The 72,089-nt window shown below is 36.2% G+C and overlaps 1 protein-coding gene across 1 annotated transcript; it reads right to left on the minus strand.

The window, feature by feature from the left end:
- Nucleotides 1-23,841: 23,841 nt before the first annotated feature.
- On the minus strand, nt 23,842-30,805 carry LOC134799241 (dynein regulatory complex protein 11). Its single transcript, XM_063771621.1, has 11 exons — nt 30,472-30,805; nt 29,913-30,136; nt 29,411-29,624; nt 28,988-29,213; nt 26,685-26,877; nt 26,389-26,602; nt 25,876-26,179; nt 25,460-25,735; nt 24,954-25,178; nt 24,617-24,744; nt 23,842-23,958 (listed from the first exon to the last, which is right to left on the minus strand). Exons 1-11 carry the CDS (start codon nt 30,781-30,783, stop codon nt 23,842-23,844), a joined length of 2,433 nt encoding a protein of 810 aa, XP_063627691.1. The 5' UTR covers nt 30,784-30,805.
- Nucleotides 30,806-72,089: the final 41,284 nt, after the last annotated feature.

Below are 72,089 nucleotides of genomic sequence, written 5' to 3' on the forward strand. Positions count from 1 at the left end.
GCCTTAATATGGATAGAAAACAAATCCCTAATAATATATTCTGACAGCTACAATTACAATAACTTGATAAAAATTGTAATAACTTAATATTACCAACATTAAACCGGCATTAAGATTATGTTTAAAATTTAAACTACAATAAAATAAACAAAACTTACTTCATTTATAAAAAGCTAAAAAAAATTGCAATAAAACATAAGTTTGCTCCGCTAATTATTAATTCTTCTACGTGATCAATTCGCATACTCGTATAACGTTATCCCGGTAATTGACGCGGACTGAAGACGTCACTTGCCATTCATTGCTCAGAAACAGATCCGTACAAAGGCCCAAATTTGAGCCCTCACAAAGGCTTCCAGGACATTGAGCATTGAGCACTGAACTCGTACAAATTAGCCCAGTGTGATCGACAGTAGAGTATTTATACCGTGAAATAAACGATAAAGTCTACTCAATTATCTGTATATTTCAAAGATTAAAATATTTGTTTCTTTATTTTGCAAAGAAGGATAGATATTTTTTAAAGACTGATTTTACTTTTCTTTGCCTTATTTTTTTAAGGTTTTACCAAGTACTAGCTTCTAATAGTGCGACATATTATGTAGGCTTAGCATAGTAATAATTTGCTTAGTTTGTGAACAAGAACGATTCTATGTTTCAGAATAATATTTTTTAATATTGAAACCAAAGTCTGTTAGGTATACAATTTAAAACTATCCTGGTCACGGCACCAAAATCAAAATAACATTAGTTCTTTAATGTATTTTAACCTCAACGCTTATTTTCTTCACATATTTTATTTTTACTACTTTTGAGAAATATCTTATTAAGTAAATGAAAATAATTAAGCTTTTATGAACAGGAACTTCAGTTTGAAATATTTTTTTCTTGTTTTTTCAAGTAACAATACTAACGATATGTGCATATTATACCGCCTTCATAAAACCCCTAGACTTCTCTTAAAGCTATTGGATCGGTCCAAACAAAATCTCGATCACATTAACAGATTACGGGACCGAGCCCAACCGAGCATTCCCATACCGAATCAGTTTATAGCAACCCCTGCTAACACGGACTGTTATTCGAGAGCGTAATTCTAAACAAAGAACCTATTCCGATAAATGGAATTCTAGTATATGATACCGGTTAGCTGTTTTGCAAAACTAAAAATTTTTGCTTGCTTGGTAGCTAGCTCTAGACCAGCGCCAGCGGTCGGTGAATTTCATAGCAATCTTTCAACTACCTAACCTACTCGTACTAATCACTTAACTACTAATCTTTTGCAATCAACTAAACAGTAAACAATTTTCGTTTCATAATGAAAAATGCAAATAAATATGTATAGTATTTATTTTGTGTGATTCATATTGTAGACATATTACCGGCATGGAATCCATTTTGCTAAAGTCAGAATCAGAAGATGGATGCTGCTCCAAAAATTAAGAGACTCTTGACAGTTTTGTTGCTAAAAAGGCAATCATAAAATATTGCTGGCCGCTAAATGTGTACACTGTGCATGAGGAATTTTTATTAAAACAAGTCTAAATTTTCCGGTCGTTTTCCAAAAGTTTCTATCCAATCTCCAGAATATGGCGTGCGCCTTTGTCCAGCTAATTGGGCGGGTCTGATTGCACTGATGCACCAGGATTCCCGCATTTGCTTCATAAACGTTCCTGTTCGTTCACTCATTAGGCCGCCAGGCTTGTTTGGCTTAGAGAGCGGATGTTGCTGTTTTCGGTGACAATTTAATTGTATTCGAAAGTTCTGTAATTAGGTACTGACGCGTAAGATTGATCATTCTGCTTTTGATGTCGCGCTAAATTTTCCTCTTATTTGGGAGATAATTAAAGAAAGCACGACTTCTTCAATTGCAGAGTTTCTTTATTTAGTTGCCAACTGGCAAAAAACGCGATTAGTTGGCACTTTATTAGCAACAACTTCTTCTTTTGACTCTGATTCCAGATAATAACCTGGATATACTAAAATAAAGTTACATTTCATGGAATTAAACAAATGGCAAACCCAAATGAAATAAATCCCCAGTTCACTATTCGGGTGGAAATCAATAAAAGATCCAAACAACCCAAAAAACAATATAAATAACCCTTTGTTACCCCAACGAATGTCCAGTCATTAACAATATGTACGTGCAAGAATTCTCATTACGGTGGCCTTTGGGGCTTGGGGGCCCGAGGGACTCGGACTTGGGGGACATTCAAAGGGTTGGGGGGTTGGCTTAAATCTAACGTTTGGTTTGACTTGATGGTTAAAAGTTGGGATTAGGATTTTGTCGTAATTTAAGTGGAGTAAATAGTTTCGAGTTTACATTGATTTTTGATGACAGTTTCGTTTTGAGATACCTATTTACCAACCAAGTGGAGTTTAATCCGTATTTGATACGGCATAATATGATGATAATCGAATTTCCTTTTTTATTAAATTTAATACCTACTACTTACGTCTATTTGGTTTGATCTGTGGTTAAACTAATCACTAAAAAGTTATATATTACCTATATAATCTTTCTTGGTAATATTTATATTATATTATATATTATAAGTTAAGTTATATTATAAAACATGTTGAAAAGTAATTATGATGTCCGTAATATGTACTTTGTGTTCAATGCAAATACTTCAATCACATCTTTTTGTACAAACTTCACAAATGGTTGCATTTTGTAACAAAACAAAAGCGTTATTTTGCCATTAACCGAATATTTGTGACACAAAGTTCCTCACACGAGTCATTGCTTTTAGCCAACTCGAGTTATAAGATCTTTTGAACGTAAATAATATGAGCATACCGTAGATGTTGTTACGAAACTTTGCTACGGCGTAGGGGCGTAGCAATTATACTGATTGGTTGTGTTTGTTTGTAGATTTAGAAATATGAGGAAAAGCTAGTGCAACAATTCATTAGATGATTAAAATTTTCGTGCTTGGAGCGTTAAAGTCGTAATAAAATTAGCAAGAAAGACAAGAACAAGTAGTTTAATTTATATATTATGAAAATAAGGAAAGAAAATGTTTACTTAAACGAGGCATTAAATATTTTTAATTGAATTTATTTAACAACAAGTCACCTCATTCAATTACGTTCTAAAACCAACGATATCTTGTTTTATACAAACCGCAGCCTGTCTAAATGGTCCGAATAGTAATTACAAAATGTCCAATAATCAATATTATTAGATATACCTATAGATGGGACTTTCTACGTAATCTATCCAATTTTGATCATCAAAGTTAGCCGAGCGTTCCATACAATAAAACAGTACCCAGATATGAAACCCGGCCTTTGAGCTCTGATCAATAGACTTATATATGAAATGTAATAGCGCCATGAAATCCTGCCTCCATAAAGGGTACCCTAGCCTACTCCATATACAATATTGAATAGGCAATAGAAGTTTGGACATAATATTGTAAACTACGAAGTAATACTGTAAACAAGATATCAAATGTAGCCTTCATAGTACAACGTTGATAAAGGCCGCCTGTCACACCGTTGATTAGTTACGTTTTTATAGTTTAATATGGTCTTTCACGGTGATAACACAATTTTATCGTCACGACAAAGCATACCTAAATGTATAAGATTGTATGGTCGGTTTTGTAAAGTAGTTGACGGTAACGGTAAATTGTGGACGATATAGTAGAAACAGAATTAATTAAAAAGAGTAGGTGTTGTTATGAAGCCTTTTTAATACACACAATTACAGTAAATAGTCATACAAATATAAAAAAGAATTATATATAAAAAAATGGAATTATATTGAAATCGTTCCAAATAAGGGGAACTGCCTGCCATATATAGCTGGCGAAAGTGCCTTGTTATTCTTTTCAATGTCAGTAATATATGACATAAGATTAAACATAGTCACGCCACTCACGCCAAACGTATCACGTATCTTTCCATTCGAGCTATAAAGATTTTTTTGAAGTGAAAACTTCTTTAGCGGCGCTGTGGTTTTTGAGGTGGGGAAAAAATGTTAAACTCGAGACAGCGTAAGGCGTAAGGCGTAACCCTCTCTTTCTACCGCGCGGCGAAAATGTATGCCCGAGCCTGCTGTTTCGTTTAGGCGGCGCAGGGCGCTTGCGTGACGTCATGTGTGACGGACAATGTATTTGTTTTTTTATTTAAATGCCATCTAGTGAGTTTCCCTCAAACTGGTATTAATATAACTGTAAGTAGTACTCACAGTGATGGGGTTTCAAGTAGATAGGACTAGATGGCGTTAACCTCAATTATACATAGTGCTGCAGACATTTTGCACTAAATGGCGCTGTTATTAATATTTTGAGTTACAATGTCGTTGAGTTTTCACTTCTGCTGGCACTCCCGAAGTACAACCCGTTGTTTTTTTTAGTGGTCTTACACGTGTTGTTTCACCATGCCGGTGTGAGAGGCATCCTATTGATGCGATCGCGTCCCTTTTCATTAGGCTAGTTCGGTTTACAGGCCGATATGAATAAAACATACAAAGGGCCAACACCAATAATTAACTACTTGTTTACCGAGGGTAGCCTCGAGATAACGATACAATGCACAAAAGGATGTATCGACAAGTCAATGAGGTTCTATTTATATTTTGTATTAACAATTCTCTGAGTTAGGTAGGTAATACTAATAGTAATAAATGTAGGTAAAGATGTAATGCTTATAGGGTATTTTCCTACTAGTCAAATCAGTTACTTTTTTAGAACTGTCAAAACGATTTGCTAATATGGAATTTATATGAAACATTACATCGTTACGTCACGGTCAACTCACCTACTTTTTAGGGTTCCGTACCCAAAGGGTAAAACGGGACCCTATTACTAAGACTTCGCTGTCCGTCCGTCCGTCCGTCCGTCCGTCCGTCTGTCACCAGGCTGTATCTCACGAACCGTGATAGTTTAGATAAATAATTTTTACAGATGATGTATTTCTGTTGCCGCTATAACAACAAATACTAAAAACAGAATAAAATAAAGATTTAAATGGGGCTCCCATACAACAAACGTGATTTTTGACCAAAGTTAAGCAACGTCGGGAGTGGTCAGTATTTGGATGGGTGACCGTTTTTTTTGCTTTTTTTTTTGTTTTTTTTTTGCATTATGGTACGGAACCCTTCGTGCGCGAGTCCGACTCGCACTTGCCCGGTTTTTTTTTTAATTTTGTATTCGATTTATTAAATATAACTTAGGTTTAAAAATAACTCCTATCTGTTTTTTTCTAATAATTATCTGGTGCTTTATTTCATGCATTGTGTAAAATAATTTCTTTTAAATACAGTATAATACCCTATCATTTTCTATCGTATTTTCACGGAAACTTACGAACATGTCTTGCTATTTCAGTCAGTCTAGGTACAAAAAGTACTGACATCACGACAAATACGAACGTTTCCGAGAAAATACGATGGAAAACAATTATGCACTACATTTGTATCGAAGTTGATATCAGACGGGGTTCACTAGAATGAATGTTAACTTGAGTGAATGTTTAATTTTTCTTTCATTCCATGTTCACATGGCTTAGCTCAAATGACACTGAATTAACTTTCATTTGTTTTCTTTCATGTGGCAGCGAACGAAGTCGTGTGTTTCGAACAGGTTAGTTATTGATGATCATAAATGATCAAAAAGTGAATAAAAAAGGAACAGTGAGAGTATCGACAGTGATGGTTGCAACCTTGTGACCATTGATTACAGATAATAATTTATTTAGAACATTTCTAAGAGAATTTGCCGACAAAGAATGTAATATTTATAAAATAAAATATTAAGAACTCTTACTAATTTTCTCTTGCAAAATAATTAGAGTTAACATTCTTGCTGTGTTCAGACTAGTATTTTTTTATTCATTTGGAGTGCAAGTGAATAAGCGTCATTAACGCATGCTTAAATAGATTTACTGTTCATATAGAACAAAGTTCACCGCTATTACGTCCAAAAGAGCATGAGTATTAAAAGGGAAATTTAAATGTCAAACTTTTGTCACCCCCGAAAGTTTCATAGACGACATACAAGCGTCGTTTGCGACCACAATGTAATCCATTAACAAGTTTCTTGTTCAGCGTCCGTACCCTAATTTACCCTTTAATTTGTTGTCATGTAACCCTAAGTACATACCACAGACTACCCCGATTCCGTAACATTTTGTTAGCAGACTGTAAAAGGCAACGGACTTCTATTTGATTATTATTTAAGCTGTGACATAAATACCGTAAGGGTTGCCAAAATATGCAGGCTCACTAATTTGTCTGACAAGTCAGAACAAGCGGCAAATTTAATTTTCTTAATCGGCTGAATTTGTTTGGGCAATTCAGGGAAGTCCGTCTCGGCGATTAAGTTCATTTGGACAGGATTATAAATTTTGTCATTTGGTAAATTGTTGTGATGGGATTAGGGTCCCGTAAATACTGAAACAAATTAAAAAAAGTAACTCAGTTTAAGCTAAATGAAGATGGTTAAAGTGGGGCACAACTAACCTGTGAAGTTCTGTAGGGTTTCAGGTATCCACGGGCGACGTTGATTGCTTATCATCAGGCGATTTGGCTGGTCGTTTGCCTCTATCCTCTCGAACAACCTTTTTACTAAGGGGTCATCCATTAATTACGTCACACGAATTTCTAGGTTTTTTGAACCACGGGACACGGGACTTCGGGACCACGCCAATGACTTTCGATCTGAATCCCTTAGTTTCCTAATGTTTTTTGTAGCTTATCATATTAACAGCAACGGCGTTAAGCAAAATAGTATCCCATATTTACTTCAAAGTTCATTGTCTTCGAGATATTTGGCAAGTTGAACAATTTTAGGCTAAAAAACAGGTTTTCTAGCCATAACTTTAGTGTTAATTAGTTTATAATTAAAACCTTAGACACGTTTTTCGAAATGTCAAAGACAAACCTGAATATGTAGATTTCGTACATGTAAGATCTTTCACAGCAAACTAGATACGAAAAAGTGTTTTTTTGACAATGTTTTAAAAATTCATACAAAAATAAGTATTCATTTCTTTCAAAATCCGGTAGACCAAAACGGAGATAAAAGATTGAAGAACCGATATTTTATAATTCTATCAGTAGTGCAGAAAAAGGAGATACGATTCAAAACTTGTCAAAAATCGATGAAAACCTCGGGTAGCCCCTTAATCAAATAAATATGTTTATTATTAGGAATGATTGACATTTTATAAATTGGATCGTATTGTTTTTATTTTTTCTTTCATATGTAGGTACTGAGGGCCTACCGCGTACCGCGTTCGACGTGCTGCCTCCCTGTCACACTTACATACGAATTTACAAGTGCGACAGAGAGGCAGCACGTCGAACGTGGTTTGGGGTAGGCGGCGCTCTGACTGTTAGTTTTAGAATTTTATCGTATTGCATATTATTATTAATTTTGTAAATGATGTAAATGATATTAAAACACAATGTTGATTGTAAATGAATCAATAAATGAATGAATACCTATCAAAAAAGATGCTTAAATGTTCATACATATTTCTATTTTAAGACATAAAAACGAACTCAATATTAGGTACGCTGCTTTCTTATCATCAGAGATCGGACAAATCATCGCAAAACCATCAAAAATCATTTATATATCAAAATAGGACAAGATTTATTAAACTCATATTATGTACACAGTATTTTTATAAAATTTCAAGATTATACTCAAAAACTGCAGTTCAGAATTGTTAAAAAAATTGTATCGTGTTCCATACCATATTTATTTTTCTGATAAATTGTCCGAACTCTGCTTATCATATTATATAAACAGTCTTCATCATATCACCAACACGCCTCGTAAAATAACTGTTACACACATCGTCAAAACCCGCACACATCATTTAATATTTACACGGCACGTAGCTAGGACGGCGAAGAAATCGTCAAAAACAGTAGAACGCGCGCGCCATCTGTGCTATGATTTATATTCAGTGTTTTGCGCGGGGCTGTAAATCATTTGCCAACTCGCAGAACGTCGTAAATAAAAGAAATCTGTCTTTATCCGTATAAACACTTGCATTTGTGATGTCGTAAGATATGTTACGTTATTTTAGTAAATTGCTTGTTGGTAGTACTTTAGTTAACTCAATCCGGGGATATGATCAAAGGCAAACAGATCGCGATATTAAATCTGTCCTTGTCAGGCTCGTAAAATCATCCAACTCGCTGGGGGTAGTTGGCATTAAAATTTATAACAGCCTGAGCCGTGAAATAAAAGAAGCGGCTTCTTATGAGCTATTTGTTAAAAAGTTGAAAGATTTTTTGATTGACCAGGCCTTTTTTCACGGTAAAAGAATTTTATTGTAAATTTAATGTAAAATGAGTCTTGTAATATTTTTTGACATTAGTATTTTTTAATTTTTAATTTTTTGTTAGTTTTATTGACATTTGTATATACCACTATTTTTGACATTGTATATATTATGTACTCTGACATTTGTATATATTCATTTTTAATTTGTGTGGATTATGTATTTTTAATTTTATTGTGTACCTATTGTATATTTTGACATGTGTTTTTTGACATTAAAGATATTGAATTGAAAAAAATAAAATATGCAAGTTACGTTTACAAGTATGTTATGTCTTCTTACCAATCTGTACGTCTACCACCAGTTTTGACATTGACAGATACGCTCGCGTCTACGTAAATTACTTTCTATACATCTCGCTTGCACTAATATGCGAGTACGAGCGAGATGCATAGAAAGTAAGTTACTTAAACGCGAGCGTATCTGTCAATGTCAAAACTGGTGGTAGTGGTTCAGGTGTATCACAGCGTAAAAACCTCGTGTCCAACATATACCTAAGTAACGAGACTCGACCTTGGGTCTCCGACCACACTAAAGGAGGCGGCAGCCTGAAACACTAGGTTTCGTGCTGGAGCTGGCCGCGTAGCCAACATGCCAATCGCTTCCGCTCCATAGCGATCGAAACGCAACTGTCACTGTCGCAGTAATATGGAAGAGTGATAGAGAGACACAAAGCGTTTCGTTGTCGTAGCGATAGCGATTGTCACCTTGGCTAGGCCGGCTGATGTGGTTAGAGTAGCGCTACCTCGTTTTTCACGCAAATTACGCACAATGATTATCGATTTGCGGAAAATGCCCAGTAATACAAACTAACTACTAACGAGACTCAAATAGATTTAAGTATTTTTTTGTTTCACTTTTCCTATATGTTACTGAAGATTATTCTAACGAACACATAAATATTGCATAAAATTAAGAGCCCATCAACGAGCACACTAGCGCCTTCTAATCCTCCTAATCTTCAGGCAGTTTAATAATCTAGAGATATATAATATTCACCTACCTCTCATTACCAAATAAAAATAGGTTTCCGTATTCAAATATGATATCACTATTACAAAACTACAAGCAATGCAAGACAATAAACAGGTGAATTTTACGATATCCCCAGCAGGTCCAACCCCTGGACTGATATTCTAAACTCTACGGCTGCATCACCTTTATATAACCGATATAATGGTCTCTAATCACCCATATTTGCTATGGATCCAGAGATCAAATTACAGTATTCAAGAGCTTTTCATCTAGTTGAAATGATTCGTGAATTAGACAGTAGGACCCTTATTACGTTGCCAGACAACGGTCGAATTGGGTCCCACACAAACTGGCAAGGTGAAAGAAATGCGAAAAGTTCTTATTACTGCTTACCTGTCGGTAGTATTTACAAGTTGAAAGTGACTAGCGCTTACCCGTCTTGATTGTCTATTGTCTTCCGCTTGGTCAACTTATTAAACTTCTTAAAGGTTAGATACAGGTAAAGCATTCCAGAGTTTAAAGCCTAGGTACAAACGTAGTATGTAGCAGAGTTGGGCAAAAATTTACTTGAATAAGAATAAGAATAAAAACAGAAAATGTTATTCTTATTCAAATCAATTTGAATTAAAATAATTCTTTCACTAGTTATTTTAGAATAAAATTAAGGTGAATAAATCATGTGACTTTTATTTTAAATGCGGAATAATAAACAGAATAATTATTCTAGAAGTGGGACCATTCTAAATAAGGTTTTATTCAATTAAAATGTTATTTAGAATTAAGTTAATTTTTGTAGTACAAATAGTACAATCGATTATATTTTGTAAGTTGATTTTCACCCTTCTATTTAAAAGTCGGATTGAATTGATATTTTTTACTTTAGTTTAGGTACAGCACACATTGAAGAGTTCCGCTATACACTATCTAGTTCTATCATCCGATCAGGGTGCTTAGCCAATATGCCAAACGTTAACGCTCCGTAGAGTTGCGTATAGTCTCTTTCTATCACTCTTACAAATTAGTGCGATAGAGAGACAGACAGCGTTTCGTTGTCGTAGCACAAACGATTGCCATGTTGGCTACGCACCCAAGGTGCCTAGCCAAGATGACAATTTTCTTTTTAATTGAATAACCAAATCTTTGGGTACAATTTAGCAGTTCTGGGGGCCTAGCCTACATGCCAATCGCTTGCGCTCCAACAACGAAGCGCTTTCTGCCTCTATCACTCTTACATATTGGTGCGATAGAGAGACAGATACCGTGTCGTTGTAGTAGCGCAAACAATTGGTATGTTGGCTACGCACCCAAGGTGCCTAGCCAAGATGACAATTTTTGTTTTTAATTTAATAACCAAATCTTTGGGTACAATTTAGCAGTTCTGGGGGCCTAGCCAACATGCCAATCGTTTGCGCTACGACAACGAAACGCTATCTCTGCCTCTTTATCGCACTAATATGTAAGAGTGATAAAGACAGAAAGTGCTTCGTTGTTGGAGCGCAAGCGATTGGCATGTTGGCTAGGCCCCCAGAACAGCTAAATTTACCTAATGATTTGGTTATTAAAATAAAAACAAAAATTGCCACCTTGGCTAGGCACCTTGGGAGCGTAGCCAACATGTCAAACGTTTGCGCTACGACAACGAAACGCTATCTCTGTCTCTCTATCGGACTAATATGTAAGAGTGATAGAGACAGAAAGTGCTTCGTTGTTGGAGCGCAAGCGATTGGCATGTTGGGTAGGCCCCCAGAACTGCTAAATTGTACCCAAAGATTTGGTTATTCAATTTAAAACAAAAATTGTCATCTTGGCTAGGCACCTTGGGTGCGTGGCCAACATGCCAATCGTTTGCGCTACGACAACGAAACGCTATCTCTGTCTCTGTATCGCACTAATATGTAAGAGTGATAGAGATAGAAAGCGCTTCGTTGTTGGAGCGCAAGCGAATGGCATGTTGGCTAGGCCCCCAGAGCAGCTAAATTTACATAATGATTTGGTAAATAAAATAAGAACAAAAATTGGCATCTTGGCTAGGCACCTTGGGAGCGTAGCCAACATGCCAAACGTTTGCGCTACGACAACGAAACGCTATCTCTGTCTCTCTATCGCACTATATGTAAGAGTGATAGAGACAGAAAGCGCTTCGTTATTGGAGCGCAAGCGATTGGCATGTTGGCTAGGCCCCCAGAACTGCTAAATTGACCTAATGATTTGGTTTTTAAATTAAGAACAAAAATTGTCATCTTGGCTAGGCATCTTGGGTTCGTAGCCAACATGCCAATCGTTTGCGCTACGACAACATAACGCTATCTCTGTCTCTCTCGCATTAATATGTAAGAGTGATAGAGACAGAAAGCGCTTCGTTGTTGGAGCGCAAGCGATTGGCATGTTGGCTAGGCCCCCAGAACAGCTAAATTTACCTAATGATTTGGTTATCAAATTAAAAACAAAAATTGGCATCTTGGGTAGGCACCGGGAGTGCGTAGCCAACATGCCAATGGTTTGCGCTACGACAACAAAACGATATCTCTGGCTCTAGAGAGCCAGAGATAGTGTTTTGTTGTCGCGATAGATCGCACTAATATGTAAGAGTGATAGAGACAGAAAGCGCTTCGTTGTCGGAGCGCAAGCGATTGGCATCTTAGCTAGGCCCCTAGACCAGCTAAATTGAACCTAATGATTTGGTTAGTAAATTAAAAATAATACGGTTACTGAAACTATGCGACAGTCAATTTGTAAGATTTTATTCCATAAAATGGGTATAAATTAGACAAGAAACTAACTACTATTACATCTACCTAACTATACGTAATTAGTACCGATACGGTACCCAGACCACATTTTTATTCGTGGAATATTATTTCGAATAAAAATCATGATTATATTTATTTGATTAAGAATATGTTATTCTCATTCAATTTTTTCTCATACGAATTATTCCCGGCCAAAATTATTTGAATATTTTTGACGGGAATAAAATCGAGATGATTTTATTCCTACAAATTCTTATTCAAATAATGATTTTATTCTTGAATGCCCAACACTGGTATGTAGTACCTAGACAAAAATAAAAATCATAAGTCAAGAATCGATGAAATTCTCAACTGCATATGGTGGGTGCACTTCGGATTATGGGTTGCCTAAGCCATAAGTTTTAAGCGTTTATTTTATAGATAAATGTTTTCGTTCGTGTATTTCCACATATGTATTACATTGGCCATTTTTTATATTCAACTAAATGTCAAGAAGCTGGACTACAGCCGATTAGTATACCTATAGTATATAGTTCTGACTTCTCATAAATTTGTATGGGGATGTAAATTTTCCTTTTAATACTGAAAGTCATTATAGTAGGGGAGCCCACGATGCTAAATTGGGATTTACTCGAGCGTCATACAGACCTATTGGAATCGAAATATTAGATGATAAGAAGAAAAAAAAGTTATTTTAATTTTTAACAAGCAGAAACGTCTGCGAATGATGCAATTATTATTGCGATGCGATGGAGTATCGATCCAGGGGTCGTGAGTTCAAGTCTCACCCAAGACAGTATTTCATTTCATTTCATTTATTCATGCTAAATAACATAAGTATACAAAATATACACGTCATATTATTTAACCCGGGTGGGGCATAGCAGAAAACATATTATCTTACTTTAAATTTATTCTAAGAAAAAAAAGTTATATACAGTTTTTTTTCCAGCGAGCCGGAAAGCGTCTACAATTTTTTTAAATTTCGGGAGGTTTGTGGAGGGTTCAAAAATCGTTAAGCAGTTTGTGGGTTTGGTCGTTTTTGTCCACGTTAATGCTATATTTTTTCTATAACTTAATATAACACTTATTTGTAGGCATTTTCTTAATCTGACGAACACAAGTTTGACGCCTAATTTTTACATTGTAAGCGTCAGATTAAGGAAACGGGTGCAAATAATTATCAGATTTAGTAATAGCACAATTATAGCGTTAATTTGGACTAATATGACCAAATCCACAATCTGCTTAACAATTTGTTGAACACCCCACCAACTCTCCACCAACCCCCCACCAACCAAGGGCTCAACATAGATGGCTAAAAGGGGTAAAGGTAGTCTACACGGGGTAGCAAGATATCATTCATATCTTAATCTGACGCGCTCGAGTAAACACAAAAATCCCCTCTTGGGCTCCCCTACCATTAATTTTCTATGAAATTTTCCTTATAGTTCCGAGACCTTTTTTTTATTATTGGAAAAAGGTAAACATTTGACCACAATCTCACCTGATGGTAAGTGTGCTTTCCAACTTTTATAAAACCTTCTGCGATTTGCACATCTATAAGTTCTGTATAAATGGCGTTTAATGATAGAAAGCTACATGCCAGTAACATTTATTTTTTTCGCTTGTACCACACACTGCCATACGTAAGATGCTCGCTTCCGCACTAATTCTCAAACGTGGACAAAACCCTTAAATAAACTATCCTCTTTCGTTTCCTTCCCGTGACGTTGGAGAAGGACGCACAATACGAAGAAAACTAAGGCTTTAGAGTACAAGAACAGAGCTGATAGGTGGAAAACTTAAATCCTGTCTGGTCGAAAGGATGCAAATAGTAAATGTTAATGAAACAGTATCACAACACAATTATAATGTAAGCTCAAAAATAGATTATTTAAAATACAGCGAATAAGGTGCGCGTGTTTTTCTCAGTGGTTCGTTGGTAAATTGTTTCGACCAGGAGGCAGTTAACACTAATACTTATATTTTGTCCATATTATGGCACACACAATCCTCGTAGCAGTAAACATTTGGTAACAAAAGATTCATAATTCATAACACATAACAGTTTGCCGCAGGGACAGGAACCGGTTACCTTAACCGGGGTTTTTCATAGGGTTATTTTAGAGGTGTTTATAAAAACCCCTACCATAACGGTAACCGCTTAATAAGGTAACACTTTGATTCGGTAACCGTATCAGATCGAGTTAACCTCTGTTACCGGTAACCGAAATAAAAACCCAGTCTATTCAGTTACCTCATTATGAGGTTTTTGACCAGTTCAAACGATTGTAATCTTTACGCACACTTAAATTCAACTTATTATTGAATAACCGAGGTTGGCATGGGCGGTCTATGAAGCCTCCAACGGCTCCAACACAAACCCACCTTGTTCTTTTTTGCCTTTCCTTTGTTTATCTTTATACCTACCTGTGTGGTGTGTTCTTATTATAAATATTATTATATTATAACTAAAATAATTAAAATAAGTAAATTAAATATATTAAAAAAATTAAATAAATTAAATAAGTTAAATAAATTAAATAAGTTAAATAAATTAAATAAGTTAAATAAATTAAATAAGTTAAATAAATTAAATAAATTAAATAAATTAAATAAATTAAATAAATTAAATAAATTAAATAAATTAAATAAATTAAATAAATTAAATAAATTAAATAAATTAAATAAATTAAATAAATTAAATAAATTAAATAAATTAAATAAATTAAATAAATTAAATAAATTAAATAAATTAAATAAATTAAATAAATTAAATAAATTAAATAAATTAAATAAATTAAATAAATTAAATAAATTAAATAAATTAAATAAATTAAATAAATTAAATAAATTAAATAAATTAAATAAATTAAATAAATTAAATAAATTAAATAAATTAAATAAATTAAATAAATTAAATAAATTAAATAAATTAAATAAATTAAATAAATTAAATAAATTAAATAAATTAAATAAATTAAATAAATTAAATAAATTAAATAAATTAAATAAATTAAATAAATTAAATAAATTAAATAAATTAAATAAATTAAATAAATTAAATAAATTAAATAAATTAAATAAATTAAATAAATTAAATAAATTAAATAAATTAAATAAATTAAATAAATTGAATAAATTGAATAAATTGAATAAATTGAATAAATTGAATAAATTGAATAAATTGAATAAATTGAATAAATTGAATAAATTGAATAAATTGAATAAATTGAATAAATTGAATAAATTGAATAAATTGAATAAATTGAATAAATTGAATAAATTGAATAAATTGAATAAATTGAATAAATTGAATAAATTGAATAAATTGAATAAATTGAATAAATTGAATAAATTGAATAAATTGAATAAATTGAATAAATTGAATAAATTGAATAAATTGAATAAATTGAATAAATTGAATAAATTGAATAAATTGAATAAATTGAATAAATTAAATAAATTAAATAAATTAAATAAGTTAAATAAATTAAATAAATAAATTAAATTTAATAAATTTAATAAATAAAGTCAATAAAATCAACAAAATATAAATAAAGTAAACAAAATAAACAATTTTTTTAGTATTTTTTTTTTAGTTCTGACGGCACATCACTAAAACTACTTTAATGTAGCAAACCAGTAAGCAACCGATAATAAAGGTTACCATAACTGAATGAAAACCTGTTAAAAACCCTTAACAAAAACCCTATCGCGATGGGGTTTTGAGATTAACTCGGTTAAAGGTTAGGGTTACCGTTTCAATAAGGTTACCATTACAATCAGGTAACAGTATGATAGGGTTACCGAATGATAAGGTAACCGAATCGATTGGGTTACCGAATTGATAGGATTAAGCGTAAAGAGGGGTTTTCCGGTCCTTGCAGTTTGGTAACATTTCTGGATCAAAAATTTTGCAAATCAAATCCATAACAGTTTCAGAACAAGAAATTAAAACCAGAATCGGCTCTCGGTTATTCTGAAACACACACTTTATCGCGGTGGTCTCAGACTCAACACCGTCATATTCGGTCATATGTATATCAATTTATTTTTGATTGAAACTATTGTTATTTTAAACAGTAAAAATGTATTCTCTGATATAACTTATTTATTAAGCATTAATGTTCAGAAAAAGCCATTTAAATTTCACAATAAAGAATATACTGTCGGCCCTTGAAATCAATCTATTAGCACTAAGTTCATAACGTTTTGTAAATATTTAATCAGTCGGCTAATTTGTATTATAATCTGTATACTGTCGTTGAGATGTTTCTTTGAGTTTCGGTCTGTAATCCCGTCCACGGAGAAATCGGAGTGAATGCAAAAGTAGTGAAGCATTCGGACAGTATCAGATGTAGTTCTAAAGCAATAATCCTATAAATGGTCCGGAAACTCCTGTCTGGCTAACGGTTTAGGATTTTCTGGCGTGAGATTTAAGACAACGTGTATACAATTTGTTTTGATTCAGTTAAAAATTTGGACTTTTAAATCACAATCACCAACACGAGATGTCTATGGCACCGAAAGAAGAAGATAAATTAGCATGGTTAGGTTGCTTGTTCGGTTCCCGATTCGCCGGGTTCCTGTTTCGCCGGATATACTTTAGGATGTGACAGGACGTCACAATCCTACTACTACCTAACCAGTTAAAAATTTTCGCCATTAAATTCACAATCACCAAGACGAGATGTCTATGACACCGATAGAAGAAAATAAATTAGCATGGTTAGGTTTCTCTTCGTGCAACCATAATCATAATTTTACTTTCATACTCAAACCAAGAAGATATGTTATTGCAAAATACTGGTGATGTGCAATTGTGCATAAATAGCAGAGTTGCTAGCATTTGCTGGGCTACATTACTACCTATACATATTATTGAGCGTTTCTTTTATTTTTTGTAATTTTTATATATTGTGACCTTTTGTGCCACTTTTGTGTTATTTCTAGTCAGGATCGCGAGCCCTTTTCATCCTTATAGGAGAAAAAAAGTGTCCTAAAATTTCCATACATTTTTCAAAATTTCCTTATGGGGAAATGGTAACACAATAGGAAAAAAACTCTGGGACATTTTTTTATCCCATTAGGATCGAAAGAGCTCGTGATTCTGAGTAGAAATAACACAAAAGTGACAAAAAAGGCCACAATATATAAAAATGCCAAAAAATTAAAGAAACGCTCTATTAGCAAACCACACCACCAGTCAGGTGGTATCGGGGTCCCTTTGTTTCACATAAACTTTGTCATATTATCATTAGCCCTAAAACTGAAACCGTTAACTTTTCAGGATTAGGAGATTATCCCATAGATAGGCTAGGTTAGGTTAGGTTTGTTTTATAGCGATCCTGAAAAGTTACGTGTTTCTGAACCAAACAATTTATGACTAACGAAAATGCGGACAAACAATACATAATGACTTAAAACTTTTTGGGAAACAATAGAGACCCGGTGGTATCGCTTCAAGGAATATCTTGCATCAGCATTAGTGGTGGTCGTGGCCGCGCGTGATGTAAGATGTAGGGCAAGCTTAAAAAAATGACTTAGGTATTAGACTCGTGGGCTACTTATCTTATGCAAATGTGTTAGGATAAGTCTACCGCAGTCCCACTTTGACCGGTCCGTCATCTTCATCTCAGCTATAATCAAGTGAAGTTATGGTAGCAATTTTTATAATATAACACTTCAACCCAATCCCAATACTTTGCGGGTGCAGACTCCATATAACTTTATTCCAAGCCAAAAAACTACCTAACGACTGAAAATACTCTTGTTAACCCCACAATATATAAGTCAGTAGCAGCAACTTAGGTAAGCTGTGCCATAAAATTATTACTATAAAGGCACCTGGTGGCGCACGACAGGCAGATAGCTCGCAAAATATGGCGGTCCCCTTATAGCGGATTATGGAGCATAATGTCGAATTATATTTCGGGATAATATGTGGCCATAATACCTGAGGGTTTTTGGTACGCTTCATTATGTGTATGTTTCGTGGTTGGTTGAACTTGGCTTGGAAAATGGTGGTTTGGTTAATAAATATTTTAAATATTGGCAATGGGTACGATTGAATGCGCTCTTATATCTTGTTTGGTTGGAGAGTAAAATACAGTATTGAAATAAAATGTTGACTTCTCAGTTGGTACAGTGACCCAAAATGAGAATTTGCCTCTGACACAAGACAGCGCCACTTTTAAAATAAAAATAGTTGAGAAAGAAATAAAACATGTTGGTGGTTGGTGGTTGGTATTCAATATGGTGTTGGTGTTCCGAAGAAAAAATTATAGTAAAATCTAAAAGAAATTACGGTCACTGCAATAATTTTCACTTGTTTCCCCTTGACAAACTAATTAAAGCCCTTAAAATGCTCAACCGTCCGTGGCTAATCTCACCTGCCATCTAAAAGGACAATTTACCCACCCGCTTCAAAAACAACTTAACAACACTTACACGTCTCGGGACTTACGCCACTTCAGGACGCTCTTGAGACCCCCTGATAAGCAAAATCAAGAACGTCACAAGTGGATGAGCTTATAAGAAGATTATACAGCGTTCTTGTCCCAGCTATACATTTGTGGAAGTACTAATTGAGGCCCGTGATTGACACTGTGACTTTGCAAATTAATTAGATTTTGTTGGGCGGCCTTATTGAAATATTAGACTTAATAACTTGGGCCGTATTAAATGAGTCTGCAGGTGGTTTCTATTGTTCCATTTGACATCAAACGGCGTTATTGAAGGGAAAGGTTTTAATTTCACTCCGGCGACTAGACTTGAATGGAATTTGATGCCGGGCTGTTTGGTGTTTTATGACAGCGGCACTTAAAAGAGTTTCAATTACTTATTTGATTGCGCCTCTTTCTACATTATAATAAAATGTGTAATTTTTATATGGGGCATATTTCTCATTTTCATTTTATATTATTTTGAAATAATCTTCCAATTGTGTGTAATATTACTATGTTTAGTGTTGAATTGGATGGAATTATTAAATAGCGGTAAAATTTGCTTATTTTTGTTAATCCATTGCTATCACTAAGTCTTCCTAATTATTGGAATTTAAGGTAAAAACAATGAAACTATATCGTGGTAGACCCGTTTGTGTAATTAAATAATTATGTGTACAAAAGGCGAGAGTTTAAAGTGTAATATTGGAAATCTTTATTTTACGTGTAGTTTCAATATTGTAATGATTATCTAGCAAAACAATTAATTGATAGAAAAGGTCATAGTTATTGCGAACCCCGAATACTCGTTTCTTGAAGACCTCATGGCGTCTCCAAACAAGTATAGCGGACAAAAAATAAGTAAGTAATACTCATACTCATACTCATTTTTTATTGGTAATAGGTAATTAAATACATGTCAACTTTTAGTTCTCTGTTTATACCTACTTAAATAAATGACTCTCAAGAGCGACGAAGTAAGTATAAAGAGAGTGCCGTGGCTTTTGGCAGAAATACTTGTGATCCCCCTGACCCCTTTTAGTTGTCTTTTATGACAGGCAAGGGAGACCGGAACCATTAAGGGCCATGGCCACACGGTTGTCTTTTCTATTTAGTTAAAGTGCCGGTGTTTGAATTGCACATAAGATGGCGAGAAACAGTTGACGATTCTCTGAAAACCTTCCTAATTTAATCTACCTAGCATCCTGCTAGGTGGCACTTTAGAAATAATACAAAAAATGACGACATTTTTAATTTCACGAAATTTATCGAAATACATTTGCAAAAAAAAAACAACATCCAAAGAAGACCCGTTAACAAAATTGTCATGATCCGTTCGAAATAATACTACTAGGTATGTGGAAATTTCTCTCTATATATGTGTAATTTTCAAGCAAAAGATACCACTTTGTCGCTTGTCATAAGGACGCTTTGACAAGTTATTCGTAAGTACCTAAGTAAATATCCTTTATTGCACCATAAAGTTAAAAAAAAATACACAAAGCGAAATACAAGCTTAAGACTAGGTAACAATTAACAGGCGGTCTAAAGATACATATAAAGATAGATAGGTATAAAGATACAAGTAAATTTCGTCCCTATGGTAAGCGTCAAAGTGGTACACTTTGCTTGAAAACGACACATATGAAAATTATTAAAGTAGCTTTAATATACAAGGTCTTTTTCATAGAAAAAGTAGTTCAGTATGACCACCATACTAACTCCTCAGAGTATGGTCAATTGGTCAGACAACAAAAACGCTCTGTAACAACTGAAAATCAGTATCGTTGCACTAAGTGCAACACAATTATATTGAATGGCATCTTTTTTGGGACAAACAAAATGTATCACTTATTGAATATCTTCTTTAAGATTTAGGATTGTGTTAAGTTTTTACTAATAAACTAACTTTCGTTTTTTTAATTCTTAAAGTCCGAACGGTCGAAGTGGATTTCAAAATCGATACTTGAACGGACATATCCAGCTCCCGTTTCCCTCAAAAATACCACGCATAACCCTGACAGGTAAATTGGAATCCGCAATCGCCAACCAAATCGTTGCCCGGTTCGAACCCTAGCACTAAATAACCCCTAGCACGGAATATTCATGTGAACCAGACACGACATGCTGCAATTCCATTATGATAGTCTTGTTAGGGTAAGTGCAGTGAGTGTGGGTTTTGCTTGGAGTATGAATGCTCTTTTCTAGTGACATCGCTGTAAGAAATGATGACTTTAAAGGACATCTAGGACTTTGTAGACTGTTTTCTTATTGTGACAACAAAATATTTCTGTATCGCAATGTATTTGACTAATAAAATATTGAGTCCGTCATTTGTGCGATGAAAATTTATTAAAATATTCAATATGTTGGGTTCAACTGGGTAACAAATCAATTTTTTTTTTTTTTTTTTTTGTGTTTTCATAGATAACTTAGCCTTTCAAAGATAGCATAAACCAGAGAATTTGGTAAGGGTACCACCGTGGCCGAGTGGTCTAGTAGTCAGGACGTTAGCCGCGTAAACCACGTTCGACGTATTGCCTCTCTGTCGCTCTTCGAAATTCGTACGTAAGTGTGACAGGGAGGCAACACGTAGAACGTGGTTCGCGGTAGGCCCTCTGACACGCCGGTTCGATTCCGGCCTCGGCTACCAGTGGACTTGGTCACTTTTTCTTTTGTGATGACATCTTTTTTAGTTTAGAATATACTCATATTGGGTTCTCAAACCAAAACGAACTAATGATAAATTCCGGGTAGCAAAAATTAATGTCAGGGACGTTTAAATTATTGAAACAATAAACATGTTTTCATGTGAAACAGAATTTCATTATTATCAACCAGTAATTTTGTTTTTGATTATTTAAGCAGCGTAACCAATATTATTTATTGCCTATGAATTTGGTCAATGAACAATATTTCATCAACGCGATTAATTCCTTTGTGTTCAAAATTGTTAATTTAAAAACGATAGCCGTAAAACCTCTTTTGTTTAACAAACAATGACGGTCGCAGGTTAGGGCACTTTATCGCGGATAATAAAGGTTTTAATTTCATTGCTAGACAAAATAAAACCAACGAGTCGACAAAATGAATAACTACATGCAGGCGGTCCGTACTACGTAATTTTACATCAAGCGGCAAACTAACATGCTACGTTATCCATTACTACTTTACAAAAAAACTTTAAAAATTAGTAGACAAAAACGCGCAGTGTATCGAGTTATTGTTAAACATTTGGATCGTGATGGTTAACATGCTCTAAGTAATCTGGCAGCAAAAAAAATAGCAAAGCGCGAAATTCGCAGTTCATTCACAAAGGGTTTACAAACACGAGGTTTATTCTAGAAATTTAGGGTCCCGTTATTCTTGTGTGTAGATTATTAGTGCATACTAGCACAGTAGAACTAATCGTACCACAGGAAAACTTACCTGCCTACCACTCACATGACGTCAGTTTCGAAGATGTTTTAAGATCGCCTTTTCCATACGCTTGATGAAATTCATGAATAACCTTTTCAAAGTAGAAGAAAGTTTCCAATATTGTGAAATTTCAACTTAGAAAAAAATTCGGAAACTTCTCATTATTTTTAAGAACGAATCGAAATATTTCATTTCAAAAATGAAAGTTTCCTTTGTATCCTGTGAAATTTTCCTGAATTCTCCGAGAACTTTTCAACTTTTTGGAAACTTTCCGCAACGTGCACGTCTATAGGTACATATAACCAATATGGGACCGGCAACAAACTCGGCGGGACACATCTTTTAAAAACACTAGTCACTGAATCTTCTCGTCCTTATTTTGCACTGAACCCATTTTACACTCTCCAACATGCTTCTCCACCTTTGAGCTTTGAGCCTTTGTGCCATGCGTGAAAAAACACTGTTACCTAACTTGTTTTCGCGAAAGTGATTTATTTTTACTTTGTTGCGCTTTTGAGCGCACTTGAATTTTACTGTATCAAAGGGGATTTTGAGAAAGATTTTGCAGATTTTTTTTTGGGTCATTTTAGCGCTGATTAACTTTTCTGAGATTAGAGTAGACTGATTTAAAAAGTTGTAAAGTAGTTTAATAAAATCAATTAAATATTTATTATTACATAATATATCATGATTAACATGCAATAAATTAAAAAATATGTACATACAATCGATTGTATTGTTAATGTTCATGCCAAAACAGCATTCGTAATCTGACATACGATGTGTGTGTATGACTAACTGTGGTAATGGGTTTCAAACTTTCAATAAACCCAAATCCTTTAAAAGTATCATAAAAATCATTTGAATTTCCGATAAAGTCCGTCACAATTTTCGATACACGGGTTTTCAATCGGATATTGGCTTTAATTTTATTCGAAAGCCCCGTGAGAGCGACCAGCTGCTACGTCCTTTTAAATCGGTACCCTTTTTGCTTAAGATTCCAAATGTAACTTGCATGAATCGGATTTTAAGATTCGTATTTACTTTGGTTTGTAGAAAATACTATTTGATGTGTTTGTTTGGTTACAATGACAGTCACAGTCATTGATTTTTTAAATAATCTAAGAAGGAATTTATTCACTTTTTGTGTGATGACTAAAATAAACTAATTTCTTGACGTGATAACGTCTTATAAATCGATGAACACCGGTCGGTAGCATGCACGAAAAAGTGTCACGTTGTGGACAGATCTCCATGGTAACGTTGTGGACAGATCTCCATGGTAACGTTGTGGACATCTGTCCATGGTAACGTTATGGAGATCTCTCCATGGTAACGTTACGTAATGTAATGGTAATGTTTTCTTATGACGTTATCACGCAAAATTATCGTCCGTAAACCGACTTTACAGACAACCATTTTTTTTTTACTTTAATAATGTAATGTCCCAAGGATATACAAAGGCTTCTTTCCACTTCTTGGGGCAGTATCTGGCCATACTTAAAAATATTTATGCTGAAAATATTAACATTGCAGAAATAAAAACGTTCCTAGATCAAATTTAAAAGCTTACACAGAAGGGTAAAGATAAAAATCATAATAGAACAAAACGAATCTTCTGTCATTTTAAGTCTCATGAATGAAGTAGCTTGTAAAATACTTTGTTTTCAGAATCTTCGGATAGGGATGTACATTTTAACACTTTGTATGATAACGCTAAACGCTAGGGTGCAGTAAAAATGGAACAAACTGTGATTCTGTCACAGTGTCTTATGTCACTCTTTATTTTTCATTACAATTCAAAGGTACTTTAAAATAATAATTTGAGCAATAATAGTTAGATACTTACAATATAAAAGGTTTAAGATTTGAGCTTAGAATTCTGTATAAATTATCTTCTTAAAATTACCAAGTAGTTTATTTCAATTTCACACAGCTTTTGCTTTTTCCTCGGCTTCGCGTTCCAGCTCCTCAATTCTTTGCAAAGCCTTTTGTCGTCTCCTTTCTAGAGGAGTTTTAGACCACCAAGCTTCTGCCGAGGCGTCCTGTTAATAAAAAGCTCAATGTACTTAGTGTCCGTCTTAGCTAACTTAACACCAACTTGGATAGAACAAAGTGAAAGGGTGTCCCTACTTATATAAACGTCATATTTTCATAGAAATTAGACATTAATCATGACATTGTCACACTTTGTCTTTGCAAATTCCATGCAAAGTTAGCTTGTTCTGTCCAATAAGATCGGGGACATACTTGCATTTTTCAAAATCATTGCAATTTCTTGTGTAGATGAATATTGTCCCTTTTATTTGAAGAATATTAAACCAATTTTAATATAGGCTACTAGTTTGTAATAAATTTATACATTGATACTATAGCAAAAGTAATCAATAATAAACCCATGCTTAAATAATTTACCTCAAGTTTTTTTTTTTATGGCATAGGTAAATCATATTTTTTGTAAGTATGCAAAAATGGCTTGCAAATAACTGAACTTATGTACATGATATTTCGTGTCGTTAATTTACACAACGTAACGTAAACACCAAGTGATACAGAGTATGATTATTTTTTAATAAATGAAAACTGCAGGACCAGTCTGGATAAGGGAGACCAACAACCGCTCAAAATGGAGAGAGATTGGAGAGGCGTATGCCCAACGGTGGGCGAACACACGCTGAAGAAGAAGAAGAAATGAAAACTTACTTGTTCAGCATATACAGGTTCCCGCGTGCTCAACTGTACAGCGATCTCATGAGCGGTTAGAGCGCGCACGCGCAGTTGTAGCCTTCTCTTTGTGGTCAATAATGCGTCTAAAGCTGACAGCAGTGTCCCTTGAAATAACATTAACTAAGCATTAACTATAGTATATGTAGTAGAAATTCCCTATTGCAGTTTGAAAAGATAAACGAAAAAAAAAACACACACTTTGATCAAAAAAGACATAAAAACACGAAAACTGTGGTGATTCAATTATATTGACTACATGGTTAGATTTTTTTCCAAATAATGAATCGAAAAAGATGTTAAAATATAAAATTACCAATAGTGTACGAATCCGATACTCTAGCCAAACTAGAGACATCCAGTCTAGGCGACAAGGCACCAGCTCTGTGAAGCTGCGTTCTCCACATGAGGGAGATACTGCCGTAGTCAGCTCTAGGGATCTGGATGACCTTCGAGTAGCACTGGAAGAGGAGCTTTTGCTCTGCCTCCCAGGGGCAACGCGAGGAGCCGACAAATAAGACGCGGTCTTCTGGGCAAATTCCTAAAAATTAAAGAAATACTTAAGATTAAACATCACGCAATTGAAACTTCAACATTTGATATTTTTTTATCATACCATTACTTTATATAATTTTTTTGGGTCCTCTACAGCAATACAAAGCGTAAAATACCAATAAAAGATGTCCACAAACTATATTTTCTAACTTACAATAGCTAGACGGAAAGAAACTTACAAATCTTACATAAGCTATTTAGTTGGAAATATTCAAATAAATAAACAAAAAAAGATAGGTACAAAAAAAAACACATAATGTTTTGGACCTTTTATTATTTTAGCCAAATCCTTCTTTAGCCGCTTAGGATCCGTTTTATCTGTCTTTGGTATTTTCTTCACAAATGGCTTTTCAGCGTCATCCATCCAAATCACAGCTGGCTGAAGTAACCGCGATACTTTGACGACTAAATGTATCAACATTATAAGCCCTGATTTGCCGGGATACTTTCCAACTATATTAGCTGGAGACAAGTCAAATAATACCCCTCCTACTTCGCTGCAGATTGAATGGACTAACATCTTCTTTCCGCTGCCTGCTGGACCTAAAATCATCAACATTTTGGAAATCAATTGCAGATAGCGGTGTCTTCCTTAACGTTTTCAAATCAAGTCTTTTGTTGCATGAATACCTCTGAGGTACCTCTAAATTTAACACAATCACTTATGTAAATAATAATCTTACCAGACAACAAAACTGATCGCACTAACGGTGCATGAGTTCGAACGTGCTCTGAACCAAGAGGTAGAATACAATACTCTTTTATTAACTGCCTTATATCCCCCAGACAAGGCATTGGCTCTCGGCCTTCGTTCCTCCATTCGGCTCCAACGAAGGATTTTTCGCCAATATAGTCATCTACTTTGCAAACTGGATACGGACGGATAATGCCATTTGATACTAGTTCTTCAAACAATGACTCTGTGGTTCTGTCTGGTGTTAAATCTTTTTCCTTTTTCTTTTTGCTCTTTTTTCCTCCTCGTCGGACCTAAAATTAATTTGGAATTTTATTTTAGTCATAAAATTGCTTTATAGGTATCTCCTTGGATTTCACCAGCCTATAAATCCCGGTCTTTTGATATGCTTGCGTGGGGATATAGATCCAACACGTAGAGGCCCCTTGGAGAGCTTTAATGTCACGTCATTTCTTATTAGGTACTTGGTGATTTATGTAGGTAACAATTTTAATAAGCTAACCTTCTTTTGAGGTTTCTTCGCCTTTTTACCTTTGTAAGCTCTATCTCTGTCAAACGCAGCTTGTAACTGCTCGAGTTCATTACGCATCATTTCATCTACGATGTTTCTTATTTCTTGTTCAATTTTAACCATCTTTTCTCTTTCTATCATGTCCTTGTAATATCGTTCATGTGGATTATCAGCATCATCTTTAAATTTCCATATATCTTCAAATCTGAAAAATGGTTATGATTATCACAAAACTATATTATCTATCATACTTTGTTTAGATATCTACGTTACAACTAGGTACTAACTCTTCATTGGCACTAATGACGTCTTGTAAAAAGTTCGAGGTACTACACTTGAACATTTGTAAATCTGCTTCCTCATCTTTATTCTTGTTGTCTTCAGATATCCCATTTTTCTTATCTTTACTTTCCTTGCTTTTTTTTGATTCCTTAGATGATACCGGCGAAGATTTACTCAATGTACTATCAGGACTCGTGCCTGAGAATAAAATGCCTTATTTAGAACTATTATTAAGTAAGTCTCGATATCAAGAAATTTGCTGTTCAAAACATTTATTTACATACAATATATATACAGTGGTACTACTTAACGAAATTAATAACTAGCTTAAATCTAAAATAGGCCCTTGAGGCATTGTACCAAGGATGCTGGCGGCATTTCCTCGCTGTATCGCAATGCTGATACGTTGTGCGAGGTAGCCGCCAGCTCTTCGGTCACCAGTTACGTCAACCAGACGCTTCGCGATTTCTGCGAACAACTTATGCGCGCTGGGACCCCATGGACCTAGAGTTTCAACACCAAATGGTACAAAATGGTACTCTCTACCGAGGCTCTTATATTTGTTACGTTTTAGAATTTCGGCGCTTTCCGCCGCTCCGCCCGCTTTTACAGTAGTCCGTTGGAGGTGGGACGGTGCCAGTGTGTCTACGCAGGTAGCATCCCACACCAACATCCGTCCCAAGCTCCAAGGAACTAAGGACACTCCATCGGGCCTCTTGCCATCATCTCTGATAATGCCAGTCGGCTCAAGAAGAGCAGGCACATTGATGGTGGCAAGAGACCGACGGACTATGTCATTAAGCGACGCATGTCTCGAAAAACGGCCTGCACTTTTTTGACAAGATAATCCGTGGTGTCCCAGTCGGTCCACGTCCGTGGGAGAGCATATGTGTGGCGTACACACCGAAACCCCGAGTCGCAAACCAGTCGCCAGTCTAAGGGAGGCCGGATCCAAGAAAGTACCAGTATTGGGCGAAGGATGGGCATGTAGCCAGTAACCGGCTTCCCGGGCTCCGACCGCCAAAAGCCTCGCGCGGTCTGGACCTGTACAGTTGTTTAGGAGAGTATTGTAAGTTAAATCACAGTAAACATTATCCCAACTCCTTTGTGAATTTGGGTTGTCTGGAAATTGTTTGCCTGGGCAAGCAATTTTAAAAGCATTTTTGCGTCCTCAAAGCCCGCGATCTCACAGTTTGTGGGCAAAGCCCTTAAGATATTTCCTATGAGACCAGACGTGCTATGAGTGGACGCCAAAAAGGCTGGGGAAGCCACACTGGAAATTTTGCGAATTCCTAAACCTCCAAACCGAATGGGGAGGGACGCTTGAGACCAGGAAGGCTCACTTAGCTGAATGTTTAGAATCGTCTCTAAACTAATTTTGATCAAATCATCTATGGGCGACAATAAATTTTGATGTTTCCAGAAAGGACAACAGCGGAGCACATACGTAAATTTAGGGACAAAAAGGCAGAATTTAAGAATCACAAGAGCATAATGAGGCCTAATTTCGAGTAAGCGATCCGTGTGACTTTTGAATTTAGTTATGGAGTTAGAAATATAATCGGGAAAAGATTCTTCGAATATAGGAGAACCCAGGAGGCAAAGAGAATACTTGTCTACTGATTTGATATTGGGAGTCAGATCGTCAAATTTGGGTTGTAAGTTGGTCAAAGTACAAGAAGATTTTTGAATAAAGAGTTCGCATTTACTGAAATTCAGTTCTAAACCAATATTTTCGAAACTACTCTTAATAAAAGACAAATCAGAGAGTACAGTATTCACGTCACCTCCTAGGGTTCCGTCATCTAAGTACCACACATTGAATTTTGATTTTAAATTTTTGATAATTGGATTTATAGCCAAACTAAAAATTGCTGGCCCGAGAGGGTCACCCTGCTGACAGCCAACCTCGGAAGATAATTCATGTGACTTGTACATTAATTTAGATGAGTCTGAATAGCAAAAGAAAAGGTAATTGTATAGTTCCGGAATTTTGTCCTTAACTTCTGTCAGCAAGGTGTCTCTACTAACCGAATTAAAAGCATTTTTAACGTCAATTTTGACAACAATTTCGCAATCATCGAGTGAAAGGTAGGTCCTTAGGGCATGGACGGCTGCCTCGCACCCACCTTTCGTGCCGAAACCTAGCTGTATTGGTTCAAAAAGGGATTGTAATTTTGATCTAATGTGTCTAACCGCAATTTTTGAAGCCAGACGTCGTAAAGTAGACCCCACCGCAATGGGTCTCACAGAAGAAATTTGCTTAATTTTTCTTAACAAATTGATCAATAAAGCATGAACTATTTACCTTGTCTACTAAACATGGCTCGACTTCCACCACTTTCTTCTGACGGAAAATCTGGAAATCTTCCAGTCCTCTCAAAATACTCTGAAATATACCTCCTCAACTCGGCCCCTATTTGCTCATTAAGTTTTACGCCATGTTGTTTTCTTAGCTGTTCTTCGATTGTCACTAGAGCATTTTGATATTCCTTTTCTCGCTCCTTTTGTAGTTTTCGTCGGTATTCTTTTATCTAGAAAAAAAGCTTAGTTAATCATTATTTGAGTATATTAACTTTTTCTTTCTAATATATATAACTATAAATGCTATTTATGTTACTTTATAAATGAAGACAAATGAGACCTAAAACAAGAAGTTAAAGATTTGCGGATCAAAAATCAGTGACAAGTTAGTGGCCACGAGTATACAATGGTTTTGAATTAATCTTACTTCTTCAGACTTCTTGATTGCTACAGATTCTGTATAAGGCGGTAATTCCATGCCAATAAGAAGCATTTCTTCTTGTTTCCTCTTCTTCGTTGCTCTTCTTGCTATGAAACCTCTCCACACGCGCTGTATTACTGTAGCAGCTGACGGAGACATTTCAGTTTTCTGGTCTCTTCCTTTCTCTTTCAATAAACGGATCTCTTTCATGAACTGACCTCTGAAAATATATGTTTGTTAAATAAATACTTAGTCATTCGATTGACAAAAAATAGCTTTTTTATAGTTGAAAAGTGTTTTCTTGTTTTTGTTTTTATAGGTAGTACATCTAACAATAATGCCAATAGGTAATTGGTTGTAAATATTTATTCAAAACATTATATAATTATAGTTTCGACATTTTTACGAAATAAATAAATAGCTTTTGAAACTTCAACACTTTTAAAGGTAATCACGTCTTTATGATGTTAAAATAAAAACTAGGCAATCATAATAATTCCGATCACACCTCAATCGTCCCTGCCTAGCTCTCTCGTGGCTCTGAATAATGAGCACCGCCTGCTGTTCCGTCAGTACCACAGCTTGAGGCTTCGGAGGCTCATGGCCCAGTTTCCTCAAAGTATCTATGATAAACTGCTGCCGACTCTCCACCTCTTCCTCTCTTTCTCTTATAAAGTATTGAGGGATACATGGCTCTGCTTCGCTTGGCGTTACTTGTAGTCTTTGCAGAACCTGCAAATACCGAAGAAATTTATAAAAAAAAATACTATTAAAAAGTTTCTGATTATATAACTAAATATTATATAACCTAGGGGCTTCGTGTGACAGCAAGTGAAATAGTTGTAGCGGCAAAATAATCTCATTATAAAAACTAACACAGACACCCTTGCGGTATTTCCGTGACAGTATAAAATCAAAATTATTATCATTATATATGATTAATATCCTAATTTTGTTATCAGTAGGAAATTATACTTTTGTAGGCTCACGACAGCCAACAATCACAACCACAAACGACACGACAAACCAAAAAAGTTTTAGCTTAAAAGGTTATTTTTTAATCTCACCTCATCATCGTCAAACGTATAATCTGACAAATGCAACTCCACTAAATCATGTTTAATTTCTATCAGCCTCCCCAAACACGCCTCGAGTAGCCTCTTCACTATCAATCTCTTCTGAGGTTGTAACAATTGGTCGTACACGTTATCCAAACGCCGGACGAGGACCGTATACCTCACTCTGAGCTCGGACAGATGAGGATGCAGCTGAGTTTTCTCCGCCTCGCCTAGTGCAAACACTGCCTCGTCCGCTTGCGTTGCCTCGCCAATGATTTCTGATGTTTCGCATAGTAAATCATTATAGGTTATGTTTGACATTTTGAAAGAATTCAAGAACTTCTAATCAGATCTAATCGTTGAAACGTATAGTTTTGGATCTAGATTCTATACGTAATCATTGTTCATTTTTGCAAAATTAAACGGCCTTATTTTGCTAAATTTTAACATTATACCTAAAATATATTCAGAACAACACACCAGTTTAATCAATAAAGTCATTAGTTAACATCTAATCGAAACAACGAATAAACAGCACATTTACGTCATTGCTAACACAAAATTCACTTCTGTTCAGTTTGTCTAGCTTAATTTAAAGAGAGGAATAAAATTTTGCACGCTGTACACGCTTAAGCACACTTTGAACGCTTGTTTTATAAACAAGCTTTTAAAACTCCTGTTTGTCGCGAATCTTGCCAATCGTGTTTATCGCGAGCAAAGTTGTGTATCAACTAAATGTTCTCACTTCAAGCTTCGACGAGTTTAGGTACACGTGGCAACGGGCTTATCGACCAAACATTGTTCGATAGGGGGTTTCAATAGTATCTTTAATAAATATTTTGTACATTTACAATTATTATCTCTATGTTACATAGAGTGTTTTTTAAGCTGGTTACCTACTGATACAATTCTATACTAAGAGCATTTTTTTTATGTAACATTAAAAAAGGCTATACTTTCATTTTGAAAACAATGCTGGCATAAAGAGGCCTGTTACGAGTACACGTCAGGTACAGTCAGCCAAGAAAGTGGTTTACCACTTTTCGACTCTATCATCTGATTGATAGAGTCGAAAAGTGGTATACTACTTTCTTGGCTGACCGTACCTACTACTGCACATTTATATTTATAGTTTTTGAAAGAAGTTTAAGTAGGTAACTATGATCCTATGAATAAGAGATTAGAACTCTAACAAGTATTTGTTAGATTTTATTTGTTGGATTTGATGTATTTTAGCTGCCCAAAAAATATATAGGCAACACAAAAAGAACCGCATAACTCGTACAAGCATATAGACCTACCATCTTATACTTAGAATAAAACTTAAAGTAAAATTAGTCCTAACCTAACCTTTCTGTACTTGCATGCATTCATAAGAGATGATGACGGGGTTAGGTTTTAACACAGTAAATCGTCATGTATCTACCTATAAACTGCAATATGCATGTAAGTAGAGTTGAACCAAAAGAAGTCTGCATCGATTTTGAAACGTCAAACCTCTATAAAATTATGACGTATAAATGACACTTGCACTGCGTGTGCTATCAAAATCGCTGCAGACTTCTGTTGGTCTAACTATATTAGCTTTGCAGTTACAAATGTAGCCATAAGCATGTTTGTTATTTTCGGGATATGAAAAACACCTGATTAAAACTTCATAAAAACTCCCCACGGTTGCTATCAGCAATGTTCCGCTCGAATTATTCCGTATTCACCGAAATTATCGCTACCATGTTGAAGGCAAATCGTTTTAAGTTCAGCGAAAGCGGTTGTATAATATACAACCGCTTTCGCGTACGATAAATAATAGCAGATAAAAAATAATATTATTATTTTTTATCTGCTATTATTTATCGTACTGTTATTGGGTTATACGCGTCGCTGATTCGCTTTGTATGAAAATAAGTTTTAATGGGGAATATGTTCATTTTTGTTGTTAGGTTATCATTATTATATTTGCGACATGTAAAACTTGGAATTGCTGCAAAAAGCCACGCTCAAAGGTCTACATAAAGACAGGTATCTAACGTGCTGCTTTTACTACATAAGTTGGACATACTATATTTTATTTAAGCGTACCTAACCAACTGATCAAAAGCATAAATAGAAATATAAATCTATATGTCCCACTGCTGGGAAAAGACCACAATAACAAAAGGGAATAGTTCCACGCTGTCCCAATACGAGTTAGAAACGATAGACAGGCCTATTCGGATTTCGAGATAATCACAAGATCTTGAGAAGATTTAGAGATCAACTAGATCTACATTAGATATCGCCTAGATGTGACTTGGATATCTAAGTCATAACTTGTCGAAATCGTTCAAGAGGACCTCCAGAATCGCGGAAACGTCAAATTTGACATATCTATCTTACAAATATCTTTAAATTATCCGTATTGTAACTTGTTGAAGTCTAGTAGAAATCTAATTCATTTTCCGAATCGAGCCGATATACCTTTAATTGAAGAACTTAGGAAATTGTATGACAGTTTCTCTCACCAAAAAGCTCTAACCATCCGACTGTCCAAAACTAACGTGACACTTACCCATCCTGTTAAATTAACCGATACGTTAACGCAGCTATCCCATTTAGAATTACAGCAGTGAGCATACGCTAGAGCGGTGTTGTTTTATACTAATCCGCCACATACTAGAGTATTTACTTAAGGGGCCGGTATATGACGTTTTCGATTTAGACCTCACTTTGTAACCATAATTTGTTCAATAAATGTTTAATAATTGCATTAAATTACACGTAAATTTGTTCACGAAGAAACCGTGTACCGACTCTTCATGCCATTGTATTTTTAATTTGCTGTTATTCTCTACAAATCGACACTAAAAGTATCAAAAAATCAAAATATGGAGTTCCGTTTGAGACGGAAGCAAAACAATTTTGTCTTTGACAGTAATTGAATTATTGTATGATTCTGAAAGCTAGATAATTCAGCTACCAATTTATTATCGATTTATATTTTTACTCACAAAGACAACACAGAAATTCAATCTCAAATGTAAACTTTCGAACAATTTCCATACATTGACGACATCACTCAAAATTCTTCTTCAAGTCAGATGCCCGTTGGGGCTACACCGGAGCACACGTGTACTTCTTCAAATGAAAATGACAGCTTGATTTTCTTGCTTTTGACAATTATATTGACATTAAATCATATACGCACACGAGAAAGTATACCAGTAGATAAATTGTATTTCATAAAATAGGGTACATAAATATCAGCTCGCGTCTCATTTAAATTTGATTTGCTGTTATAATGGTTGAAAACCGCAGTAAACTATCTTAAAACAATACGATTACAGTCGAATTTAAGTATTATGTTCCTTCAAAACTCGCTTAAAATGAAAAAAGTTTAAAGACTCATCTTTACTGATTGGGATCAATTTTTATTATGCTGGTATCATTTTGCGTCAGTTTAAAAACGTATTTGACTTCTGTACGTCAATGAATTTTGATGACAATTGTAATCTTGTATTATATTATAGAACTTTTATCTTAAAATAATGCCTATTAACAGGAAGAGTTATGTAATTCGTATAAGTAATACCTGAAAGTCTTGTACCTAGATCTGTAATACCATGGATTGCGACGAATAAATGATAATGATTATGCGGTTCGCTCCGTCTATATGTATAATGCGTGTACGTGCTGTTCTCTGAAAATCTTCAAGAAAAAATAACGGCTAGACCAGCACTAAGTACTAGCGAGTTTTTGCGGCTTTGAAGACCGAGATGAAGCTTACAGGCCAATAGCGCTCTAGTTATTGTTATGTATACCTATGTATCGAATGTTTTATAAATTACCTATAAAAAGCAATGTTTTATTTCGATTAGGTCTACATTTTGTGCATATTGCATATCTGAAGTATTTTCGCACTAAACTTGAAACTTTCGTTGAAACTAAATAAAATAATTATTCCAAATGTACAGTCGCCTGCAATTTATGTTACACAACGAAGGCCGCAAAAATATCTGACACGATCTTATTTGTAGAACCATAAGACCATGTCACATATTTTTGCGGCCTTCGAAGAGTAGGTACCGTCATTATCACCAACTTTGCCCGCTTATTTTTTAAAACGAATTTCTCAAAAAACATCACATCATATGACTTTTTTTGCTCAGCACGTCCATTGTGATCAAACGCATCAGTTTATTTAAAAAAAAAATTTTTTTATCGTGTTTTTACTCATTTTTTTGCGTTTTAGAGGACGGGCAAAGATATCCGGGGTTTTCGCCAACATTGCCCACGTCAATTTGGTATTCAAATACAGCTCGTATGATGATGATGTCTAAGGATCACTTAAAGGTTTTGGGCAATCCTACCATTCCCTGTTAATAACTTAGCGATAAGTGTAAAAACTTTAAAATAAATTTGCTGGGCAATGTTGCCTACCCGTTTTTGCCCATTTCCAAATAAGGCTCGCCTAAGCATTTTACAATCTCAATAGACATAATCTATGCTTCATGTGTTATAACTCAAACCCGGAAATATTTGTCAAAGAGTTCTCAATTTTTTCTACTTGCATTCATTATTTATCAATTTTTTGCCCGCCGAAATATACCCTATATTAGACAACTCGCTCAAACTCTAAATTCCCAAGTCAAGTTATGCACAAGTTTGGTATATAGTTTTGTCAGAAATATAACCTATTTTCTACTAAAAATAGCAGGGTGGCCATAACTATTATAATTTTTTCTACATTAACGAATTTGTTTAAAATTGTCGTTTTGGGCAAAGTTTCCCTGGAGGCAAAGTTGGCGCTAATGACGTAACATATTATTGCAGGTGACTGTACATAAATGTTTCGGTGATTTTGAGATTATTTTTCAGGTTAGTTTACTAACAATCAAGTTATGCAGATACCGATTTCGTGAACGTATAAGTAGTAAGGTACCGCTATTGTTTAGCGATACCGATTATTATTTAAGGCAAAACTATACCGTTGAAATATAAAGATTAAAGATATTAAAATTACAGCAGGGACAACCATTTTTTATAGGTGTACCTAAACCATCATTGGCCGAGCGTTAGCAAAGGTCTCCGTTTCAGCTTGGGCAAAAATGCTTTTGTATGTTCTCCTTTGCAGATCACATTTCTCAACTGATTCTCGTGAAAATTTGTAAGCAGGTTCGATAGAACTATTCTGTTTCGCTTTATTCGCCAAAATGGAAATGCCACCCTGCTGAAACTTTATTTATTTAAATTCCTATTGAATGGATTTTGCACCTTATGAAAAACCGTATAGAGTAGTAAATAACATTTTACATCTGACTTAATGACATCTTGTTTTATTCGCTTTAATTGTACAAAACGCGTATCTCGACAAAGCAATATTAGGTAGTAAAACAGCCAACAATCAAATTAATTAAATAGGTAAGTACGTCACGTGTGACATGAACAGACAAGGAAAGCAAGATTAAATGCATTGTTTCTCTTTCATCTTTCAATGGAACGCTTTTACCCTCAAAGGAGGCTAAGTGGTCAATACTAAACTAAAAGTCCAATCTTAAAAAAAACATGATGGGTCACTGACCTGTCCCAGTAAAGTGAGGTAGTGTGCGTGAAGTGCGCTTGTGTGTGAAATGGGGTAAATTGACAGAATCTGAAATTTTACCCACCGCTACCGTCGCCTTAAGCAGAAGCCTCTTTCCTTGAGGAAATTGCGTTAAACAGAGTCGAGGCTTACAGGGCGCTGCGCTGACGTGATAACTGCCTCTTAACGTGAGACGTCTATAAGGGTGCTTGTATACTGGGTTTCACGTGTCACGAAGGGTAAAATAGCAACCTGAAACATTGTTGTCAATATTTAAACGTTGTAGTTATTCCATTATAAAAACAGTTTTTTACTATTTTTTTAAACGTTGGGTGTATTTACGATAAATTTACGCATTCATTAGACTAGACAACAGTTTTTGGTGATACAGCAACTAATAACTTACAGCAATTATTATAAACATTGGTTTTAAATGATTATGTATAATAATCCAATTTTATTATGGAATAATATTAACATCAATAAATTGCTCTGATAATTAGATTAAGATTAATTACGATTCATAAGAGCTTGTTGCTAGGCCTACATGAATAAAGTATATTTTTGATTTTGATTTTTGATTTTGATTAGGATGAATTTTAATATTTATACACATTCACAAATGCACTATAAGCCTCAATTAGTTAATTTATGTTTTATCCCTTTATTAAAAATACATAAGTCTAAATGACGAATAAGCTAATTGAGGCTTATAGAATGTTTATGAATAAGGGCGTTAGTCTTTGGCTACTAATTATGAAGACCATTTTAACAACCCTAGAATGAATTACTTTATATTGCAGTATTCCTGAGTTCCTAAGCATATATTTTTATGTTGTATACCATTTTACATTAATTAGACACTGTAATATACGGTTACAGATAGTGTATAATTATTTACCATCGTGTTTTCACGGAAACGTACGAACGTGTCTTGCTATTTCAGTCAGTCTCGGCATAAAAAGTACTGACGTTGACTGAAGTAGCATGACAAATACGAACGTTTGCGAGAAAATACGATGGAAAACAATTATGCACTACATCTATAAGCTGTTTAGTTAAGTATACCTGCTGAGTTTTGACCCTTTTATGGCATTTTGCTCTAAATGTTATACATTGTATATTTGTCAACATGTTTTTGTCATCTGTGTTTGTTTGTCATAAATAAATGTACTTATTTTCTTTCTTTCTTTCAATATCGACAATATCAATGTGCAATCCCCCTAACGTCTCTAGCCTCGACAATACCCCGTTGTTTACATTATATTAGAGCAGCAGCTTTTGACTGTGCGACAATAAGCGACTTTACTCTTAATACTCTACAATTTCAGGGATTAATTCATATTTCAAGTGCGAATTTGTATAAGTTTCTGTCAATAATACTTTGAATTTTGTGTAAACATTTAGTTGTATTCAGGAAAACAGGATTTGCCTTTTCAGCTCATTTTAATAGCTTTTAATATCATAATTATTCATATCATCAATATCATAATACTGTCCAAAAACAAATTTAGTCCAGACACTAAAAAAGTTAATTTTAACACGTGAAAGACAAGTACATACTCATTACTCGTATAAGGTACATAATATATTATGTTATATTGGACCAATGAAGTCATTAAATTCATCAAGGAGGGGCTTTAATGAACGCGTATAAGAGCAGCCTTTTCTCAGAAAATACAATAAACGCAACCCATCCAAGCACAATAAGGTGGCTGCAATTTCTTTGTCTACCCCGAACATTTTTATAAACTAATTTCGGGTAGTTTAGTGGTGTTTTATTAATATCTCCGTTGACATTTGTTGGGACGTCAGTCTTTCCGTGACCACAGCTGGTGCAACTCAGCTGAAACGTCGGAATTAAAGGTAAAAACAATGAAATTATATCGCGGTAGACCCGTTTGTGTAATTAAATAAGGTGAGATTGTAAAACGGCTGCGTAACTTTAATTATGTCGAGTTCACCTTCACATAATTAATGTAGTAATTAACATAAAATAAATAAGTAAAAAATTATTTGTAAAGTTGACGATATAATAAGTGATCCGATCTTGTTCAAACTTGTTCGAGATAACGGCTCACTTTATATTTCGTCAACCTTACAAGCTCTTATCGCAGACTGTACTTCACATTAGAAAATCGTTTAGGTTTTATAGTCTGTTACTTTGAAGTACTACGCCATCGACATACATTTACTATTCAAATAACAAATGAGCGTTCCATACTTTTTCCTATGGGCAGTAAGTATTTCATAGTTAAAGAAACCGGTCAATAGCCTGTTGGGCCATGTTCAATATAGGGTTTCGTAGTTACGCGTCCGTCACAATAGGCAAATTTCATACCCAGTTTACATTTAGAGGACGTATTTACCCTATTTTTTTTCCACAGACTATATTCGTCATAACATGTCATTGAATTTTAGCGTTGTTAACTAGCCTAGCGCCAAAGAATCCTTAAGATGCAGCCACACCGCAGTAAACTTTTGAGCAGCAACACAGTGTAACACGGTAACATTAGATAACTTTCCTAGTTACTGTTGAAAAAAGTTGCTCCACAAAAAAAAACAACGGGTTGCACTCCGGGAGTGCCGATACCGGCAGAAGTGAAAACTCAATGACATTGTAACAGTTTTTCGATCAGGTCACGTGTCCATCTTAAGAACCATCTTTACGTCTTACGCTGTCGTGAGTTTAAAATTTTTCCCCACCTCAAAAAGTGCACAGCGCCGCTAAAGAAGTTTTCAGTTCAAAAATATTTAAAGTTTTATCATCCTCATAAAAGCCTGTGCACACCGGCTGCGTGTGCGTGACGTGTACGTGCGCGTGCGGCGTTGTAGTATACAGATCCTTATGAGAGACGGCACACCGCTTGCGTGACGTGTGCGTGTGCGGCTCCAACATTTTAGTGCACGCGCACCTGCACGTCACGCACACGCAAGCCGGTGTGCACAGGCCTTAACGCCTTAAGACTGAATAATTTTACGGTTTATTTGACTCACTTGTTTTAAGTCACTCGCGCGACATGTTTCGGAAAGCCTAGGTCTCCTTTCTCAAGCACTAACAGTGCGAGCAGCATTAATGACGGCCGTGTATCTCGTACTCAGTACTCATAAGACTTCATGAAATATGCAAAATTGACGCTCAAGTTGTAAATTGTGTTTTCTTATTTGTCTATTTATTTGTAAATTATGTTTTCTTACTTTTTATCGTGCTTATACAGCACATTTAAAAAATAAAAAGTAACAAAATCAATACGTTTAAAACGTCATCCAACTTGGTTCCTAATTCGAATGTTCAAAATGGAATTTTATACCCAAAGTGTAATTTTCAAAACATGTTTCAACTCTAAAATTGCAAAATAAAAGAGTGGACTTCGTGGTAAGTTATAAAGAGGTAATCAAATCTAATCCAAAGGCTAGGCACTAATTCAGCCTTTCCCAAACTGTTTGTTTATTGTATCTTCTATTTTTTTTCTTTATGGTGGCCAAAAAATAAGTGCATTCCCGTTGCCAGGGAGGTTTTAGGATTATAACGAAGTTACATATGTCTTTGATTATACTGAGCAACTTTTACTATGGGACCAACCCCGAAATCGAGAAAAAAAATTACCCTCCCATAGAAAATGGACCAGCCAAAATGTATGAAACAGTTTTTTTTTCCGGGATTTCGGGGTTGATCCCATAGTAAAAGTTGCTTAGTATAATCCCAAAACCTCCCTGGCAACGGGAATGCACTTATTTTTTGGCCACCGTGTATAAGGATCACCAACAGATATTAGATCTGAACAAAATAAACCTGTAATCTACAGGGTAATTTATGGGACGTGAGCAGCGCCTACTCTACAGACTAAGTTAATGTTTATGAATTCTTCACCATCATATTTAAGTGAATCAACCAAACCTTTTTCGTGCTTTTTACCTTGTTTGAGTTTTTTGTTAAGTACCTGAGGTTTACTTCTCTACAACCCCGGTCACACCCTTAATTAGTAAAGATAAAACCTCTTGTTATGGCAGCTCTTTGATTATAAAGAAAGTAAACTGTCACACTCACATTTGAGTGAGATAGGAGGTTTCAAAAGTACCTAAACCAGTTGCATTTTATGGACTACTTGCAAGCACAAGGGCACATAATAGCATACATAGCAAACTGTAACACTGTTATCTCCAGCGTTCAGAATAACAACTTCAAAAACAATTTGACAACCGGTCTGGCCTACTTAGCGGTTAGTGACCCTGCCTGCGAAGCCGATGGTCCTGGGTTCGAATCCCGGTAAGGGCATTTATTTGTGTGATGAGTACAGATATTTGTTCCTGAGTCATGGATGTTTTCTATGTATTTAAGTATTTGTATATTATATATATCGTTGTCTAAGTATCCACAATACAGTCCTTCTTGAGCTTACCGTAGGACTTAGTCAATTTGTGTAAGAATGTCCCTATAATATTTATTATTTATTAATTGGCCTAAAACGTGACGTTCCTCAGTAACGCTTTAAGGGCCCGTTAAAAGTTTGAGAAGGCCTGAACGAGCCGTTGAAGCCTATAATTACTTTTATAACCGACTGCGAGAGATGAACTGATATGACGCCATTATCAGATTTATAGTGTTTTTAGTTTTACCTGAGACTTTTACTACAATTCCATAACTCTAAAATATTACTTTACCACTACTATGACGCAGTGGGACACAGTGGGCTCTGAATAATAATAATAACAACTATTCCTCTCTCTGCAGCCCTGACCACCGGTAGCTTGGGCCTTGCCCCGCTGCTGGCGGCACCCTAGGTTAGGTTTTTTATAATGTGTTTATATTCATTTTTATTGTTTTGTAAGTGTTTTTATATTTTACTTTTATATTCATATTATAAATAACCTAACTTAAGATGAGAAATGAATAAAGAGAATAATACTATACTAATTTTGAAATGCCAAACTGGACAAAATAAGTACATTTTTAAATCTTTAATTTCTAACCAATTCATTTTGCAAAGATAAGCTATCTTAATAATTGAGTATCATAACCATAAGGTTGTGACTCTAAGTATAACAGAACAAAACAGGAATCATTAATTTAGGAAGCAGACAAAGTTCCACACACTTTCAAAATACGTCATTAAAAAAAAACAACCGGTTGCAGTCACAGAAGTGAAAACTCAATGACATTGTAACAGTTTTTCGATCAGGTCAGGTGTCCGTCGTACGTCTTACGAATCTTACGGTCACGTGACCTGTCGCGAGTTTAAAATTTTTTCCCCATCACAAAAAGTGCACAGCGCCGCTAAAGAAGCTTTCACTTCAAAAAAGTTTGACAAGCCTACCTAATATTATACCGACTCTAGCCTTGTTAACTTTCCCAAAGATTTATGAATTTTATGACCATGACCCAGTAACCACAAATGAGACATGAATTATGCCCGAATCTCATACTTACGCATAAAAAAACCGGCCAAGTGCGAGTTGGACTCGCGCACGAAGGGTTCCGTACCATTATCTATAAAAACGGTCACCCATCCAAGTACTGACCCCGCCCGACATTGCTTAACTTCGGTCAAAAATCACGTTTGTTGTATGGGAGCCCTATTTAAATATTTATTTATATTCTGTTTTTAGTATTTACTGTTATAGCGGCAACAGAAATACATCATCTGTGAAAATTTCAACTGCCTAGCTATCACGGTTCATGAGATACAGCCTGGTGACAGATAGACATATGGACGGACAGACAGACGGACAGCGAAGTCTATACGATTAAATAAATAAGTAATAGGGTCCCGTTTTTACCCTATGGGTACGGTACCCTAAAACGTTGATTGCGGTATCATCTCAACAATCCTTATTACACTTTCAAAACACGACCTGTAAAAGAACAAAATGGCTAGATAATTTGACAGGCGGGCAATAACGCCGTAACCCATTAAACGCCGGTCATAATAAAGTCATTATGTGAATAAATGCTAACGAGTATATTTACAGGGCGTCTGCAGCGGCCATTAGGGATAACGTCACGATTTTGTTGCAGAGGGTTTACTAGATGTGACGTGTCAGTTTGACAGGAATGTCTCTTCTTCTTCCACGCGTTATCCCGGCAATTTGCCATGGCTCATGGGAGCCTGGGGTCCGCTTGACAACTAATCCCATGATTTGACGTAGGCACCAGTTTTTACGAAAGCGACTGCCATCTGACCTTCCAACCCAGAGGCGAAACTAGGCCTTATTGGGATGAGTCCGGTTTCCTCACGATGTTTTCCTTCACCAAAAGGCAACTGGTAAATATCAAATGATATTTTGTACATAATTTCCGAAAAACTCATTGGTACGAGCCGGGGTTTGAACCCGCAACCTCCGGATTGAAAGTCGCATGCTCTTACCGCTAGGTCACCAGCGCTTCTTGACAGGAATGTATTAAACAAATTATTAATTTCAAATATCGCTCATTTTTGCAACCACGATTCTTATGTGACGTTCATGTACTCCGTGACAGTAATTTTTACGTACCATATCAAGTACTATTATTTATTCCGTGCTTATGTATTTAATCAAAATTAAATCAATATTTACTAGATTCTTGTTCAGTCACCTGCAATAATATGTTACTCTTCAAACGCCGCAAAAATATGTGACACGCTCTTATGGCTCTACAAATAAGATCGTGTCAGATATTTTTGCGGCCTTCGTTGTGTAACATATTATTGTACCTAGGTGACTGTTCATTTTCATATCACTAATATCAGAGATGTACATGACGCGATTATTTAACGATCCTAATAAATCGAAAGAGAATGATCATAAGCGTTCATTTTCAAAAATATAAATATGATATCGATATCATTATTGTATTAGGTAGGAACGGCGTAAAGTGCAGTCTTTAGTGTCAATTGAAGTTTGAAGTTGTATTTTACAACGAAACAAGAATACCCAATGAGATTATCTTAGGTACATATATATAATTCAGCTGTATAAGTATTCTGTATTTTTCTTGTTTCATTCAAAATGTAAAGCAACATCGTACTTTCATGACTTTGTGAACACAATCCAATTCCTTTCACCCCTTTCTGCTGAATAATTTACTACATTCTCACGCAAAAGGACTTTTTAACTGATTTTAAACGGTAAATAAATAATACCTAGGTAACATTTTCTTTTTTATTACATTAGTCTAAGTACATACATAGTATATTATTATATAGGTACAGTGTCTCTCAACACTTGAAATATTGTGAACCGCATGTTAGTTAAGTATTAGTATTAGGTAAGTGGTATAATATTCATATGTTCTCTGTGAGATACGTTTATGGAAGCATCTGTATTTAAGGCCATTTATGTTATTTTAAGTTTTATGTTCATCCCATGTATGTTGTTCTGTGTTATCTCCTCAATAAATAAATAAAAATAAAATTCTGATGGAATGATTGTTCCAGGGAATCGACAAATTTAAATGCATAGTAGGTGCCTATTTCTTATTGTTGAAAAGTAATACCTATTTCGAGTATATTTCTTCATTATTCAATAGTTCTATGACTACATTTTAGTCAATACCTATCATATATACATTTTTTAATCCATTGGACGCTAAAAACTGTCTACAACTCAAAGAACGCATATATAATATTTCATATGATTTCACAGTAATCTTCCTGTCTCATGCCTTAAAAATAATTATTAAGCTAAATAATAACTTAATAAGCAATATTATATGCTTTATGTAAGTAAGTGAAAATTCTAACTTCGTCTACGTAAGATTTAATTACTTTGAAACGGTCTAAAACGTTATAAATTTATCATCACATTGCACGAAACCCTTATACGATGGATTTTTCATATCCAGTACATTAAATTCTACGTTTTATCCTACATCAGATAGGTGCGAAGGCAAGCGCCGCTTTGTTTCCACTTAACGACCCCAAGTAATAGGGCATTGTCATGTTTTTGTGACCATGTAGGCCAGCACGCCAACGGGCTTCGCAAAAAATACAGTACAGCGGACCACACATATTTTACCTCTAATATACGTGTAAGTGGCTTCTAATGCTCTTTTTATTGGTGTTAATGAATGATTAGTAAAAAGACAATTAAAAGCTAAGCTTGTAGTTACACGGAACGGTTATTTTGCAAGAAACAGTCAGTTGGGGCAGCATAATTATTTTTTATGTCCTTATGAAAACATACTAAAATTTAATTACACAAACGGGTCTACCGCGATATAATTAAATAATCGCGTTTGTTTAATTAAATATGTGTACAAAACGCGAGAGTTTAAAGTGTTATACTAAAATTTGTTCAGAAAATGTATCTGTGTTTTTTACGTAGGTTTTAGGTAGCTTTCTTCGCCAGTGTATTTTTTCTGAAAACAGTTGTTTTACATAAATTATAAAGCGATTTAACAAGCCCAAACTCAAAGATTATAGGTACTTACGCATGTACATTTTCACCAGTTTGTAGAAACCAAAACATACTGAAGCATAATTATCCATTTTTTCTCTCATTTTATCCTAAAAAGGGAACAAGGTAGAAAAAATGCTGATTTCTAGTAAAGAGATATACGATCTGCAAAGAAATAGCCACGTCATCATTTTCAGAAACACTCCAGAGAAATTGAGGTGGGAAACTGTTGAGTTTTTGTGTCATTTATTATTCCGCCATGAATAGAGAATGTGGTCAATTTTTTATTCCATTCTTCCTTCGTCATTCATGCCAATTTTTTTACAAATATGCAGCACCTTGTGAAATGGTACTGTATTATTTAAGATAAAATGTTTTGAAACAGTCTCAATAAGCTGACTTTTCGAGACAGGGGAATATTCATTTTTATTTTTTCGAGTCCCATCAATCTTCTGGCATTATTTATTTTTAAAAATGCGTTTATTTTCAGACAACTCATAGGTAGGTCAATTATCATTGTTTGTAAACGGACTTAAAAACTAAAATCATAGAAAATTTTACACTAAGAGACTAAAACTAAAAGAAATTACCTAATATTAATAACAAAGGGTATATAAACTACGAGCCCTGCATATCATTAACAGTTAGAAGGTTAATTAAAGTCATCATCATCATCATATCAGCCTTTTATCGCCCACTGCTGAGCATAGGCCTCTCTTCAAGTACGCCACCTAACTATCCCGAGTATCCCGGTCCCGAGCCAATCTCATCCAGAAGTGACCCGCAATCTTCCGAATGTCGTCCACCCAACGAGCCAACGGACGCCAGCACACTTGTCAAATATAACAAGCTGTTTAGAATAGTTTGTCCCTTTTTGTCATTTTGTCATTTGTGTTTGGTAGAAAGAAAGAAATATCAGAGTTTCGCTAAGTTTTATGACTCTTTTTTGCGTTCATCTACTTTTTTCCTATATGAACAAATCTACTGTTAAGTAGATTAAAGTAGAGCAAAGTTAACCTTTGCTATAGCAATCAGTGTAACTCTTAATTAAGAATACTTTGCTTCGGGTCTTTCAACCCCATAGGTACATCAGTGAACGTGAACGTGTTAAAAGTATGGATTTATCAATAACAGAAACCTCTTAATAGTTGTGTTTAAGATCAAACCTCAAGTCCCAGTTAGATTAATATCTCACTGACCAATTACGCCAGTTTCCACCGACTTTGGCGTTTTGATTGCGGGTTCAACTCCAATTTCTGTTGATTTATGATAATAAAACCTTCATTATACATGATGGTGGATATTTTATAGTGATTGGCTGCCTGTGGCTGAGAATAGACCTTAATGGTTCGTATTATATTTTTGTTGGTTTTTTAATCAAATGACTTTTAATTGAATGCTCAGTCTGTCTTGTCTCAAATATTAAATTATTAATTAGTTACTATCATTAAAGTTTGAAGTTCAGTTTTCTGTTTCATTCAGTGTCTAATTGAGCTTAATTTCAACTTTAAGTAACTTTCTGACAATGCAATTTTATGGGACTGTTAAATTTACCACGGTATCAAGTTGCAGTACAGTCCCTTACAGACTAGGTGTCGTTAAAAGTCCATAATTTTTCTGGTTCATCATCATCATCATCATAACTTAAGAGCTTTGCTCTTGTCGGTGGAGTAATCGCCAATTAATTAATCAATCTTTCTTGTGTCAGTCTTTTAATTTCCTCATACGGCGCATTATTTTTTATTTGGCTGAGATTAGTAATTCTAGGTTTCCCTCCTTCTCTTGTATATTCAATCCTGCCTTCCAGGATGTTCACTGGTTAGGCCACCAATTTTGTAGAGGCCGTGGCAATACTAAGAGTCGTTGTAAAAGCGTGCAGCCGTGGGAGCGGGTGGTTGCACGCTCCATTTCGCCCACAACTCGATCATGACCGTCATTCAACTTTGCCCTCGCGCGCGAACGTGTGCACAAGTTAATGCATTTTTAGTGGGTTCTGCCTGTTTTTAGTCGTTGAAAAACTGGCGGTTAGCCCGCTGTGGGCAAACAGTTATCGTGGCCTAGTGATGCTGAGGGTGTTGTATCATAAAACTGGCTCAGAAAGAGAGGTTTCGTGACTAGAGCATAGAATGACATGAGCTCTTTAGTATTGCTAAGGCATTATTGGCCACATCATCTGTTGTAGATACTTGTTGCGGCGCTTGTGTGTTTATGGGGTCCCGCATCGCCGTTGATGGCTATAAAGTCCTATAGCAGCGCGGCATTTCTTGCCACATCGATCGCACACAAAACGCGAGTCCACAGGAGGTGGTAGAGCACGACGAAGACTTTTCCGCTTAAGGTTCTCCAGCCAGTCGTCGTCATGCTTTGAAGTTCCGACTTTAATGTCATGACGCCACTCCTGTCTCATTTCGGCTGACTGTAACAGGGACGTAAATGCGCCTTAGCTTCTTAGAATCTGAATAATTATATACTTACTTTTGTAATTTTCCGTTTTAAAGACCATCAAGATAGCATAGTTATTTAGTATACTAAAAAAATGCCTTACTTATTCCAAGCTGGGGCCATATATTATGTGTTAGTTAAGGTGAAATCTCATTGTCTGATTTTGTACCTATCTATCTACATAATAATATATTTATTATATATGTAAGTACTAATATACGAGAGAAGCGCCTGGCGTCCGTTGGCTCGTTGAGTGGACGACATTCGGAAGATTGCGGGTCACTTCTGGATAAAATTAGCTCAGGACCGGGACAAATGGTGTAGTCGAAGAGAGGCCTCATCAGTGGGCAATATCAAAAGGCTGATGTGATGATGATACATGTAAGAAGCATACCTTCACCTTTTACATATCCATAGTAGTATCTTAGCTCATTTTCATACATATTTATTTATTAAAAAAAAATATATAGGTATGTCTGTGTGAAATCATTTCCGAATATTCCTTTATATTATTTAAAATAGCGATATTCGAATCGCCACCGGCGGATCCCTAAGCGCGATGCGCGCGCGCAGGATAATGTCTTCATTCGAGATAATTCCACTAGACGCCGACCACTTTTTGCATTCTTTATGACCTGGGTGGGATCCGCGCAGAACTGGTTGTTACAGCCAGTTAGGGCTGCCACAGCGCTTTATTTGCAATATTAACATATATTATTATTTTGTTTACTAGCTTTCGCCCGCGAGTCCTTCTGCGTAGTATGATGATTTCTGTCATAACGTCGTTGCGCTTACCAAATCTGATATGTGCGAGATTTTAATCAAATGAATATACCTTATATATTTTGTTGCTAGGTGACTATTCGTCAATCAAAAATCGAGCACATATCAGCTTTGGAAAGCGCAACGACGATAAGTGATTTTGAAAAAAACTTGTTTTAGGCAAAATCAACAAAGAGGTTGTTGAAATGTCTTAGTAGGAATTACTTTGTAGTACGCTAGATAGGTATAAATAAAATTTAAAGATATTGAGGTACAAAGGCAAACTTATTAAGTACTATAAGGGATCTCTTCCAGCTAATCTTTGAGTTACTGAGTGTTGTGTATGTTTTAAACATATCGCTTAATTTGCTTACCAATATAGGGATAAGTATTTAATTATAAGATTATAACAAATAATACAGCACATTAATAAATACTTTTAAAACATGGCATGTAATTTATTCCAGATTTTAAACCAAAATAATTATCACATCCCTTAAAATCTTTAGGCAACATTGTTTTCATTTAATTTCTTCCTAACCCCTAAACATTCCTTTACAATTTCACTCTTAAAAGTGCCCTTTAAACGGCACAATTTCAAAGTGTCGCGTGAACCCTTAAAAGCCTCGGGTTATGATTATTAAACATTTTAAAACTCAAATGTAACAATCCTGAGAAAGATACCAACCACAGAATAAAAAATAATCTAGTAATTATTATTGCCGTCTTGCAGACTACAATATTTTACTGCAAAACCTTTTTTAGCTGTGGCAGTATACTATACTAGGGTACGTATAAGATTATCTGTGGGGTGTAAATTGAATGTAGCCGGGAACCCACACATGTGGGCGTAATAAAGAAGCCGGAATTATATGAGTATCATTAACTTGATATTACGTGCCAGATTTCATGATGAAATCAGGTTATTCCGTTGAAATAAGATATTATCAAAAATCTTGACACGTGTGTTCGTTATTAGTATAACTCTCTGGTAATGCCGCCATTTTTACAAAAATAGACTGAACTGCAACGTGGAAATATTATTGCCACAACCTATTTTGTTACAGGACAAATTTCATCCCAAGACAGCATCGTAGAATGAAATAAACTAAACAACTTTCACACTGAACTACAACACCCGCTGCTTTTCAAGAAAAGTCCATTCGTATTCCTTTGCTCCGTTATAAATACATCCATGCAAATGGAGTGAAAAATCAGCTGCGCCAATCGCATACAATATGGAAGAAGATTAACTGACCCCTGGAGATATATCGTTCGAAAAGAGCAGTCTTGCCTTACGTCGTTGTGAGTGCTTGGACTGGAGTGGAATTGGCAGCACAGGGATTAAATAGGTTAGGTTAGGGGTTAGAAAATGAAATCAGTATTGCTAAATGATACTGGTCAATTCTATATAAAGTGAGCCGTTTTAATTGCTTCCTTGTATTTGTGCTGTGTTGCTGTTTTTTTCTTATCAATCTGATTTTTTAGAAGCTTTTTTATTGCTTCTAAAAAATATTAATTTAATGCCGCACAAAGACCAATTCTCGTAAATAAAAATATTTTTATTTTTATGTAAGAAAGTAATACTTACGTTTTTATTCAGATGACCTACCGCGAACGTTATCTGTGTATTTCTCACTCGAATATATACGAGTATTTAAGAGCAGAGAGGCAGACGACGAAATTTCCATTTTCGATTTTCGCGGTAGTTTTCAGTTTGCTTGAGATAGGTACTATTACACATACGTCACGCGCAGTGTCAGGATTCCGAATTAAAACAAAAACGCTGTTAACCGGGTCATTTGTTTTATTTAAGCAACCACAACAAAACGAGCAGTCGTGTAATTGTTTTCCATTTTATAGTAATTGACTTGCGGGCGCCTGGCGAAATGTTGTCGAATTTAATCGAACGAAATTGTATACCGGGAGATGGAATCAAATAAATGATATCAAAATTAAATGTATTAGCAAGCGAAAAACTGAGCAAGCTGAGACGGAAATTAAGCAAATACTCAAAAGTTAGTGCTGATACCTTTTTTGCTTTCGAAATAGCATCATTTATTTAATGAAGCGGAACAGCTGGTAGATAACTGCGTGTTTAACTGTTTTATAAAGTCATATATTTTTGAAGTGAAAACTTCTTTAGCGGCGCTGAGCACTTTTTGAGGTGGGGAAAAAATGATAAACTCGATTCAGCGTAACGCGTAACGTAACGCTGACGTCATGTGTCACGGACAATGTCATTCACCAAAGAACTTTAGTCATAACGTATCATAATAAGGTCAATTATTTAAAACTTGACTTTTATATTAAGCAATAAAGCTCAATGTTCTAATCTTGTACGGGCTGAAATACGAGGATCTCACAGTTACATTCTAACTTTATATCACTCAAATATAATTCAATAAAGTTACATCTTGATGAAATCGCTAATAAAAGTGAACTAGAGTACTGGTGAATAAAACTCAAAATATCATATCATGATATCATAATATCATGACTTCATATCATCTTGATGAAATCGCTAATAAAAGTGAACTCTAGTACTGGTGAATAAAACTCAAAATATGATGATGATGATGAATATATTTAGATGCGAGGTCTGCAAGGTAACTTTACAATTTCTATTCGAGTTATAAACAATTAACGCTACAAATTTGAATTTTGAATTTTAAACAAGATCACTGACCAGCAATTTCGGAACTAAAGTTTTTCAATAGAAAGGAGGATGGGTCAATTATACATAGTGCTGCAGACATTTTGGACTAAGTCATTGAGTTTTCACTTCTGTCGGCACTCCCGGAGGTGCAACCCGTTTTTTTTTATAAGATAACTTAGAAAATATTCCACTTGTACCTATCACAAGTAACAAGCTTTCACCCAGGTCCCCTAGACAAAACATTTTATAGATGTTCGATATTCATCACACGCGCAAATTTGTTCGAATAATTAAGCGTAAGAGAATAATACAGTTGGGCTTCAAAAAAATCCATCAAGTAACTGTTATAACATATATCGTGAACTAAATTTCAGTTAATTAGTAAAATATAGGGCTAGCCTTGCCTCGCTCAAAGCTGTGCAAGGGCAAAGTAAAAATCACAAGTTATTTCCACCTCCAACTCCCGAGCAATTGCGGAATTTTACACGACGAATGCCGACCGAAAATTCCACGTCCAACTACTACTACGTTATTTGTACCTATGTCAGTGTGATTAATGGAATCGCCGCCTTTTTACTCTGACATTCGGATTATTTAAAAAAGAAAAAAACGGAATTTATTGTACGGATTGCCTTCTGTCCAGAATGACATGGGGATTAATTGAGCTTAATTTACGCAGTCAATAGGCATGAAAGGTAGAATGAAAGGCACCTTAAGTATTTTATGTAACAATACATTGAAATACATTGAAACGAGAAAACTAGAAGGAAAACATGATTACTGTAACTCAATGTAATAAATAAGTAAGACCTAAAAGTTTCAAAAGTGAAATTATAATTAAGAAGAAGTAAGTCTGAATTATGGATGTTATCAATCATTTTTTTTTTAATAGGTACATCACTATATATTTTTTGAATTTTTCAGTTTTCAATAAAATTACCTATGCACTTATTATAACAATTTTTTTAAACATTTAAGAAACTACTTAATAATAGCATAATTTCAATCAATAGTCTTCACTTTTGTAAATTGTTTTACTTGAAGCTATAAAAACGAAATACTACACACAACTCCAACGGACTATGTACCTATTTACACCGCATATTATTATTTAAATCAGGAGGACGATTCTAATGTAATAATTAGTTATGGTTTCGAAATGCTTGTCATTTCACCTTCGCGACCGTGTTGGTGATTGCCGCATCTCACAACTGTCACTTCATTTTTGCACCAATCAGCGTAGGCGTTTTACAAGGTTGTCCATACTTCCATACTAATTATTACAAATGCGAAAGTGTGTATGTCTGTCTGTCTGTCTTTTACCTCTTTACGCTTAAACCGCTGAACCGATTTAGTTGAAATTTGGCATAGAGATATTTTGAGTCACGGGGAAGGACATAGGATAGTTTTTATGTCGGGAATCATCCCCAAAGAGAGTGAAAAGTGGGGGGTGGAATTGAAAGAATTAATGAATTCGGTGGCTCGGCCATCTTGAGCGAATGGGAGGTGATCGGGCGGTGAAAAGAGCGTTTGAGGGAAAACCTATAGGACGCCGCCCAGTCTGCCGACCTAGGTATCGATGGGCGGATGTGCTGGACGCTGATCTGCGCGAGCTCCGGATTGAAGACTGGCGAGAAATGGCACAGGACCGGGATCAGTGGCGAGCAGGCGTGTTGGAGGCCAAGACACACTTTGGGTCGGTGCGCCAGAGGAGTAAGTAAGTAATGAATTGCCTGATCACTGATTGAAACTTATGCTCAAATTGAATGATTGCTATTACACTTTATTTGCTTACACTAGCTACTGTTACTGATTCCATGCAGACGAAATCGCGGGCAAAAGCTAGTATCAGAATAAAGTCAAAACGTTAACAAGTTGTTTACATCTGAATAGGGCTCCAGTTCTCAGCATGACCAGTGCAGTAATTCTCTCGGAACGGGACTCCGTTTAAGGCAGTGAATACATTCAGCAACAATGCCTGCTCTACATCTGTTGGACTAACAAGGACCGTCTACAGGTGGCTATGGAACCATCGAATAACTTACACGTGTCGTTTTACTTCTAGAGAAATCGGATTTAGAAATGGTGATATCAAATTGTTAACATATTTTTATGTTAGTACGGTCCTGTAGGAAAGCCTCTAATAAGGTAGATTGAAAACCTTTGAATGAAGCCAGCGGACCAACGGTCAATATCCCTCATGAGTTAACGTCTTTTGGCTGGTATGATGATAAATTGAGGCCTTAGTGAATAGGGGTAGTAATTTCGCGCAGCTCAGGTGAAAAAGGAAAAAGTGTAGAAGTATTATATCAATTATATGGAACTTATATCTTTTTTCACCTGCGCTGCGCGAGACTTGTACCTACTCCTTTTCACTAGAGCCACAGTTGACGATGATTCAATATATTTACATGCATTGTTGTCGCTCAAGTAGACACAGTTAGATAAAGATCGACGAATAATAAAAAATGAGACCCATTTTGACGAAAAAGAATTATTTTCAAGCAATGAGACATTTGTTGTACCTACTAAGGAAAAACGCTTACATACAGGTGGTGGCTATGGAACCGTGTAAGATCTCCTTACACGTGTTATTTATTCATTTACTTTCTGTTTACAAAATCATTGAAAAACAACTTTAGATGTATTTATTTTCTAAGTAAAACACGCGAAAAGATATTTTTTTTTTCTTACAACTCCCGGGTCATCAATGAAACGTAAGAGCCGGTATCAAGTTGAAAATTAATAGGTTTATTTATAATTCTTGAAAGGGGTTATATCATAGCTAATCATGATATCAGTGCACGTTCGATTTGGCATAATAGTCTAATAATTTCACGCCAAAAACATGTTTATTGTTACTTTAAACGTAGCCGTCACATTTACAAAAGCAGCGGCCATTTCCAACCAGATTCAAACTTCAAACTCTTGAAACTTTTCAAAAAGGCCCAACGAAGCTATCAAGTAATTTCATTGTGAACTTCAGCAAGTTGGAAGCTGCTTTATGGAGCGTTTCGGATCTGTTGAGGCGATCAGGGCCTGTCATGTTTCGAAAATACGAGCCTCATGAATCATGGGCGAGCATTCCGATTGGATGCGTACAGAGAATGGACACTTTGTTGATACGTAATTAGTGATATAATGCGTGTTTTAATAAAATGTTAGAAAGTTAGTTAAATAGGTACGCAAATATCAAGAATCTGCTTATTACTACTTAGTTTAACGCACCTGCAGCGCACCTGTGCGCATAATATTAACGAAATTGATTTATAGCTTGATGAATTTGGTACCTCTTAATTTAAATTATTTTCTTTTATATCAGACTGTAATGGCCTCTGTATAAAACAACCGTGAGTATTATCTAATTTGTAATGTTACTATTACTATTATCAAATGGGTGTTTACCTGTCAATAAAGAACTATTATTATTATTATTGTCTGTCTTTTACAAATTCTCGGGACCATGGGGTCCCGGGCATTTGGAAGGCGTGCGTGGGGCCAAAGCCAACACGTAGAGGCCCTTTGTAATAAGACAATTTACTCTAAATGTAATGTGACACCAACCGACGATTATCCCTGTTTGCACTATAATAGTGCACCCAAGGACAAGCCCCGGTTAGTGTAGTACTATTGTAAGAAAAGGTACAAAAAGAAACCGGGCTATTGAGTTGAGTTGCTAGTGGGCTAGTAACCGGGACTATGGAGGAGACGATGGCACCTGCCCTGCTCATATGTTAAAAAACATGAAAAAATGGGCCAGGTGGTGACTCGCCAACTCATAATATGGGTCCCCGAAAACGGCCGCTCGCACGGAGCGACAAGGGGACAACATCACGTGAGCGGCTCAGGGCGTGGAGAGGTGTGCACCGCTTTCTACCCAGTGGCTGTAAGCAGCCACTGTGCCAACTCGCGTCTTTCACTTCCATCCTGCGAGCATATAGCTCTGACACCCCACTCTGGACGGTCGGTTAAGGCAAGCCAGAGGTGAGAGTCCTGCGGCCCCTGCTCAGTGTTCACTCCAGCCGGCCAATGAAGGCAAGCCGGAGAGAGGGGCCTGACCGACTCTCGGGGGTATGGGACCCAAGGGACGTCACTTCCCATTCAGCTCGCCACAAGCTGCCCTGGGGGCTTATTATTATTTTCTTTATTTTTTTGAATTCTTATTATTCTCTTTATTTATTTTTCGTCTTATTAGGGTTTTTATAATATGAATATAAAAGTAAAATATAAAAACACTTACAAAACGATAAAAAATACATATAAACACATTATAAAAAACCTAACCTAGGGTGCCGAATTCTTATTATATTCCTTTATTCAATTAGGGTCTTAGGTTAGGATTTTACAATGTGAGTATAAAAGTAAAATATAAAAACACTTACAAAACATAACAAAAATATATAAACACATTATAAAAAACCTAACCTAGGGTGCCGCCAGCAGCGGGGCAAGGCCCAAGCTACCGGTGGTCAGGGCTGCAGAGAGAGAACCGGCGGACTATCCGCGCCGTGTCCAAGATCACCGCCTTCTGCATCTGACCCTTGATCCAACCACCCAGCGAGAGTCTCTCTAGGTGTTGGTCGAGACTCTTCGCTATGAGACCGTTCGCTGACACAACTATCGGAACAATGATCGTCGAGTCAACATCCCACATGGCGGTAATCTCATGAGCTAAGTCTAGGTACTTGCTGGACTTGTCCTTCTCGGCCTTCACGAGATTCTCATCATGGGGGATGGTGACGTCGGCGAGCACGGCCCGGCGCTGCGATCGGTCTATCAGCACGATGTCAGGCTTATTGGCGACAATAGTCCTGTCAGTGATGATAGATCGATCCCAATAGAGCGTGGCACGACCATTCTCGAGAACAGGTGCAGGTAAGTACTTGTAGTACGGTACTTCGCGGTCCACAAGGTCGTATAGAAGAGCAAGTTGCTGGTGAATAATCCTGGCTACGAGATTATGTCTGTGCAAGTACTCACCGTTAGCAAGATGAGAACAACCGGAAATGATATGCCTGAGTGACTCTCCGGGACGGCGGCATGCCCGACAAATGTCGACCGTACCGTCCTTCAGGATATATTTCCGATAGTTGTTCGTCATCATCACTTCGTCCGCAATTGCACAGGCAAAACCCTCGGTTTCTCCGAAGAGGTCCCCGAATCGTAACCAGTTCACCGACGCGAGCAGGTCCACATCGGGTCCCGTGAGGGCCTTGTAGAACCGCCTTAAGAATATTATATAAAACCTCCATACTTCATATTCATCAGACGAGTACAAATCTTTAAAACGTAATAATTGATTATGTACCTATGTATTAATTATAACTATTAATAAGACAAGTACGTACGCACACACAGGACTCAAATTCCTGACTTTTCGACCATAATTAATTGGCAAAACCTCCAGTTTGAAGACAATGAACGTAAAAGAGAAATAAACTTCGCTCCGCTAAATGTCAAGTTGTTTTAGGCAATTTTCGTCGAGTTAATACTAGCATTAAACAACTGACGGCCCTTAATTCCAGCTCTTTGGGCTTGCTCTATTGAGTTTCTGGCACAATTTTTATATGATTTAAATAGGTACCTAACTTTCTCTAAATACATAAAATATAAAAAAAAAAAACATTTTTATTCTAAGTTGACCGGCCTAAAACCGAACTATGTTTTAAATATTCTCCTAGATCCTATTACCTTTCCATGGCGCAAACTTAAGAATATACTTACTCCGCCTGATTAATTTCATTCATTAAGCTAAAGCGCTGACGAACATACGGACAGACAGATATGGCAAAATTAAGGTGCCTCGTTCAAACCGCAGCTCTAAAATATCTCATTTCCATATATTCTACATCTTCATTAAGTCAATAAACTTACAAACTTACCACTCTATTAGTACTGTCAATTCATCTCAAAGCCCCTAAAACTCCAAGCAACAACCAACCCTATTTCTATCCCCATAAATCACAAATCCAAACACGTGAAAACAAATTCTCTCTAATAGCATTACGCTTATGAGAGAACAATGCCTGCCATTATTTTATAGAGGTGCGAACGTTTCCTCCGAATTTGACGACAATAAATCAGTTTAGCCTTCCGTATTATTAAACCTACCCCTTAGCGTGTGGGGGGACATTCAGCTGTGAAATTTGGAGGAGGTATTTTACCGAAATTAAAGCACACTTAATTTTAGCTCATCAACTTTACTGGCACTGATTTTCATATTTATACGAATTTCCACGATCTCTATCGATATTCATAATTACTGACTATTTTTGATGCACTGTTAAATATAGTAGAAAGAGTGTAGAGAGAAGATACAGTTTTAAGTAAAATGCAATGCAATCAAATGCCGCATGTATAAATTCTGACCGTGATATTATCAGCTAGTAAGTCGTCAAACAGATTTAGAGGAAATATTAATTTCCTGGGTTAAAAAGTAAGTAATTATTCTACATATTTTTCTCAAAAATGGACGGCAAAGTCGACTTTGCCGCATAAAAAATAGGTCGCGAAGTGCGGAGTTTATGGTTAGTCAAAAATTAAAAAGTTAAAAACATTGCAGTCTCGATTTTGGGACTGCAATATTGCATACTAATTCCATTATTTGTCGAGTTCCAAACTTTTTAAATGTTTAAATGGCCATATCAAATGAAAGCACAGGCCCATTAAACAGTCAAACAGATCATCATCATCATCATCATCATCATCATCATCATCATCATCATCATCATCATCATCATCATCATCATCATCATCAGGTTATATGATATAAACAGATGATTAGTAATAATTATTATAATATTGGTACCGCGACTATTTAGCTGCATTGAAAAGCTTTTAAATCATTAGCTAATTTTAAAATTTAAAAAATAAATGCCCAGCAGTGGGACACCAAAGTAACTAAAAAAAAAAATGGCGGTAAAGCAAACTTTTTCGATTGTTTCGTATATACGTAAGAACGTTGCTTCTGTAAATTATTCCTAGTATATTTATATTTCTTGCACCATTCTTGAGAAAAGCACTATATATGACTCGGCTGGAAGGCTACTTGCTGGCTTCGCATTCAATTAAACGGACTCCCGTTGTCGTCCATTTAAAACGAATCCTCAGCCAGCAAGTAGCTACTTCCGAGCCTCGACAATAATGTACTATTAAAATTTACTATAGTAATACCTCTATCCATTCGTTCTTGATCAAGGAATAAACATACAAACAAAAGAAAATGTACCATCTTGTATTTCCAATGGAAGTAATAAACATAACTGCCTGATTACTGTAAGTACTTAATGTATAACGTTTGCCATATCCATCAACATCTTAGATCGTAAACACTTACCAGTCACGATCGTCCCCTTGAAGCAAAATCATCTCACAATGAAGGGGAAAATTCTCGAAATTACACCCTCACGACACCCCATTACTTATTGTATATTCGCAAGGGGTGCGATTTTTCCCATTTGTAAGGAAAAGATTTGTACGTAGTCATACTGTTTTCTTAAGGATCTCTTAATGTAAGATAAGAGTATTATCTATAGGATTATGTAGTATTCGAATTAAATGTTAGTGAAAGTGTAATGTCGTATAAAAACAAAGTTTTGTGCGTACTTCGAAATTATTAACTACTCATTTTTTTATACTTATGATACGTTTTCCTTCCAGTAAATCAAACAGAAAAGATGATACTTGAAACTATTATAATTATTTTCCTACGTGTATCTTACCTCTGAAATTAATACTCATATTAAATTAGTAGTGACTGTGACCTATAGACCTCACAAATGACAAATGACAAAAGCCATATGCCACTTTGAAATAATTCCAAATTAGAATCGATAAAAATCACTAGCACTTTATAAAACAAATTCCCCCACCGCGTCTGTCTGTGTGTATGTATGTTCGCGATAAACTCAAAAACTACTGAACGGATTTTCATGCGGTTTTCTTATCACCTATCAATCTTAGAGGTATTGAGGAAGGTTTAGGTATATAATTTGTTAAGTTTTTGTGTAACCCGTGCGAAGCCGGGGCGGGTCGCTAGTAATTGATATATTATAGCTAACTGCTCACAAACTTTACGAGAACCTGGCGTCCTAGCCAAGGTGACGATCGCTTGCGCTTCGCCAGGAAATCGCTTTGTGTCTCTCTATCACTCTTCCATATAGTGTGACAGTGACAGTTGCGTTTCGTTCGCTACGTAGCGATAGCGGTTGGCATGTTGTCTACGGGGCCTGTTCAGAAATCTCAAGTGGAGTAGAACAGTCGAACATACGAAAGCATTTATTTCCAAGCTGAAACTTGCTTCGATCAAATCAAACAAATGTGTCATAGGCATTTAAATTCGTATTCACTAATTTCGTTGGCTTCATAATGCTATACCTTTCTAATGCTGAACAAACTTTATCTGAGAATAATGTTTTATCTGAGAGTAATGTCTATGAAGTTTTAAATCTAAAACCATTTTAAGAAGAACAAACAGGATCTTACACGCACGCACAACCAAATGAATAAAATGATTCAGGATTTTGCGCTGCACGTACATAAAAGATAAGCGAGTAGGCAGAGGGGCAGAACAATTGTGACTGCAGCAGTGATATTGATGTAGTGCAGCATTGCTGTCGACTGTCTTTATTTATTAGTACACCTACTTTCTAAATTTATCTTATCTTATCTTAACTTATCTTATGTATGTAGGTAAATAGTTATTGGTATTGGTAATTTCCAGCAATTAATATACCTAGTCTGTTTTGTACTGAGAAATAAATATCCTAAGGTTTTATGCGAAGCGTCTGCATTCGACTTTAACAACTTAATATTATCAAGGAGGCGTTCGTAATCGGGTACCTGAAATATTTCCCCTATGGCAGATTGGTGGACCTGCCAGGATATCGGATTTGTATGAGAAATACAAGTTTATATAGAAAATAAATTCTACATATTAATTGCAACCACTCGTGATCCGGCGTTGGGCTGCGATTCGGATTCGGATTAGCGGGTCACCTGAGTCGCTAATTGTATTCTTATATTCCATGTAACGTCGCCAGGTTATTTTATTGACAGGCTCCACAATCCACTCAGACCAGTCTGTTGGAACTCTACTCTCAGCCACGTCTATAACTGAAACCCTCATAAGGTATTCTGAGCATGTATGTTTTCATTAGCTCTGATGAGGGATCCAATAACTTAGTTACTCTCACGTGAGGGTACCCTTTGAAATATTATATCGACGTGTACGACAAGTGATTGACATCGTTTTATGCTACGGGCACCTGCCCTTATAGGTTTATAGGGATATGCGAAGTTTCCGTTTATAAATTTGTTTTAGTGAATTTGGGTTAGAGCACTGTTAGCTAAAGCATAGCCAAGTCCTGTGGGAGTTTTTGTGGTCTTTAAGGATTCGGGCCGGAGCTTCCGGCGCTTATTTGTCTATGACATGACAGGCGACCACGTGATGCTTTCCATAGAAAACGATGCGCCGGAAACTCCGGCCCGGACACGGCCCGGTGTAACGTGAGTCATCCTTTACTATGGCAGTTCGTGACATAGCTGCAATCTTGTAAGTACATAGTAATTTTTGCTAAAACTGTGATGTTTTCGGCTACTTGTCTGATAGAAGCAAAGTCAGCAACATCCAATTGTTTTCCTATATCCCCACCCACTCACTCCGTTGGCTCAGAGACCCAAAATGAGATCATGAAGATAATGATGATGAAATATCCAATATCCTATTTTAAAGTTGAGGAGCTCTTTGCCACCTTCTTAAATTTTTTGTTTTGTTTTTTTTTTCTTTCAAACTCTACCTGGTGTTTTTATAATAATATATTTTAAATAATAATATATTTTTAGCGTAGGTAAATAAATGCACAACAAAATATGTTGTTATTCGATGCATTTATAATGAATCTAAGACCAACCAACGCTAAAGGGATTAATAATGTCAGTTAGGTTAAGCCGAAAATGGTGTCAAATCATGAACGTATTATCTGGTTTACCCCTAAAATCACCCTCGTTATTTTGGAATCAAGAATCCCCTTGTTTTAATACCTATCAAACTATAAAATATTGTCCCTCGTCCGTTAAATATTAACAACGGGCCCCTCTATTTTGTGGTTAGAGACCACTAATTATTCAGGGTTCTGCATATTGACCAGCGGAATACCAAATGCACATGCGACCAAGTTGCAAAGAACCTCTTCGCTGTCCTTTTGAATAAGTGATGATAGACGATTCTGCGAAGGAGGTGGTTCAGTTTACAGTGGTTTGTATAATGAACTTTGAGGGCGAGCTTGACATTGTTGACAAATCTGACGACAGGGTTCTGTTGAATAATGTAAGCTACTTAATATGGCGGATATTGTGACATTACGTTGGGCACGGGATGTGGAATATTCAAGAAGCTGCAGTTAACGCACGCGGCTTATGAATGGTTTATGGAAACAACAGTACACAGACAGACACATCGTTCATTTTTAGTAATATTGCAAATGTTTGTGTTATTGCTGTGGGCAAAACATTCGTCTCGTTCTCACAAGAGTCACAAGCTGTGGTCACAAGGAAGTCAGTAACTTTTAAAACATTTTTGTTACTTATATCCTGCTACCCTAAGGTTGTCTGAAAGAGATCGCTTACAGCGATAAGACCGCCTGTCTGATAACTTGTATTCTTTGTTGTACAATAAACACATACATACAACACACAAATAAAAATCATTCCGATGATGTCTCTTATGTGTAGGTCGTTTATATATATACTTACTCGTTTTATGACTGCTACTTGTTCTTGCTCAGCAATTATATTACAGCTCCTGCTTTTAAATCTCATATAGTAGCAATCTTGTAGTTGCATATCATAATCATATTTATAAACCTAACTATCACGCCAAGACGGCTGCATCGCGTACGGCGAGAATAATATCGTATAATCGAGTTGGGCTTACGTCGTGTTCGTCAATGGGCGTTGATTGAGTTCTGTAACGACGTTACCGTCACGAGACTGATGAACTTTGCCGACGTGGCGGACGCGGCTGGCGACAGCGTTTAGTCGGCCACGACATAACGCGACTGGCGACGGCGGCAGCGACAACCATAGGTCGGAACAAAAGGTCCGATCGTTGTGTCTCGGTATCTATGGTTATCGCTGCCGCCGTCGCAAGTCGCTCAATGTCATGGCCGAGCCGATAGGCGTCATTTGGTAGACAAAAACATCAATTTAAATGAAGCGAGAGGCCGTAGTCGCACGTGTAAGCAATGCTAACTTCACGCTGCCCAATTGCGTACATAGGGACCATAAACAGAGAGCCTAGCCTACCGCTAACCTGTTCCCTACCTCTTTATCGCTCTTGCATATTCGAGCAATAGAGACTTACTGCCGTATTCGAACTTCAAGATATTGACAAGAGACGACACGTACTAGATCCATTCTAGATACGTTATAGTTTAGATATCAACTAGTTCTCTTTTGCAGCGCAATTCGGGCAATCAATGTCACTTTTACGTTAGATAGAGTAAGATATCTATTAGATGTGAATTGGATCTCTAAGTCATATCCTGTGGAAATCGTTCAAGATTATCTCCAGAATCGCGCAAATGTCAAATTTGACAGGTTAGATCTTAAACATATCGTTATCGTATCTTGGTGATGTCTAAAAGATATCTAATAGATCTCTATTTCAAAATCCGAATCGGGCCCTTAGATAGGCAGATAAAAACAATTTCGATTTCCGCGGTAGGGCCTCGATAGTTGCTCAGAACTCGCGACACTTGAAAATCAATGGCAATGCATCAGCCTATGTGAGTTAATAACAATGTGGCTTACACTTATATCAATGCAATACCGCTGAGGTAGAAAGGGTCTTGAATGACGACCGTGACCCAAAGGACACACCGGCTGGAAAACTTGGAATCAGATAAACTGATGATCTGGTCAAATTCAAAGAAAACCATTGGATGAGGGCAGCGCTCGATTAATCGTCTTTCTGAAGTGATTAAATGCTTATAAAATCTTTAAAAACTTCCATGATTCGCTCATTTATAACTTGCACCAAGCCCAACCGATGGTACAAAATGACGCCGTCTGCAAAGTACGGACAAAGGTGAATTAGTGCGCGAACAGAAAGACGATCCGACATTGATTCCATTACGGCCCGTTAAATACGTAACCCATTTACATAAGGTAGTGCACAGTAGTTAACGGGCTAAATGACCCTATGGGTTTGCACGTTTTGTTTTGGCGCTGTTGAGAAAAACTGGCATACCTATCTTATATCTTTTCGAGATGGTCGTAAGTCTAAATATAATGAGGGATGTTAAACCTCGGGGTCGAAATCAAATGTATGTCGGGTTGAAACTTCGATAATGTAGGGTCGAATATCGTTTGAGTAATTGTGTAGTATCAGAGCTATGGTAAACTATCCCCGCCACCTTAACGTCAGTGGGCAGTGGGCAATTGGGCATGTTATATATCTTATTTTTCGGGCTGCAGTGGCAACTATCTTACAAAAATATTGGCCAATAATTTTCGCTGTGTTATGAATTAAATTTTCACATCTGAACCAAAATAAAATCATTCACAATATTGATGTATTTAAATAAAATAAATAACAAAAATTAACCGTCTCGGGAGAGCGAAAACGAACTAGGTAGTTGAACGAGACTGTTGTGTTAAGAAATCATCAGTAACAAATGCGCTTTCCCATTTTTTGTAATTTCATAAACAATCGTTAGCCTTTTCTCAATACAAAACTAATTTGAAACCGGTCAAAGTGAACAACCACTTCGCCAAAATATCTGATTAGAAGTCTCAACGAAAAACGGCATTTCATCCAGCCCACGCCAAGTGCCCCTATCCAAAGTTGGTGCAACTTGAAATTAGTAATGGCTGACAGAGGCAGCTCGTTTTAAATCAATCTCGGCGCACCTAAGTTCTGAAACACGTTTGCGTAAGCCTTAGTTTCGCGGTTGAGGTTGGGCGGAGCTTCAGTGAAGGCGGGTAACAAGTTACAATAATATGTGACATCCCACGGGTAAAGGTAGGTACCTTATGGCGGTGCGCGAGGACGATCCTGATGCGCATCCAGTCCGCTGACGACGGGCTGGGGGCAGAGCCAGGCGCTATGCGCGCTTGCTGCCTCCACCGTAGTGGGCTGCGCAGGGCCCCGGGGGAGTCCCCGCGGTTAAAAGCCCACAGGACTGGGGTGCTGACCAACTGGCACCCAAAATGCTCACGGCCTGCAGGCCGCCCGCCGGGGCGCACGTGGTCGAATGCTATCAGCATCGAATACGACCCTGCGGCACCCCATCTAAGGCGGAGTCGGCACTCGTTGGTGGTTTTAGACGGTAGTCCTCCACTGGTTAGTCCGTCATCCCCCCTGGTTCCCTCGGACCAGGTGGCATGCGTAAACGCATTTCCCCAACGTAAAAAAAAGGTACCTTATGGCGGTAGGCGCTTACGCTATTATTAACGCCGATCCATTACTAATGCGGTGCTATGCGACGTAAGCACCAGCCGCCATAAGGTACCTTTTCCGTGGGACGTCACATATTATCATTTTTTTTATTACAGTCGCATATATTCATGTTTCTATCGGATTTCCCGTAACGATATCTTAGATTTGAATGAATGAATGAATGAATAATATTTATTTCAGGACTAGTCCCATATTATGTTAGTAACAAGTTTATACTACTTAAATTTTTAACTAGCTAGATTTGTAACTAGCTTTCTTTTATTTCTGGATATGATTAACAGACGGATGCCGGATTTCCAGAATATTAATCAGAATAACAGCTCCTAATTCTATTATATATCAGCTCCTTATTCTTAATCGTGTTGACCCAACAAAATATATAGTTGTTTACCCAATAAAATATTTTATATTTCTCCCGCTCAAAAAAAGACCGCAATACGAAACTTAATTCTAGTCCCCCATCGTTCATTTAGTTCTTCACTTGCTCAGATTAGTTCCGAGACGACCAGCTTCCAGACGCAGTTTTCCATTCATACTCCTATTGGACGTAAGATGGTCTGTTTAAACCCCTTTTAGCGCTAATTACTGCATATTGGTCTTTACGGAAAATTTACGCTAGTTGTGAACGACTAGTTTGCACGACGGATCTGAAATGTATGGGAAGATGTACCAGATCCGGATAATTTCATACATTTTGGACCCGGATTGCAAACCCTATGAGCGACTGCCAGATTGTCTATCATCCCATCTATATAAAAATAGAAATTTATTAAAACTTATTGCTTTTAAATACTTATTTACAAATCAGGGTTGGGCACAAGTCCTAAGATATGAAAGTTGACACTTTAACCATCCTAACGGCTCGATTCGGAAAATGAATTAGATTTCTACTAGACAACAAGTTACGATACGGATAATTTAAAGATATTTGTAAGATAGATATGTCAAATTTGACGTTTCCGCGATTCTGGAGGTCCTCTTGAACGATTTCGACAAGTTATGACTTAGATATCCAAGTCACATCTAGTCGATATCTAATGTAGATCTAGTTGATCTCTAAATCGTCTCAAGATCTTGTGATTATCTCCAAATCCGAATAGGCCTGTATGTGGCTAAGAGGCTGATCACCACATTCAAACCGACGTAAAAAAGCTAAAACCTACCTTGTAGCAAAAACATAAGACTAATATTCCTCAAACCGTTACAAAACAGATTCCATAACTCCAAAATCATCTTAAATCAAGTCATCCAAATTAAACCATAAAAGCCGACTATGCCCGCAGCCTGCCGAACTTGCCCGGCGTAGCTATGCGTTCCAATATCTTCCGATGGGAATCGAGGTTTACAATTAATTTCGGAGAGGGCTGCGGTTGCTTCCAGATGTGGTTGGGGTGGTTTATGCCACTTGGGGCTGTTTGCAGTAGCGCCTTTCCGGAATTTCCGGTTTTTGTTCGGCACAAATTCAAACCCATCCAACATTTCTTCGTTCTCAATGACGGTGTAGCCTTACCTAACCCGTCTACCTCCACTCTGCACTAGCGCCATGTTTTTGTTGTTGCTCATTCTGTTTTTTTATAATTTTACATTTTTGATGGTTAAATGTCCCAAAAGCTATTTCCGGTTTTTGTTCGTTAACTATAATAAGTATTTCTGTGACATCGATCCATTTATGCACTCTCTTGCTGCTTTAAAAGAACATACGAGATCCAAACTGCTGTTGATAAAATATATTATCACTATAATTTTAGTAGTGGGTATTATTCGTTATGTTTTACTTATTTTTCTCTTCGCAAAATGCTTTTGTATCTTATGATGTCTACAAGTTTACGTTATGTACCTCCATGTTTGTTCTTATATACTTTTGTAAGCTATTATCTATATTTTTATGTATGACTGTATGTGTTCTGAACAATAAATAAAATAAAATAAAAAATAATATTAATATGCGCCTAGATCAGCAAAAATCCTGCGAAGCGGCCTGAATGTGCCCTGTCTGCGAATGTGCCCTTGAGATAATTGACTGGCAATCCGGAGGGTTTTAAGTTACGAGGGAATTGCTATTCCCTAAAAATAGTACTCGAAGTACCATGATTAGGTCTCCTTGAAATCCATGATAATGTCGAAATACGACCCTCGTCCCGCTCCAATAAGTATTGACTTATTCCTCTTTTATAGTATTTTTCACTGCTGTCGTCTCGATATATTTTTGCGTTTTAAAGTTATGAAGGTACATAAGGGTTTATGTGAAAAATATTATAGAAGTAGTATAAGAAGCCATGTTGTATATTTTGGAAACATTTCTTTGCGCTTCGTTATTAGGCAATTGAAGCATTCGCAGACATAGTTATTGAACAAACTGACTGACTTACCCAACATTTGAATATACATCTAAACAGTGACACGGCTATTTTCTCGTCACTGTACTCGTTAGGTGTGATCCAGGCCAGGGTGCCTAGCCATGATGACAATCGTTGATAGAAAACTCCAATTGAAACTTAAATAATGGAAATATTTACGTGACTTTTCGTAGCGTCTGTCATCCTGATACATTGAAGTGAAAACTTCTTTAGCGGCGCTGAGCACTTTTTGTGATGGGGAAAAAAATGTTAAACTCGCGAGAGCGTAAGACGTAAGACGTGACGTCACGTGTGACGGACACTGTTACAATGTCATTGAGTTTTTCTTTTTTGATTTAAATGCCATCTAGTGAGTTTCCCTCAAACTAATATAACTCTAGTACTTACAGTGATGTGCTTAGGGGTTTCAAGTAATGCGACGAAATAACGCTAGATGGCGTTAACCTCAATTATACATAGTGCTGCAGATATTTTGCACTAGATGGCGCTGTTATTAATATTATGAGTTACAATGTCATTGAGTTTTCACTTCTGCCGGCACTCCCGGAGTGCAACCCGTTGTTTATTTTTTTCGTTTAGCGTTTGTCAATGTACGATTCTTATCTTGGCTAGGCCACTAGGTGTATCTTATACTAACGAGGTGCAGTGTGAAACAAACCCTCACACAGAGACACAAACGTGTAGGTCCAATACAAATGGCGAATCGGCCGCAGCCAATCAATTATAAAATGGAGTGCCTCGCGCACGGCTCTGTTTGTTCTAATGTATGACTGCTATAATTTAATTGTTTAATTAACGTTTCGATCGATTGGCTTTTGTTAGCGTTGGTACGGTAGACTGAGTATAAAAAAGAGCTTTCCGCATGTATATAGAGCCGTTTTTATACGTTTGGAGTTTTTGAGTTTACCTTTGTTCGCCATTTATTACATATTAATGCCACGCACACGCCAACATCATTGATTAAACTAATGATTTCGCTTGACAGCTGCGTACGCTCTTAATGGTTCTTTCTAGTTGTTCAAAGTACTACTTGGTAACTACTCACCACTTTGATATTCTTTACAATTGTTATTTTTGAGTTTTGAATTGATCATATTATCAAATGTATGCTAAGGAACAATTAGAATTTCTCTATTTGAAGCTAACGTTTTTTTTTTTCACGGTTACCATGCAAACTGTGAAACCGAGTGATATTTATTAAGTTTTATGCACACTAAGCTATGCGCTTATTATTTCCTTATCCACAATCTTGCCAAAGGCTTTGCAATTTCCAAAGTGCAAGTTTTCACCGGTAAATATGTACATCCAGCTTAAGACTCGCAAATCCACTGCTTTTATTCCTATTGCTTAGCCTACACTTGATGAAAAAAGACTAAAACATGTATAGACCGACCGCTTAAATTAGTCCTCGCCTGCGCGTTACGGGGGCGACGGGGTAGGACGACTAATGGTGACATTCCATTTCTAACTGCAGCTGCAATACTGTCAATTTTACTATGGAAATTGACAATGACAGCGACGCGTTCAGTACCGGTAGTGCAGCTGCGGTTGGAAATGAAATGTCACCATAAGGCGAAGCGTACGGCCCCGCACCTTCCCCGCCACCCTTAGTCGTCCTACCCTGTCGCCCCCGTACCGCGCAGGCGAGGACTCATTTAAGCGGTCGGTCTATAGCCTATGAAATGGATAGGTTCAACTCTAAAGGTGAAACATGTGCGTTGCTGGCTGTTTAAAAACCTATACGGTTACTACCAGTTGGGCACTGACATATCCGCTAGCGTGTGCGTAACATATATGCATCTCGCTCGTACTCGCATATTAGTGCGAGCGAGACATACTTGACATAGACAATTTTATTTATTCCATTCGTGTCAGCTCTTGTAAATCGACGTGTACAGTCGCCATCAGACATATCGGAGCGGCCGAGATGCTCAAAAATATCTGAACAGTGAACACACACCTAGCGCCATGACAATAGAGGCGTGTTCAGATATTTGTGATCACCTTGGCCGCTCCGATATATCTGATGTCTGTACCTACATAATACTGAACAACTTTAACTGGTTCAAATGAAGCAAGTGCCAGAGAAGCAATGAGAATACCTCCAAGTCTAGCATCTTAAGGCCACTCCACGGTAAGACCCGCGGGAACCGAGCTAAACGCGCCACCTGCTTAGTATTTAAATTTAATTTAACACCTTGAAAGTATAGTTTAATTTAGTTTCAGAAGATTAAGTTTTGGTCTATAAGAGCTTGATAGCAAGCAATTTGCTTTTCTCGGCGGTGAAGGCTGTGCTGTGAGTTTATTTGATATTTGGATCTACCAGAAATTATAGAATTTTGTCTTTTCTGTTTCAGAAAAAGCTCACAGTCTTGACGTTGACCAAAACGAAATGTGGCCACAACTAAAAATTGTTAGGAGTGTTAAATATTAACTTTAAGGTACCTATCTACCTGCGCTACCTGCCTACATAAGAATTTTTGATAATTATAATAATAATATCAAATTAAAAAAAAAACCGGCCAAGTGCCAGTCGAACTCGCGCACGAAGGGGTGCCTTTACGAAAAAAAACGGCAAAGTAATCAGAATCACGTTTCTTGTATGGGAGCCCCACTTAAATATTTATTTATTTTTTAGTATTTGTTGTTATAGCGGCAACAGAAATACATCATCTGTGAAAATTTCAACTTTCTAGCTATGACGTTCATGAGTTACAACCTGTTGACAGACAGGCAGACAGACAGACAGACAGACAGACTACTGAATCAAACATTTGTCAGAAAACTTATAAAACTAAATACAATCCTTCACGCTGACGAATTCGAAATACACGCCATTTGTTCTACAGCGTATAGCGTTCAAAGTACAGTAGGTACCTACCGATAAAAATAAACTTTACCGATGAGCCACGCAAAATTAAACCTTGTATCAAAATATCATAAAGACTTCGACATATGAATGTTTTTGTCACTTTACCTGTAACTGAAAGCATACATATTTATGGACCATTTCTCCGTTTGCAAATAGCGATTGTAAATGGAAATTTTAAGAGAGATTCGACCTTTTGAGGATGTGTCGGTTAAAGCGAAAGGGTGAATATTCTACAAAGTTTTAGCGGAATGTAGAAATATTCACACCCGTTTGTTGACAAATTTACATTATTCGAAAATGCAAATAAGTAATATTCAGTATATAAAAACAACGGGTTTCACTCCGGGAGTGCCGGCGGAAGTGAATACTCAGTTTTCGCTTCAAAAATATTAATAACAGCGCCATCTAGTGCAAAATGTCTGCAGCACTATAGCAGTATAATTGAGGTTAACGCCATCTAGCGTTATTTCGTCGCATTACTTGAAATCCCTAAGCACATCACTGTTAGTACTCGACTTATAATAGTACCAGTTAGAGTGAAACTCACTAGATGGCATTTAAATCAATAAAGAAAAACTCAATGACATTGTAACAGTTTTTCGATCAGGTCACGTGTCCGTCTTACGTCTTACGAATCTTACCTGTCGCGAGTTTAACATTTTTTCCCCATCACAAAAAGTGCACAGCGCCGCTAAAGAAGTTTTCACTTCAAAAGTGATGTATCTGCTGAAGGTAGGTAGTTAAATCTGAAATCGAGTATTACAGAATTTTATTATTCACTCAATTTAGTTCTAAGTACAGGTATATTGACGTACGTTGAAAAAGCTTTAAACCAACATTAGTAAATTTTGTCAACTAAATGTTATGGCCGTCTCAATGTATCTACGCTTTTTATCCTTCTACTTGTAAATTTCACGTGTTTATCGATTCTGCTTGTATTCCCTAAGAAACGTACAATGCTATTGTCACTGTATAATATTGTCACTATGTGACTATAATTTTATACACCTTGATGTATCGTGTAAACATCTGTTTTGGCAAAAATGCAACGCGTAAAATACGTGACTTGAAATTAGCGACTTTTAGACATCTCTTTAAAATACCTTTAAATTGCTAACAGAGTTAATATGGACAGTCAGCGATCAATAATCATAAGGTAAGTATATGCGTTTTTTGTAAATCTGCGTTTCTAAGTACGTTTTTTACCGAGAGCAAGTCACATTTTAGTCGATGACGGTACAGATAGCTTATCTATAGATATTACAAAATTCTTTACCTCCTTTACACTTCAATGCTTAGCATCCTTAATATCTTTCAACCCAACATCCGTCAATCTGCCCCAAGGAAATTATGAACTTAGCGGCAACACTTTAAAGAATTTAGCATAAAAGAAATTTCTGCCCGAAACTTTTCAATTCCCTGTCAAACTGTAAACGCGGGGTGACGGGCGGGGGTTAAAACTTACGCTGACGTCATAATTTCCACTAAGAGCCTCCGTCAATTCGCTTCAATGATCCGCGATGACAGGTCACTCGATGTACGAAGGGGGGATGAGAATCTATTGACTTCAGAACCCTTCTGTGTAGATTTAAGTTGCTTTTCAGTAAAAGATGAAAAGGTCTATTAGGATAATTAAACTTAGCTCCTGTGCAGAATTGTTCTACGGCCCTCATCCTGTATCTGTTGTAATATTACACAAGTTATTTACTTATCAGGCACTAGATTCACATTTTTCTTTAGTGTAAAAAAAAATAAAAAATATATAAAAGACTACAAAGTCATATTTAAAAGTCTGCCATTAGATTGTCTTGGGTGTATAGACTCGATTGACAAAAGTACTAAAGAAAGTGACCCTACCATCCATATGCCCCATTTTTACTAGTAAATAAATATGAACCTAGACAATGTTAGTTAATTTTAGTGTTTCAAATATTATCCTTCACTGGAAGTATTTTAGACTCAGTCTAAACTAATTTTGCAACGACATGAATAGTACAAAATGAGAGGGGGTCATGATAAACGTCATATTTTCATAAAAAAAATATATTAATGAAAACATTGCCACATTTTGTTTTGCAAACACCACGCAGAGTTAGCTTGGTCAGACTACCTGTTTCATAGGGTTCCTCTTCAAAAAGAATAGATTAAGTACCCTTTTCATATCTTTGTCAAATAAAGACAGCACTGTGTTAAATGTACATTCATTTGACTGCTAATACCTCCTCCAGAGTCTTAGCAAATCCTCGCAGATCTCACCAAAGACAATCAAGTTTTAAGAGGCTAAGTGTCTAGTTGGCGCCGATGGAGGCAGTCATTTCGTCTTCTAATTTTGTCTCCCAATGACAACCACTTACTCCTAGTACTAATAACCTGAGGGGGGACTGTTACCTACATTTTGTTTTAGTGTCACTTTTAGAAACTTTGTAAAATTTGTAAAATCTAGCTTTCGTCACCGTTTTTCGCAGATTGCTCAAGACAGTAGAAACAATGTTTCCTTGGAAATATCAGTGTTATATTGTATGAGCACTTTCACTATAGTAATCTATCTATACTCAGACTAAAGTAAGAATTGTTTTTTCAGTTATAAAATAACCTTTATACTTATATGTGGCTAAACTGGCTAAGGTTATCAAACGGTAGGTCTCAGCTTCTTACCTATAAGGGTCAATTGAAAATGTCAAAAATCAATTCTTACGTTACTCCTACTAAAAACGCGCACAAAAATAAAGCCAAGTTTTTGTATCACCTTGTTAAAAACGAAGTGTAAGTATAGACGCACGTCAGAAGTTCGGATCAAAAGTGTCAGACATTGTTTTTAAATATTAATATGTTAAATTAAAATAGTTAGAACTACATAATAATATTTAATTTAAAAACTGTTAGGTAGTTCCTAGCTGTCAAGTATGTCCCGGAAATAAATACCTTATGAGAAATGTGGGTGTTAAGTAAATATAATTACAACGTCAAACGACCCTCCTAAAATATCATACAAATTGCGTTTTCCTTAATTCACCAGCAGATTTCCTGTAACAAATGTAAGCTCATATTTACATGTTTATAATGACAAGTTAGACAAAAGACTGGCAATATATTTACAAATCTGTAAATATAATAGGTCACCACAATTGCTGGCGAATCTT

The sequence above is a fragment of the Cydia splendana genome, chromosome 18, assembly GCF_910591565.1.
Source record: "Cydia splendana chromosome 18, ilCydSple1.2, whole genome shotgun sequence".
Lineage (NCBI taxonomy): Eukaryota > Metazoa > Arthropoda > Insecta > Lepidoptera > Tortricidae > Cydia > Cydia splendana.

What these genes read in the sequence shown, in the direction of transcription:
- LOC134799241 (XM_063771621.1), bottom strand. Translation starts at nt 30,783, where the DNA reads ATGTCAAACATAACCTATAATGATTTACTATGCGAAACATCAGAAATC. An exon ending in CGAAGAAACCTCAAAAGAAG is followed by an intron (nt 26,180 to 26,388) that starts GTTAGCTTATTA and finishes AATTAATTTTAG; the next exon opens with GTCCGACGAGGAGGAAAAAA. An exon ending in ATCGGATTCGTACACTATTG is followed by an intron (nt 24,745 to 24,953) that starts GTAATTTTATAT and finishes TGTTATTTCAAG; the next exon opens with GGACACTGCTGTCAGCTTTA.